Raw genomic sequence first — 70545 nt, forward strand, 5'->3', positions numbered from 1 at the left:
AAGACCTAGAGAGACCAACAGGTACGTGAAAAGATGCTGAACATCATTAATCATCAGGAAAATGCAAATCAAAGCTGCAGTGGGATATCACATCACACCTGTTGGAAAGGCTATTACCAAAAAGAGAAAACAATATCAAGTGTTGGTGAGGATGTGGAGAAAAAGAAAGCTTTGTGCCCCGTTGGTGGGAATGTAACCTGGTGCAGTCACTGGGGGAAACAATATGGAGTTTCCTCAAAAAAATTAAAAGTAGAACTACCATATGACCTAGCAATTCCAGGTCCGGGTGTTTATCCCAAGAAAACTAAAACACTAACTTGAAGAAAAGATATGTGCCCCTCCATGTTCATTGCATGTTAGTTACAACAGCCATGCTATGCACGTGTCTGTCAGTGGCTGAATGGATGAAGAAAATGTGATACACACACACACATATATACACACTCACTGTGAAATATTACTTAGCCTTAGAAAGGAGTGAGATCTTGCCATTTGCAACAACATTAAAGGACCTCAAGGGCATGATGCTAAGTGAAATAAATATCATGTGATCTCTCTTATATGTGGAATCTGAGAAAAATAAAATAAAAAACAAACAAAACAAGCTCATTGATACAGAGAACAGATTGGTGGTTGCCAGGGGCAGGGGGTAAGGGATGGGAGAAGTGAGTGAATTTTTTTCAAATTTGAAAAAAAAAAAAAGAAGAAGAAAAAAGTAAAGGGAATTTGTATGAGCCTCTGATCAAATTTAAAGAGAACTACTTTCCCAAATTTAATTAGCTATGCATATTGCTATAAAAACCAAAAATTTTTAAGACATTTTACATCAAAGCATGTTTTCATATAGAATATTAATATCTCCATCTTTATAGTAGCACAATCATAAAATATAATTTTTAATATTCTTTTAAGAAATAAGGGGCCAGCAAGGGTCAAAGTACCTAAGTCCCATGAAAGTCCTAGTGTGGTCCCTAAGCTGCTCTTGAATTCCTGACTCACAGAAACTTTGATATAATAAATACTTGTTACTTTAAGCTACTAAATTTCGGGGTAACTTGTTACACAGCAAGAGAGCACTAATAATACTGGCCTCATAAAGATCTGAGGGCAGAGCACTGCAGACAGGGGAGAGCAAGGCAAAGGCCCTGGGGTAGAAGTAATCCTGGCATGTTCAAAATGAACAGGAAAAAAAAAAGTGTTACTTAACCTCCTGAAGCCTCAGTTTTCTCATCTGTAAAATGGGGATGATGATTGTCACAGCTCCTCACTGGGTTGTTATTGGGATTGATTAATAGTATCTGACACAACTGTTTGCTATTCAGCCTCCTCTTGGCTTCTCTTTCTCCTCCTCCTGCCTAGACCTGATATCTGAAAGCCTGAGCCTCTTGCCAGCCACTTTGGTATTCTGCCCCCAATCTCCATCAACACGCCCAGCAGCTGGAGGTCCAGAGATGCTTCCAGACAAGATTCTGAGCTCAGAGAAATAGGTATTCCACAGATGGGAATGAGAGGAGTTCCAGTTTTGCAGCTCTCCCCTGAAATCCCTGCCTTCTTTGCTCATCACCCACTTGCTAACTCCCTTAGAGCCAGTGAGAGTCTCCTACAATTCTAGAAGATTCCAGATTGTCAGACAAAGCCCTTACTTTCCACCAAAACCCTCCATTTGCCCACACATCCACCTGTGCTCTGTTGGGGCGGGGAGAAGCCCTTCTCCACCACTGTGACGGCATCAGCCCCAAAGCAGGGCCACAGCGCAAGGTCTCAGCCACAGTGGTGGGGGAGGGCTGGAATTAGTTTACACGCACGCGCAAGCACACACATTCCTGTACTTTGAAGCCCCTCTCTGCCCTTGGGTGGAGTCCTTTGTGTACCATCACAAACAAGTTTGTGAGTGAGAATGTTGGAGTCAATAGTCCGTGAACTGGCTGGGTGTTGCACACACCTCCGTCACTGCTGGCCACAATCTCTGTCCCTACCAAGTAGGCACACCATATTCTAGACTGGTAATAACAATAATAATGATAATCAGTAGTGGAAGGGTGCTTCCTCTCCTCCAGGCGCTGTCCGAAGACCTTTACAGCAACCACATGAGGAGTGTACCATTATTATCTCCAATGATGCATTGAGAGCACAGAAAGATGAAGTAACTTGCCCAAGGCCACACAGGAGGAAGAGGCGATTCAAACCCAAGCAATCAGCAGAGAACAGACGGTGCCATACAGGCCTGCATGCCCTACCCATTCAGGCCTCAGCTGCCTGGATCCAAGGATGGCCGGTCCACAAGATGAGGATCTGGACCAATCAGTTGCTCCTTTAGCAGAAATGGGATCGGTGGGCACAGAGGCCAAAAGAAACTGAGCTTCCCCACAAAGTAAAGACAAGGGGACAGCCTTCAGGGCCGGGAGTCAGAGAGGACAGAGCAGCAATTCAGACAAAAGCAAAGATGAAATGACCAAGAAGCTACCAGAAGAGGGGCCTAGAGGCAACCTCAGGCTGCTGGCTCCTAAGCTCCAGGTTGCTGGAGACCTGGTGGCTGAGCGACTCCCGCCCCCAACCCAGAGACTGGAGTCTCTCCTGCATCTACAGTAAGTCTCCTTTGTGGGGCAAGCTTCGAAGAAGTCTCCCACCCTGGCTATCAGAAAAGCTCTGACCAGAACATACTGTGTGGCCTTGGACAAGCCACCTAACCTCTCTGAGCCTCCGACTACTCCATGAAATGCAATTTTGTAAGAATTCAAATAGATACTAAGAGGTTGCTAGCACTAATAGGCCTAAAGGCAATGGCAGAGATTATCAGAGCATTCTGGTGCTTCCCACTCCACTCCCCTGGTGAACTAAATCCTGAGTGAGCACAGTTTAGGCTCTGACTGGGGCCCTAAGTGAGTGGCACTGCCCTGATCGGGGTACCTCGTGTGCCACAAGACCCCGTGTGCCCCACCCGGGTGAGAATGCTGCCGTGGGGCTCCTGTACCCCTCTCCCCTCTGGGGCCCTGGCCTCTGCCCAGCCCTCATCAGCCTCCTCCCTTGCCCACACCAAACAGCTGGGATCTGCTCTGTTGTTGTGCTTTAACAAACTATTTGGGGATCACACAAAAATTACAAATAATAGTTCAGAGAGGCCCCACATGCCCTTCACCCAGCTTCCTGTAATGTTAACATCTTGCATAACCATGGTATCAAAACCAGGAGATTAACACCGGCACCATACTGAGCGTCGGTGACAGCATAGAGATGTCTCAGCCCAGCCGTGCCCTCGAGGAGTCACGGCCTCGGGGAGAACAGATATGGAAGTGAGACAGTCACCCTGTGATGAGGTCCAGAGAGAGGAGGCTCATCTTGCTGGTGGGGTGCAGAGCGGAAGCCCTTCATTCCAGCACAAGAGGGTCCCAGTCTGAGCCGAGCCCTGAAGAACAAGTCTCCAGAAATCAATGCTCTTCCCCAAGTACTGGTCCAGGGCTTACTGAGGGTCCCTTTCCCAGTGAATTTTCAGGGAAGACAAAGGCCGAACCATAGAAGGAGACAAGACCAGGAGGCAGACAGACGGGGGCTGAACCCCCGCTTCAACACTGTGCGACTCTGAGCAGGTGACTCAACTTTTCTGGGCTTCAGATTCCTTACTCCTCCCATGCATCTCTCTCCATCTCTGTTTCAGACTCTGCATCTCGGGTCCTCTATCAGATGCAGTGTCTTCCTGCCTCTCGTTCATCTCGCCCAGTCTCTCTCAGCCTTGGCCCTCCCCCCATCCCAAGGCCCTTGGAGTCCCATTAATTTTGAGAGGCTGTCTGGATGGATTGCCGCCTGGCCCCATCCTGGGGCTCAGAGAGCTGTGTAATTATCCACTTGGAGCTGAGGGGAAGCGATAACCAGTTCTCCCTCCCTCCTTCCCTGCTTGCCTTATGCTCATCCATTTTGCTCAAACATCCCCAGGGAAGCCGATTATGGAGGGGCCCACTGGGGGAGGTGGGATGGGGATCCTCATTACCTCAGACAAGGTCAGTGAAAGGGAATACCAAGGCCCTGACCCCCCAGCCTGGGCCCTTCTGTCTGTCCCGCACATCACAACTTAATCTCTAGACCATTATCTCCAGCCAGGAGCTCACTCCTGTGCCCCTGCCTTGTTCAGCCAACTTTCCCTGGGGCACCTGCTGCGTACATCCCACAGGTCCTCAAATTCAACACCTCTAACCTAAACACATCATCTTTCCTCCCAGCCCTGCCTCCCCCATCCCTACCCTCCTCCTCCCACACCCCACTCATTGTCGCCTCAGCTAATGTGCCACAACCATCCATTTCTCTGTTTACCTCGGACCAGCAGGACCAGCTTCTGTGTCTTAAAACTTACCTGGGAGTGGACCCCTTCCCCTGGACAGCCCATGGACCCTGCACACTGGCAGTGTCCCAAGTCTGATTTATATCATCTTACCTGCAATCTCCCTGCCTCTGTGACACCCCCCTTCACAATCACAGATACCAAATTTCTCCACCTCCTCCTGTTCCCCCTACATACAACCCAACAGTCCCCATCCTGGGGCAGGAGAATGGACTTTGGAGTGGATAAGAACTGAGAGATAATCCCAGCTCCATCATTCCCTGACTGTGGCCTGGAGCAGGTCACTTCACCTCTGGCCCTCGGTTTTATAGTCTATGAAATGGGACTAAGGGGACCCACCTGGCAGGGCTGTTGGGAAGATAGGGTGAGAATATCCAGAATTACAATCTCAAATGACTATAGCACCAAGCAAGTAACCTGCAGGAGTGAAGAGGCCTGGTGGGTGTGGCCAGACAGTGGATGCTCCATCAAAAGGGGACAGCTGTTCGTCACTCCAGCCATTGATGCCATAGGGGATATGGGCCTCGAATGGCCAGGACTTCCTAGTTCCCAACCATGTTTCCATGTGCAATCTCCAGCTTTGTATATGTTGGCAATGAATTGAAATGTTTCTTTAGCACCACGAAGGCCAAACTGCCCCAGGGCGCCAGTTTGTAATCCTTGATGTATGCAAGGGGTTGAGCCCAGTGCTGGCCCAGAACAGTCAATAAACATTAATTCCCTAATCTGCCCTTCTTATTCACTCACTCTCTCAACAACCAAAAGTCTCCCCAAGCTATTCCTCCCATGCCGCCCTCACCCTTATCATCTTCATACAGCTCCTAGTGGCCAGCAGCCCCAGGCCGCACCCCACCCAAGGTGCCTTGCCCTGCTGGGCTCCTCCCTGGACACTTCCCAGTCAACAAATCCTCTCCCTTTCATTTTCTCACTGCCCTTTCCAATAACATATCAAGGTGTGTAAGTAGTTATGATTGACCTCTAAAGTAGTAATTATCACCCCCACCAAACAAATGAGGGAGTTGAGGTCCAAAGGGCGTGAGTCAGTCAACAAATACTTATTACACACCTACTATGCGCCAGGCTCTCTTAAATGGCAAGTCGAAGGTCACACAGAGCATTCTTGGTTGCAAGTGACAGAAACCTAAGTTAAACCTGCTCAGGCAGAAGCCAAGATGACAGAACAGCATGGAAGTTTTCTGTGTGTCTCGTGTCCATGAAATACAGCCAGACCAACAATAAACCATCCTACACACCTAGAAAACTGCTTGGGGAATTAACACAACAACCTGCACAATCTGAGCCACAGAATTCAGCAGGTACACGGCACAGAGAGGTGAACTCAGGGAGCGAGACGCCACGGCGGGTAGGGAGGTGCTTTTGCAGGCAGAGAGAGGACAGAGACGTGGGGGGGGGGGGGGAGAATACGGGAAAAACACTCCTCCCCCCCAAAAGCAGGTGGAGAGAAATGGAAAATTGGAAACAGTCACAGGGACTAAACTAAAAAGGGAGAAAAAAGAGGATTTAAATTCCATTAAGACTGTAAACAAGGGGAGCGCAAAGTCTGCAACTCCACAGCTCGATACCTGGTGCTGCTCTGGTGGGAAGGTTGAATCCCCAGGAACAGAGTGGGGTCTGGGAGGTTCTCAGGCCACATGGGGAAAGGCGGTTCCACTGCTGGAAGGACATTTGGTAGAGATTGTTGAAGCCACCTGGTCCCAGCAGACCCCAGAAAACGGCCACATTCACTGGTGCTGGAACAAGGTCGTTAAGGGTGAAGCCTGGTGCCAGATGTGTGTTGTGATTTTCCATAATCCCTGAAACGCTGCTGCTACACTATCTCACGAACTTTTTCTGGGGCGGGCTGGCACCTGGCTGCAGTCTCGGGGCACCAGCAGGGTCCAGCAGACGTTCCTGGATGCAGCCGGCATTTGGCCATTGCTTGGTGAGACCCTCCTGCAGAGGGGCAGAATGGGTCAAAGCCGCAGTCCTTCGGAAGTAAGGGGCCAGGGAAAACAGCCGCATCTGAGACAAAACGCGGGAGAGTTACTGCCTGGAGCTTGGTCACGGACAGTGAAAAAGCGGGGAGTGGACGAAAGCTGAAGACAGAGGACGGGTGTATGATTGCTGATCGGGGAGAACAGAGTTCCGATACTAGACACTCGGTAGCTGGGTGCCGCCATTTTCACCGCTCCCGCGCATGCGCATAGGCACCTATGAGCGCCAGAGCAATCCACCCCAGTAGGCTAGCAGCGCCATCTAGTGGAGAGCAGAGCCATTACACTGAGACCCACCCAACTGGGCCAACCTCGCTCTTCAAGAACACAAGTCTCACCGCCTGCTTAGTTTATGGATTATAAAGCTCTTCATAGTCTGACTTCTAGGGGAAAACGAAGTAATTTCAGTCCTATTTCAATCTATTAGCAGGTCCATCTATTCAACTTCCTTTCTTTTTTTTTCTCTTTTTCACTTCTTTTCTTGAATGCAGAAAGAGAAAAACTTCATTTTTACTTTCAATTTCTATTAAAAATATTTTTCTTTAATTTTATTACTATATTTTTCACTTTTATATAATTTTTTTAAAATTCTATTTTATGTCCATCATTTTATTTTAGTCTATTACAGTCTATTCACTTTTTCAAATTTTCAAACGATTTCCTTTTTTTTCTCTTTTTTCTCTTCTTTGTTTCTTTTCTTTTTCTTGAATACAGAAAGAGAAATTTTTCATTTTTATTTTTAATTTTTATTAAAAATATTTTTCTTTAATTTTTTCCACTATATTCTTTACTTTTGTGTAATTTTTTTCAAATTTTATTTTACTCCCATCATCTCATTTTAGTCTACTTCAGTGTATTCATTTTTTAAAATTCTCAAATGATTTCCTTCCCCCTCCTTTTTTTTCTCTACTCTGTCAAACCACTTTCAATACCCAGACCAAAACACACCTAGAAGTAGCATCATTTATTCGATTTGTGTGTGTGTGTTTAATTTTTTAATTTTAATATTTTTTTAATTTTAATTTTTTTAATTTTAATTTTTCTACCTCATTAATTCCTTTTCTCCCTTCAAAATTAAAAAATGAAGGAAGTCCCCCAAAAGAAAGAGCACAAAGAAATGACCACCAGGGATTTAACCAACACAGATACAAGCAAGATGTCTGAACCAGAATTTGAATCACGATAATAAGAATACTGGCTGGAGTTGAAAATAGATTAGAATCCCTTTCTGCAGAGATAAAAGAAGTAAAAACTAGTCAGGATGAGATAAAAAATGCTATAACTGAGCTGCAACCATGGATGGATGCTGCAGCAGCAAGGATGGATGAGGCAGAACAGAGAATCAGTGATATAGAGGACAAACTTACGGAGAATAATGAAGCAGAAAAAAAAGACGGAGGCTAAGGCAAAAGAGCACGATTTAAGAATTAAAGAAATCAGTGACTCATTAAAAAGGAGTAACATCAGAATCATAGGGGTCCCAGAAGAGGAAGAGAGAGAAATAGGGGTAGAAGGGTTATGTGAGCAAATCATAGCGGAAAACTTTCCTAACCTGGGGAAAGACACAGACATCAAAATCCAGGAAGCACAGAGGACCCCCATTAGATTCAACAAAAACCGACCATCAACAAGGCATATCATAGTCAAATTCACAAAATACTCAGACAAGGAGAGAATCATGAAGCAGCAAGGGGAAAAAAGTCCCTAACCTACAAAGGAAGACAGATCAGGTTTGCAGCAGACCTATCCACAGAAACTTGGCAGGCCAAAAAGGAGTGGCGGGATATATTCAGTGTGCTGAATCAGAAAAATATGCGGCCAGGAATTCTTTATCCAGCAAGGCTGTCATTCAAAATAGAAGGAGAGATAAAAATTTCCCAGACAAACAAAAATTAAAGGAGTTTGTGACCACTAAACCAGCCCTGCAAGAAATTTTAAGGGGGACTTTCTGAGGGAAGAAAAGATGGAAAAAAAAAAAAATATATATATATATATATATATATATATATATACACCAAAAGCAACAAAAGATTAGAAAGCACCAGAGAACACCACCAGAAACTCCAACTCTACAAGCATCATAATGGCAATAAATTCATATCTTTCAGTGCTCACTCTAAACATCAGTGGGCTCAATGCTCCAATCAAAAGACATAGGGTAACAGAATGGATAAGAAAATAAGATCCATCTATATGCTGTTTACAAGAGACCCACTTTAGACCTAAAGACACCTTCAGACTGAAAATAAGGGAATGGAGAACCATCTATCATGATAATGGTCAACAAAAGAAAGCCGGGGTAGTCATACTTATATCAGACAATCTAGGCTTTAAAATAAAGACTGTAACAAGAGATGAAGAAGGGCATTATAGCATAATCAAAGGGTCTATCCACCAAGAAGACCTAACAATTATAAATATTTATGCGCCAAATGCGGCAGCACCCAAATATATAAATCAATTAATCACAAACATAAACTCATCGATAGTAATACCATAATAGTAGGAGACTTCAACACCCCACTCACAGCAATGGACAGATCATCTAATTTAAAAAATCAATAAGGAAACAATGGCTTTGAATGACACACTGGACCAGATGGACTTAACAGATATATTCAGAACATTTCATCCTAAAGCAGCAGAATATACATTCTTCTCCAGTGCACATGGAACGTTCTCCAGAATAGACCATATACTGGGACACAAATCAGCCCTAAGTAAGTACAAAAAATAGAGATCATACCGTGCATATTTTCAGACCACAACGCAATGAAACTCGAAATCAACCACAAGAAAAAATTCTGAAAGGTAACAAATACTTGGAGACTGAAGAACATCCTACTAAAGAATGAATGGGCTAACCAAGCAGTTAAAGAGGAAATTGAAAACTATATGGAAGTCAATGAAAATGATAACACCACAACCCAAAACCTCTGGGACACAACAAAGGTGGTCATGAGAGGAAGGTATGTAGCAATCCAGGCCTTCCTAAAGAAAGAAGAAAGATCTCAGATACACAACCTAACTTTATACCTTAAGGAGCTGGAAAAAGAACATCAAATAAAACCCAAAACCAGCAGAAGACAGGAAATAATAAAGATTAGAGCAGAAATTAATGCTACCAAAACCAAAAAAACAGTAGAACAGATCAATGAAACCAGAAGCTGGTTCTTTGAAAGAATTAACAAAATGGATAAACCCCTCGCCAGTTTGATCAAAAAGAAAAAGGAAAGGACCCAAATAAATAAAATCAAAAATGAAAGAGGAGAGATCACAACCAACACAACAGAGATAAAAACAATAATAAGAGAATATTATGAGCAATTATATGCCAATAAAATGGGCAATCTGGAAGAAATGGACAAATTCCTAGAAACATATACACTACCAAAACTGAAACAGGAAGAAATAGAAAATTTGAACAGACCCATAACCAGTAAGGAAATCAAATTAGTAATCAAAAATCTGCCAAAAAACAAGAGTCCAGGGCCAGATGGCTTTCCAGGGGAATTCTACCAAACATTTAAGGAACCTTCTCTTGAAGGTGTTCCAAAAATTAGAAATGGAAGGAAAACTTCCAAACTCTTTCTTATGAAGCCAGCATTACCTTGATTCCAAAACCAGACAGAGACCCCACTAAAAGGAGAACTATATACCCATTTCCCTGATGAACATGGATGCAAAAATCCTCAACAAGATATTAGCCAACTGGATCCACCAATACATTAAAGAAATTATTCACCACAACCAAGTGGGATTTATACCTGGGGTGCAGGGCTGGTTCAATATCCACAAAACAATTAATGTGATTCATCACATCAATAAAAGAAAGGACAAGAACCATATGATCCTCTCAATAGATGCAGAGAAAGCATTTGACAAAATACAACATCCTTTTTTGATAAAAACCCTCAAGAAAGTAGGGATAGAAGGATCATATCTCGAGATCATAAAAGCCATTTATGAACGACCCAATGCTAATATCATCCTCAATGGGGAAAAACTGAGAGTTTTCCCCCTAAGGTCAGGAACAAGACAGGGATGTCCACTCTCACCACTGTTATTCAACATAGCATTGGAAGTCTTAGCCTCTGCAATCATACAACACAAAGAAGTAAAAGGCATCCAAATCGGCCAGGAGGAGGTCAAACTTTCACTCTTCGCAGGTGACATGATACTCTGTATGGAAAACCCAAAAGATTCCACCAAAAAACTTCTAGAACTGATTCATGAATTCAGCAAAGTTGCAGGATATAAAATCAATGCACAGAAATCGGTTGCATTCCTATACACCAACAATGAAGTGACAGAAAGAGAAATCAAGGAATCGATCCAATTTACAGTTGCACAAAAAACCATAAAATACCTAGGAATAAATCTAACCAAAGAGGTGAAAAATCTATACACTGAAAACTATAGAAAGCTTATGAAAGAAATTGAAGAAGACACAAAAAAATGGAAAAAGATTCCATGCTCCTGGATAGGAAGAACAAATATTGTTAAAATGTCAATACTCCCCAAAGCAATCTACATGTTCAGTGCAATCCCTATCAAAGTAACACCAGCATTCTTCACAGAGCTGGAACAAATAATCCTAAAATTTGTATGGAACCAGAAAAGACCCCAAATAGCCAAAGCAATCTTGAAAAAGGAAACCAAAGCAGGAGGCATCACAATCCCAGACTTCAAGCTATACTACAAAGCTGTAATCATCAAGACAGTATGGTACTGGCACAAGAACAGACACCCAGATCGACGGAACAGAATAAAGAACCCAGAAATTGACCCACAAATGTATAGTCAACTAATCTTAGACAAAGCAGGGAAAAGTATCCAATGGAAAAAAGACAGCCTCTTCAGCAAGTGGTGCTGGGAAAACTGGACAGCGACATGCAGAAGAATGAACCTGGGCCACTTTCTTACACTTTACACAAAAATAAACTCAAAGTGGATGAAAGACCTAAATGTAAGACAGGAAGCCATCAAAATGCCCGAGGAGAAAGCAGGCAAAAACCTCTTTGATCTTGCTCACAGCAACTTCTTACTCAACACGTCTCCGGAGGCAAGGGAAACAAAAACAAAAATGAACTACTGGGACCTCATCAAAATAAAAAGTTTCTGCACAGCGAAGGAAACAGTCAGCAAAACTAAAAGGCAACCGACAGAATATATAGGGCTAGTATCCAAAATCTATAAAGAACTTATCAACCTCTACACCCAAAAAACAAATAATCCAGTGAAGAGATGGGCAAAAGACATGAATAGACACTTCTCCAAAGAAGACATCCAGATGGCCAACCAACACATGAAAAAATGCTCACCATTACTCATCATCAGGGAAATACAAATCAAAACCACAATGAGATACCACCTCACACGTGTCAGAATGGCTAACATTAACAACTCAGGCAACAACAGATGTTGGCGAGGATGCGGAGAAAGAGGATCTCTTTTGCATTGTTGGTAGGAATGCAAGCTGGTGCAGCCACTCTGGAAAACAGTACAGAGGTTCCTCCAAAAACTAAAAATAGGACTACCCTATGACCCAGCAATTGCACTACTAGGTATTTATCCAAGGAATACAGGTATGCTGTTTCGAAGGGGCACATGCACCCCAATGTTTATAGCAGCACTATTAACAATAGCCAAAATATGGAAAGAGCCCAAATGTCCATCAATGGATGAATGGATAAAGAAAATGTGGCATATATATATATATATATATATATATATATATATACACACAATGGAGTATTACTCGGCAATCAAAAAGAATGAAATCTTGCCATTTACAACTACGTGGGTGGAACTGGAGGGTATTACGTTAAGGGAAATTAGTCAGTCAGAGAAAGACAAAAATCCTATGTCTTCACTCATATGAGGACATTAAGAGGCAAAACAGACAAACATAAGGGAAGGGAAACAAAAATAATATAAAAACAGGAAGGGGGACAAAACAGAAGAGACTCATAAATAGGGAGAACAAACAGAGGGTTACTGGAGGTGTTGTGGGAAGGGGGATGGGCTAAATGGGTTAGGGGCACGAAGGATTCTATTCCTGAAATCATTGTTGCACTATATGCTAACTAATTTGGATTTAAATTTTTAAAAAACAAAATTAAATTAAAAACAAAATCTTACCCCCCCCAAAAAAAAACAAAAAACAAAAAACAAAAAAACCTGCTCTGGAAAAGGGACCATGTAGTAGCTCTGTGCCTGCAGGAAGGGAAACAATGTGGCTGGGCTGCACCGGCTAAGGGAGCTGGGATGCAAAGGCCTTTCCCAGAACTCACTTGCTTCTCTCTTGTTGCTGCTTCCACCAGCAGATCCAGAACATCTCTGTGTTTATCATCAGATGGACACTGCCCCTGTCCTGTGTTCAAATGCCCCTGGGAAGGACGCTTAGCAGCTCAGCTTGGGTCTGTGGTCGCACTGGGCCAATCAACAGAGCAAGGTACCTATGACTGATTAGCTCAACTCGGGCCGGTCCCAGCCCTGGGCCAACCAACGCTCAACAAGACAGCAAGCCCTGTGGGGAGATTGTGGCTGGCTGGAGAATGGGGATACCCCAGGAAGTGCTGTCTGTGCAGACAAGAGATGTCTTACTTAGCACTCTCCCAAAAGCCAGGCCTGAGGATGAGGATTTACGTGCAAGTTGTTTGTTGGGGAGGTGATCCCAGGAAATATCAGCATGGGGATGGGAAGTGAGGCCGAGAAGGAAAGGAAGCTGGTGAAGGGCAGGTGATTGAGTGAGTTGCTTCCTTGGGCAAGTGAGATTAATCCCGCTGGGGGCCTCTGGGAAAGAGTAGGACTTGAGCCTCACAGTTACCTCAACCAAAGGGGGTGGAAGTTGGAGGATTTATTCCCTAATTTCTATCAGTCATTGGTTGAGGGCTACTCCGGTGAGGTGTCAATTTGGGGGCACTTCCAGCCACCCCATCATAGGCAGGGGCCCCAGAAGCCCAGACAGCGCCAGGCAGGGCAGCAGGTGCTGGCCATGGGACGTTGGCCTGCCTACTGTAAATCAGCGAGCTTTGCACAGTCCTCTTAATCGCCAACACAGAGCAGGCCAAGGAGACACACAGAGGGCACTGACAGCACGTGCTACGCGTACTCACTACTTAAGGAAACAAACTTTAAAACCATCACTGACCAGAGGTACAGGGCATTCCTGCCAGAGCCCAAAGGGAGGTCCCTGGCCCTTGGATGCTTGGGGGCGAGGTTGTGGGGGGGCACCTGGGTGGCTCAGTCTGTGGAGCCTCTGACTCTTGGTTTGAGCTCAGGTCTTGATCTCATGGTTTGTGAGTTTGAGCCCCATATCGGGCTCTGCACACCCGTGCGGAGCCTGCTTAGGATTTTCTCTCTCTGTCCTTCCCAGGCTCACACACTCTCTCTGTCAAAAAAAAAATTTTTTTTTAACCTTAAAAAAAAAAAAAAAGCCTCACAAGAAACTGAGACAAGCTGCTGTGGTCACAGGGCACTAGGCGATGGGGACCATCTCCCCAGTGTTACTGTCAGGCTGACTGGAGCGATGGGGAGGCAGACGGGGGGAGTCAGTGCTGCCATGACCCAGCCCACCCAGAGCCTCAGAGACACTCAGAGACAGTAGAGAGAGACCAAGGGGCGGGGCCAGCTCCAGCCCCCACCCCCCGACCCCCAGCCTCAGGCTGAGCTTGGGAGCAGAGGCAGACTGGTGGAGTGGCTCCAGGGGCTCAGGAGGAGAAGGTCATCAGGGAAGAGCATGACGATGAATGCCATGCCCACCGGGGGCTCCAGGAAGGTAAGACAAGAATGTCCACCCTCCCAACTGGCTAGCGACAGCCTTCAGAGCCGGGGAGGAGAGAAGGGTGGGGAGCATGCCAACCGTCATTCCTATGCTTTCCATAGGCCCTGCTGTCTCTCCCATAACAGCTCTGTCACCTGCCACAACACACACAGAACAGGGACCAAGGCTGGGAAAGGAGAGTGGGTTTGGACATGGCTAGGGAGCAGAAGTGGGATTTGAACCCAGGGTCATGTGGGTTCCATCTGTCGCACAGCCCTCCCCCGCTTCCCAGCTCTGCCTCTTCTCCGCCCTGCCTGCCTCCCACCCTTGCACCCCTACCTCCTTCCTAGACTCCTGCCATACCACAGCACCCATCATTCTGCCAAGGAACAGTCGGGAAGTCTTGCCACAAGCTTTCCATTTCCAGAAGAAAGTGAAGCTTCTCCAGCACAGGAGCAGGCTCTCCCACTAAGCCAGCCCAGGCCCTGAGATAGAGGCAGATCGTCTGCAGAGGAAGCTCTCCCAGGGGCTGGGCCCTGACCTTCCCCCAGAACTACAGGAATGGGTCTCCTCCATTCCCTCAAGGTCACAAGCAAATACAGGACAGGAACCTGACCTGTGCATCCCTGTATCCTTCCCGTGGTGGTGAAGGATTGGACCGCTGAGGTCCACATGGCTGTTTACTTCCCCCATTCCCCCTCAACGAGTTGAGACAGGCTCCTCTAAAGACTGCCACCAAATAGTGAGGGAAAGAGATCAGAGAGCAGTATCAGCTCGGCCTTTCTCCCAGATAGGGATCCTCACAGTGAACAACAGCATCTTGCATTTATGAGGTATTTATGATGTGCCAGGCACACACGTTTTGTGTATTTTTATTCATCTAACCCTCACAGTAACCCTACAAGATGGATACACTATAGTGGTCCCTGTATTCCAGATGGAGAAAGTAAGGCCCAGAGGAGCTAAGAAAATTGCCCAGGGTTGGAAGCCAGTAAGAGCTGGGTAAGCAGGAGAGTTGGGTGGGAATTTGGGCCGCCTGACTCCAGAACCCATACTCTTAAAACAGCATCTTGACAACACACTTCTGCTCAAAGATTCAGCAAGGCTCGTGGCTCCTTTACTCTTGATAAACAGAAACATTCATTCATTCACTCATTATCAATCGCTCATTAGGCAGCGACTACGGGCCAGGGGCTGTGCCAGATGGTAGAGACAAGAATGAGCATGATTCCCATGGCCCAACCTCTGTGTCTGTCCTTTTGAAGATGGCACTCAAAAGGAGGAGAGGACATGAAATGCACAGGCACTTCCCAACTACAAGTGCAGTTGTGACACAGTCACAAAGGAGAAGCAGGTGCCAAAAGAATGGGTGACAGAGAACCTGATCTAGTTTCAGGGGTCAAGAGAGGCTTTTCTGAGAGGGACATTTAAATCAAGATCTGGAACTTGAGGTGATGCTAGCTCAGGGAAAATGAGGAAAGATCATTAAGGCAGTGCAAAGGCCCTGAGGTGGGAAAGAGATTCCTGTGTTCTAGAAAGTGAGAGAAGGCCAATGTGGCTGGAGCACAAAGATAGAAGGGAAGAAGCTCAGAACAAAGGGTAGCAGAAGCCTCATCGTGCAGGGCATTACCATATTAGCAATATGAGACTTTATGTCAAGACAGTGGGAGCCACTGAAAGGTCTTGAACAGATTTTTTTTTTTTTAACATGACTTGCATTTATGTGTTTGGTGCACGTAGAGCATTTGGCCTAGTTTCTGGCACAGAGGAGGTGTTCAATAATGAAGCTGACATTATTACCCCATTTTCCAGCTTTTCCACCTCTCCTGGGGACAGGGAATGGACACCACCTTGGCCCCACAGGCTGACTTCCCTTGTCAAAAGGACCAAAACTTTACTCTCATTTGGGAACAGGGGTTTCAATAGTCATCAACGGGGTGTCAGGCCACAGTGCCTATACTGCCCTTTGCTGCATTTAGAAGGGAGCCTGGGAGGTGGCTGGTGTCCAGAAGGGAGTCCAGCTCCCACCCACCCCATACCCATTAACAGGGAGAACAGGCAAGAAACAGGAAACAGGTGAGCTGACCCCACAGGGTACCTCCCCACAGGGAGGCCAAGACTGTCTCCTGAAGTTAGGGCTCAGGGAAGGGTCCCTCCAAACCGGAAGGACATGTCAAAGATGATGAGGAGAGTCAGGAATGCCCTGGCTGAGGACCGGGGGACATGCGAGTAGGGCCAGAGAACCAGGAAAGAGAAGAGTAAGAGAAAGGATGACAGATAGAACGCATTAACCATTTGCAGGGCAAATGGCCCTCCAGCCTCCTCCCCTCTCCCCGGAAAGAAGGAAACCCTTCTTCAGCTCTGATGCATCGGCCATGCCTTTTTCCCCTGCAAGCTTCCTGAAAAGGTTCAGTCTCTGCTTTCCCCACCCACTGCCTTCTAGCCTGTGTCACCACAGCCCTGCTGAACTATTCGGCCAAAAGTCACCAGGGACCTCGACTGGCCTCTCCGCAGGTGGGTTTCCTGTATTGCACTTTCATGACATACATCCTCCCCTGCTTGCACTGGTTTAGCCTTCCACAGACAACGCTGTTTCTCACCTGCTTCCTAAAATGTCAGTGCTCCCCAGAGCTCTGCCTGGACCCTCTTCTCTTGTCACCCAGCACGCACTCCAAGGCCACCCTCTGGGGCTCCCATCACCTCCTTGGAGCCAGCTGCTGGCTGTGGACAGTCCACATGGCTGTCCTCCACGTGGAGCACTGACCTCACTAACTCCTGATCATCTGGGAAGAACCTGTGCATCCCCTTCCCTCCCCCACCCCCACCAGACAGCCTGCTTTTCCTCCTATGTTCCTTACCTCCAACAGCGAACCCACCACCTGCCAATCACTAACACAAGCAACCTGCGAACCATCGGGGTCTTCCTCCTACCTGCCCCCTGCATCCAGTCAGAACCCATACAGGCAGTGCTGGCTGTACTCATCAACCGCTTCCCAAATCCATCCCTCTGGCTCCTCTCTTGCCTAAATCAATTGCAATAACTTACCAGTCCCGCGTGCTTCTTCTCTCAAACAGAGGGAGCTTTCTAAACACATAGTCGATCCTTATTATTCACAGATTCCATATTTATGAGTTCGTCTATTCACTAAAATGTATTTGTTTAACACCCCCCCCCCAACGAAATCAATACACTCGGTGCTTTCATAGTCATTCGTGGACGTAACCAGGGCAGCCAAAAATTTGAGTCCCCGACTTGCATGTCCCCAGCTGACAATGTTCGTGGTTTTGTTGTTTAAACTGGCCCCCGAGGGTAACACTGAAGTGCTGGCCAGTTCCTAAGCCCAGGCGGGCTATGTTGAGCCTTAGGGAGAAAACACATGCAGTTCGATGAGCTTCATTCCGCGAGTTACAGTGCTTTTGGCCATGCGATTAACGTTAATGATTCAACAATATATATTAAATAAGGTGTCTTTAAGAAGAAACATACATAAAACAAGGTTAGGTATTGATCAGCTGATGAAAATGCGGCCAGAACCTGGCAGAACCTGACACTGCATTTCCCCCACTGGCAAAGTTTCAGTATTTGCTAATTCAGTGTTTGCGGTGACTTTACGGAACATAAGTACCACAAATAATGAGAATCAACTATACCGATATGACCGTGTAGCTTCCTTCCCTCCCTCATGCCTCCCTCTGCGCACAAGATAAATCCAAACTTTTCGGCACAGTGTTCCAGGGTCTTTCAGGGTCCAGACTGCCCTTGCCAACCTTCCAGGTGTCTTCTGGTGCTCCCACAGCCCCCCACCCAGTCCACTCTCTAAAGGTCTTCTATCATCTTTCACGGAGCTCCTTTGCATACTCTGGGCCCTCTGCCTCGGAGGCCTCTCCTCCTCGGCTCCTCTTGGTGAACTCCTACACATCCTTCAAGATCCAACTTAAATGTTACCTTGTCCGGATCTCCCTCTGGCAGAATGTGACGCTCCCTTCTCTGTTGTATGTCCCTCATAGCACTTCTCACAATGTTTTACCTGATCCATCCGTGTGTCTCCCTCTCCTGGACTTGGAAATCATTTGGCGGGAAGAACGTAGAGGGGGATGGAGATGTGTGTGAATTTTTGCAGGGTGCATGAATTTCAGACATCATTCATTCAATAAACATAAATGAGGCCTAACTTGGTACGAGGCACCATTCTAGGCAGCAGGGGTAGAGCAGCAAACAAAACAAAGCACTGCCCCATGTAAGTGTGGCCTCTGTGTGTGTGTGTGTGTGTGTGTGTGTACATGTGGGGCTGCATTGTGCTTGCTGTGGACCTGGGAATTTTGTGGCTCCCCCAGGTTTTGCATTTTTAACCCAAAGACAGCACTCGTCCACATGAGGTTTCCTCTGGTATGCCTGTCTCCCCCTCCCTTCTCTCCCTCCCCTCCATCTTGGAGAGAAAAGGCATAGGAATAAGGAAAAGGGAGGAAGTCACTTTTTGTGAGTGTCCACCCTGTGCCAGGCGTGTGGGGGCAGATCAGTTCACACGCATCAGGGGTAGTCCTAAAGAGGGCTTCCTTTGTGCCAGGCACTGTTCTAGCACCGTGCCTCGGTTAGCTGGGTTAATCAGTGCACCAACCCTACCAGGTAGGCGATCTTACTGTCTCACTATGCAGATAAGAAACTGAGGCATCACATTGAGAGGACGAGGCAGAAGTGGGATTCTGGCCACGTACCCTATGTTCGGTCACTGCACTGCATTGTGCTCACTGTCTCCAAGGACACTCCGCATGGGCAAAAAAAAAAAAAAAAAAGTCTCATTGTACCTTGGAGAATAGGGAAATTTCCCAGGTCTAACAGTACCAGAGGTTGGGGCACCTGGGTGGCTCAGTCGATTAAGCATCCAACTTCGGCTCAGGTCAAGATCTCATGATCCGTGAGTTTGGCCCCACATCAAGCTCTGTGCTGACAGCTCAGAGCCTGGAGCCTGCTTCAGAGTCTGTGTCTCCGTCTCTCTCTGCCCCTCCCCTGCTTGCACTCTGTCTCTCTCTCTCTCAAAGATGAATAAACATTTTTTTAATAAAAAATAAATAAAAGTACCAGAAGTGAAAATCAAATCCAGAGGGCGTGAGATTCCAGATGCAGGGGTGTGAGGCCCAGAGATGCATGTGTGCTCACTAGCTCACTCAAAATAAATAAATAAACTTTAAAAAATAATAATAAAACAAGGGTTGGTGGAAAGGCTATTGAATGCAGTGTTGGGGGTCGGGGGGTTCTGTGTATGTGTGTGTGTTGGGGAGGGGGTGGCCTTCTGCACAATCCCTCATGCACCCAGGGTAGGGGTGTAATGACTGACCTGGATTCCAGCAGGCACAGGATGGTGGGGAAGGGGAGACTGGGCCCCGAAACCTGTCCCATGGCCTGTTGGCAGTCATGAGAGGCTGTGCAGCTGGTACTGGTCTTATCAGCTGGTAATCAAGGCCAAGTTGGTGAGTTCCTGGAGGTCAGGGGCTGGTCTGCTTTATGTCCTGCTCACAGGTCCCTAAAACTGTCTGTTGATGTGGATTGATTTGTTTATTTAACAAACAGGTCCTACCTGGAACCAGCTCAGTTAAGATCAACTATTCCAATACAGTTACGATGATGTGGAAGTTCAAGGCCATGGAAGCCCAGAGATGAGGCCCTAAGCCACCTGGAAGGGCATAGTCAGAGAAGTCTTCTTGGAGGAGTACCAGGCGATGAGAAGAGCGAGGGAAGGGCATCCAAGGGTGAGCAAGGGATGGGGCAAAGCATTTGGGCTGGAGACAGTGTTTGGGAGTCACTGTGCTTCCGAAGGTAACTGAAGCCATAAGGATGGAAGGCCAGAGAGCAGCCTGTAGAGTCCCAAGAAGCAGCATGGGGCATTTCTGGAGAAGGATGAGAAGTCAGGACAGACCTCAGGTCCTCTCACACAAGGCCGAGGATGAGTGGACAAGCCGAGGTTCAGAGTGGACCTGTGGCTCTACCCTAAGAGGATGCCAGGATTCTGGGCTCAGCACCCAAGCAAGAGTGAACCATGAACCCTTAAGTTTCTGGGCCTCCTCAGAGGCAGTCTGGGGAGGCTGGGGCCCAGCCAATGGCAGTGCCACGTACAGCTCCGCCTCCTCCCAGGCCAGCGGCACACCCGGCTGCCTGCGGACTCTGCAGGCTCCGTCCCAGGAAGGCGCTGCCCCAAACACCCTCCCTGGTTCTGACATGAGTTCCAGCTGCCTCCGACTGCCAGCTGCCAGGACCCTTGAGGAGTAGCCACTCAGGTAAGGCCACCTGTGTCCAGATGGACCCTTGGTGTACCTGGCAGAGGGAGACATCTCTGATGGAGAGGCGAGGGAGGCAGCCTGGACATATTCGCCACCCTGGGTTCTGGTGGGAGAGGAACAGAGGGCTCCTCCCTCCACTGCTCTGGGTTCTTTCAGCTCTTCCCAGCTGAGCAGAGGCAGGAGCCAGGGACCAAGTGGGAGAGGGGCTCACAGGGGTGCCAGAAGCTGAGCAAGCGAAGAGACTCTGCCTGGGCTTGCAAAGCCCCACCCCACCACACCCTAGGTGGGCTGGGCCAGAAGCCTCTGGGGACTAAGGGCTGGAGCCTCCTTGGCTGTTCCCTGTCAGGCTGCCAGGAGTTCCTCCCACCTTAGGCAGGACCGAGCAAAGATAAGTTGATGATTCACGACCAAGTGGTAGGTGGTATAGACAGAAGAGTGGAGAGACAGGGTAGGAGACAGGGTGGGAGCAGAGACGCCTCCAGCCTCCCTAACCTGACGTCCACCTCGTGGAGGAGAGGATGGGCACAGATCCCTTTCCTGCAACTTAGGGAAAGGGGTCCAGGCCCCAGAGTGCAATTCAAATCCCAGCTCTGCTGCTTCCCAGCTGTGCAAATATGAGCAAATTAATTAACCTCTCTGTGCTCCACTTTACTCATCCGCAAATTGGCAATAAAAAATAGCATACCCTTTCATACTATATTGGTTCGTGCAAAGTGCTCAGAACAGTGCCTGGTGTTGCATAAACACCCTATAACTGTTGGCTGTTATCACTACCCTGCCCATCTCTAATAGATACCACAGGCAGGACAGGGCAATGCCCAGTGCCTAGACCAGCGCTGGAAAGGGCACCAGGAACCCCTTACAGCAAGAGGCTGTGCAGTCTCCCTGAGGTCCTTGGGGATCCCAGCAGGTGAGACCACAGTACATGGGTCTCAGGGAACCACGCCCCAACCCAGGAACCAGGCAGAAGAACTCCAAGAGATCAAGTGGACACCACACACTCAGAATGGCAGTCATACTCCCTAAATGGAGTTAAATCTGATACCTGTGTGTTTATCACGCTGAACTCACCAGTGAAACTGACCAGAGCAGAATTTCCCATTTTGCTGTGTTGACAAGACTGCTCCATAAGATGATTTAAAAAAAAAAAGAAAAAAGGTTCTGTGGTCAAAGGAGTTTGGGCAATGCTACATATTTCGTTCCCCTTTTGGAGACTCACAGTGTAAACGTATTAGCATGGTCAAGTAAAGGGACCTATTTAACTTTGCTGAACCTGTGTTTGCCTACCTTTCTTGGACACAGAATCCTTTTCTCTCACTACTCCTGTTGCCAAACTATGGACAGGATTCCATGGAACCCCAGTTTGGGAATCCAAACTACAGCATACCAGGCTACTCTAGGAAGGCCATTGGATAAAGAGAACGGTTGTCCCCTACTTTATCTTTCAGCTGGATTGTCATTGGCCTTGCTTCTAGTGAGCTGCATTCCAGCAAGACATTGCCTGGGTATTTACAGATGGCAGTCTGGGGACAAGTTTCCAGCAGCCTCTCCAGCCCAGTCCCACAAGCCAAGGAAAGGGCAAAGACCGGGTTCCCCTTTGGAGGGGCTAAGAGGAGAGAGCGGGGCTCAAAAGGAGAGAAGTCTTCCTGAGGCTCGGCCCCCTGAAGAGGAGGGCCAGGGTCAGGACAGAGGGAAAGAGCAGAGTGTCCACCTACTTAAACCTTCACTCTGCAGGACTGTAAGACCAGAATCTCGGGGCCCTGGGAGGAAAGACTGACTCCCTGGACCCACCTTCATGCACTTTTATGGATAAGAGTTGGGTTCTGGATTGAATTAGCTGGGCTCAAATCCCAGTTCTGCACCTAACAGTTGTGCAATCTGCATAACCCCCAAACCTCAGTTTCCTTCATCTGCAAAATGGGGACAATAATAGAACCTAGCTCCTCTGTGGCTATGAGAATTAAATACAGATGATATACAGTATTTCTATAAGGTGCTCAGAGTGAGTGCTCTATACATGTGGGGAATTCTTATCATTTCTCAGCAGTAGCAGCCAACAGCTGGGTCCACCATGAACTGGGGGATCTTCGAGGGGCTCCTGAGCGGGGTCAACAAGTACTCCACTGCCTTTGGGCGAATCTGGCTGTCTCTGGTCTTCATCTTCCGCGTGCTGGTGTACCTGGTGACGGCTGAGCGAGTGTGGAGTGACGATCACAAGGATTTTGACTGCAACACCAAGCAGCCGGGCTGCTCCAACGTCTGCTTTGACGAGTTCTTCCCCGTGTCCCACGTGCGCCTCTGGGCCCTGCAGCTCATCCTGGTCACCTGCCCCTCGCTGCTCGTGGTCATGCACGTCGCCTACCGGGAGGCTCGGGAGAAGAAGCACCGAGAGGCAGTGGGGGAGGATGGCGGGCGCCTCTACCTGAACCCCGGCAAGAAGCGGGGTGGGCTCTGGTGGACCTACGTCTGCAGCCTGGTGTTCAAAGCCGGCGTGGATACCGCCTTCCTCTATGTGTTCCACTCGTTCTACCCCAAATACACCCTCCCTCATGTGGTCAAGTGCCACGCAGCTCCGTGTCCCAACACGGTGGATTGCTTCATCTCCAAGCCCTCAGAGAAGAACATCTTCACTCTTTTCATGGTGGTCACGGCCGCCATTTGCATCCTGCTCAACCTCGTGGAGCTGGCCTACCTGGTAAGCAAGAGGTGCCGTGAGGGCCTGGCAGCGAGGAGAGCCAGGGCCACGGGCGGAGGCCATCGCCCAGACTGTCCCACCTCTTCCTACAAGGAAGACGACCTCCTCTCGGGCGACCTCATCTTTCTGGGCTCGGACTCTCACCCTCCTCTCTTACCAGACCGCCCTCGAGACCATGTGAAGAAGACCATGCTGTGAGAGCGGCCTGGTCAAGCCTGGTTGGAAAGGGCCCGGCATCTCCCATGGGTGCAGCCTTGGGGGCGGGGGAGCTGAGCTGCAAGCAGGGGCAGGTAGGAGGGGGCGTCCTGCACCTGCCCCCTACTGTGGGGCCTCGGGAAGGTTACACCTCCACACTGAACCTTAATTTTTTTCTGCGTAAATTGGAGGCAAAGCCCACCTCGCTGGGTTTTTGCCGTGAGGAGGGGTTTATTTAGAGAATGGATGTGCCAGTGCCATCTGTGGGGGGGCACCCACGGTCAAGACTTAATAAAAGTCAACTCCTCCACTTGCTTCGAGCCGTGCTTCGTTTCTTCATCCTTTGTGACCCCTGTCAGATCACTGGGTCAACGTCTCTTGCCCTTGCAAAGGGCTGGACTTGAACCAGCCAGGGGGAGGAGCCGTCCCCTCCCCCAGAAAAAGTCCCCAGCACTCCTGGGGGTCATGCCAATTGCTCAAGCTCAAGACAAGCCTTTATCCCCAGTTGGAAATTTAAGCCCAAGGGCTGTCTGCAAACATAATGGGGCTTAGCACGTGGGGACGTGTGTGTTGCAATGGAAAGTTCGTGAACTTTTGAGTCAGAACACTTGCATTCGAACCCATGTTCCACCGGGACTCTGGAAAAGTGACTTCAGCTCCTCTCTAAAGTGGGTTAATAACGTGGAGCCTGGAGGGGCTGGGGGGTGCTGGATGAGCTCATGGCTGTGGATGGGGTAAGCCAGCTGTAAAAGGCCACATAAATGTTAATCATTGGTATTAGGAAGTGCTCAATAAATGCTTGTGGGAAATCAAGCAGAAGAGCCCCTCCCTGGCTGCACATTAATCCTCACTATCCCAGCCACCGGGACAGTCAGAAAGGACACAGGCCCAAGGCCCCTCTGCAGCCCCCACCCAGGAAGACCCTGACTTCCCTGCAGGCCTTCCCCAGGGACCCAGGTCTACGGAGACAGACAGGGAGGCTATGCCTGGCCCCATGCCAGCTGGGACGTTCCATGCTGCTGGCCTGCATTCCTTGTCTCCACCCGAGCAGCGGTATCCTTGTCTGAAAAACCAGAATCCGTCCCTCCCACCCCCACACAGCTCACCAGCAGCCCAAGCTCTAGTCCCCAGAAACGTCTCCACCTGGGTGCAACATGCTCCTGGGCTGAATCAAGGTTGCCCCTCTCCACATATACCACCTGCTGAGGACCCCAGAACCGTGCTTCTGAAAAGGGCAAGAGAGAGGCCTGGGGACAGAGGGACTAGGGGCAATAAGGCAACTGGAAGGGGCTAGGAGCAACAGACAGGGGCTAGCGTTGGGGCTGACCTGGGCCCTGACATGAGAATACAAGGCTCCTGCACTGCCTCCCCCCCTCCAACAGTTCCACCTACATACCTGCCAGCCCAGGGAGCCAGACCCAGCCATGCCCATCCAGGCTGGAGAGAAGGCGTGGGCCAGGGGAGAAGAGCCACACAGGTGTTTGCTCTGAATATGTGCCCGGGGAAGTCCGCCCGCCGGCCCACCCGCTCACTCTCCCTTGGCTCATTGGCTCAGAAAGCTCCACCCCGAAGAGGAGTGAGGAACAAAAGCTGCCTCTGGGAGGCCCTCAGGCACACAGACAAGCCCAGGGACCAGAGAGTGGCTGCTAGACCCAAGAAAGGTGAGGACCCAATCGGGGGCCGGAGAGGGGGCTGGGAAGCAGGGACCAGGTGGGCTGAGGAACCTCGTGAACTCAGGCTGCAGGCTGGGCTCCTGGGAGGAAGAAAGAGGACAGAGGATCCCTGGAGAAACCCCAGGGAAGCCCCAAGGAGGGGAGGGGACATCCTGCCAGACCAAAGGGAGGACAGAGGACCAGAGAAGAGACAAAGAAAAGGAGGGACCAGGAAGAGAGAGTTTCTGCTCAGTTCAGCAAACATCTATTGCGTGCTCTCGGGGCCAGGCCTGGTGCTGAGTCCTGGGGGAACAGATGATCCAGGCGTAGAGGCTGCCCTCCAGACGCTGACAGTCTGGTGCAGGAGACAGGTAAACAGGCTATTTGAACACCAGTGATCCATTCTGCCATGAGAGATAGAGGAGGGTATTCAGAAAATGTCCCAGGGTGAGAAGCTCTGAAGACGGTGAGGTCTGAGTCAGGGATGGGGCGGGGGGGCTGGGGCAGGAGAGAGAACCTGATGGCTCTCCAGATAAGGGGGTGTGGAGGACAGAGCACATCGGACAGAGGCCCGACCAGGAATAATGGGAGACCTGGCTGACAATCAGAGAAGACAGGTGTCCCTGAGAACAAGTACATGATCAGGGGTGGACCGAGCCAGAATCCTGCCTTTGTCCCTTTCCCAGGCCCTCCCTAAAGCCGAAATGGTTGGAATTCCAGAGGAACCCACTGTGGTCAGGACAGTCAGCGCTCGCACGGGTGCAGGGAAGGGGAGGCGCATGGGGCCAAACCGCCACAGCTCCAAAGAGCCTATTTAGTGTGGGAGGAAATGTCCAGGCTGGGGATGCCCTGGGCCTCTCAGTGAGGATGGTTATCACTCAGGGGTTCTTCAAAGAGGCCAATGTGAACACACCCAGCACAGGGCCTGGCTCATGTTGGTGCTCATTAGAAGCTGGAGGATAATGATACACACCCCTCCTCCCCTGCCCCTGTCGAGCCCCAGCAGCTGGCAGGAGGGCAAATCATCCAACCTGCACCTTCTTCCTGTTTCTGTAGAAGTCATGCTATCCACAGAAACTTGGGGTCACAGAAGTTGGCAGGCACATCCATGGAAGATGGTTACCTTTCACGTTTATCCATTACCCTGTAGAATAAAACATCCCCTGATTTTGGAGCTGGAAGATGGGAGTTCAAGACCAGCTCCACCATTTCCAGCAGGGGGAGGCCTTGGGTAGGTGGCTGTCTAGGCCTTAGTTTACCCACTGCCCCCCCCCCACTCCATGAAATGGGGATAACAGCCATCCCTACCCCCCCCACCACCACCACCACCAAGTCATTGCAGGTGAGGACGTGATGACAAGGTGGTTCTGAAAGGGTTTTGCCAATCGCACCTTCAATAAAGGGCACCCATTTCCAGGCTCTCCCAGGCCTCGTGGCCCCCACCCCGGAGTGGGCACTCGCGGTGTAGACCGTCCACGTGAGGAAGCAAGGACACAGTCGGCATGAACTGGGCGTCCCTGCAGGGCCTCCTGAGCGGGGTCAACAAGTACTCCACGGCGCTAGGCCGCATCTGGCTGTCGGTGGTGTTCATCTTCCGCGTGCTGGTGTACGTGGTGGCCGCAGAGGAGGTGTGGGACGACGAGCAGAAGGACTTCGTCTGCAACACCAAGCAGCCAGGCTGCCCCAACGTCTGCTACGACGAGTTCTTCCCCGTGTCCCACGTGCGCCTCTGGGCCCTGCAGCTCATCCTGGTCACCTGCCCCTCGCTGCTCGTGGTCATGCACGTCGCCTACCGCCAGGAGCGGGAGCGGAAGCACCGCCTGAAGCATGGCCCCAACGCCCCGTCCCTGTACGACAACCCCAGCAAGAAGCGGGGCGGGCTCTGGTGGACGTACTTGCTGAGTCTCGTTTTCAAGGCTGCCGTCGACTCTGCCTTCCTCTACATCTTCCACCGCCTCTACCAGGACTACGACATGCCCCGGGTGGTGGCCTGCTCCGAGTCCCCTTGCCCCCACACTGTGGACTGCTACATCTCCCGACCCACGGAGAAGAAGGTCTTCACCTACTTCATGGTGGCCACAGCTGTGATCTGCATCCTGCTCAACCTCAGTGAGGTCGTCTACCTGGTGGGCAAGAGGTGCCTGGAGACCTTCAGCCCGAAGCGCCAGCGGTCTCCACGCCGGGATCACCTGCCCGATACGTGCCCCCCATATGTCCTCTCCCAGAGAGAGCACCCCCAAGATGGGAACTCTGTCCTAATGAAGGCCGGGTCGGCCACGTTGGATGCAGGTGGGTTTCCATAACCTGTGAGGTTGGCGGCTGGGACCACCGGGCCCATGGTCTGTTCCCTAAGGCCACCGCAGGGCAGTGGCCTCTTTTCTGCAGCAGGGCAGGTGAGGAAGACGGTTGTGGGGCTCAGGAAGCACCCCCATGGGCCAGTGCTGGAGAGCAGCTTGGTCTCTAGGTCCTGAGCCCCGGAGGAGGGAGGTTGACGGCTGGTGGGGATTTTGTATATGGCAATGGGGTATGTCAAAACCTTAATAAATGTGATTTTCCCAGTATTTTGTAGACCAGGTGGGGAGTGGCGGGTAGAAGTGTCAGGGGGGTTCACCATGGACCTCAGAGAGGAGCCACAACCACTCAGTGGGTGCCTGCACCCCAGAACCTCAGATCCAAGGTCATCGATGCATCACACACACACACACCACCACACCACACACACTCACACGCACCACACAACATATACCACACATACACACACAGAGTGTGCCCCCAGGACGTGGTAGGAATGCCAAGAGGTGGCTCCAGGGGTGTCTGGACTCTGCAACCAGCCTTGGTCTGCAACCAGCTGGCCAAGGCAGGAGGAGTGGGATCCCAGGAGACCCTGGGCCCAGCACAGGTCAGTTCTCAGTGGGAGCCCCTGCAGTGAATGTGCATGGTTCAGGAGGCCTCGGCCCCTCCCCCATTCCAGCCTCCCTCACCCTGCCCATCACACTCCTCAGAGAGAGAGTCTCCCTGAGGGTATCAGGGGAAGGCTGGGAGGGAGGGGAAGGTGCTGAGAGTGAGCCCAGGATGGGGAGTCTGTAGAGATATCCCCACAGGCCACGGACCTATTGAGAACATCAGAGCTACAGGGTCCCTCCCAGAGCCTCCAGTCTGAGGAAATCCCCCTGTCTTCACCAGACACACATTTCCTCATCCTCCCACCCCCATCCCCACCACTCAGACCTTGACCCCTCCCCAAATCACACCTCCAGTATGGACCTGCCTCAGAGCCAGAGCCCCCACCAACAGCCCAGGGGAACAACCCTCCGGGAGGCCCCCAGGCCTCCTCCAGTCAGCAGCTCCCATGCTGACCACACCTACCGTCCTCACACATCACCGACTCCCTGACCATGAATGGCACCCCAGCCACCCAGTTGTCCCAGCCAGGAGCTGGCCTGACACCCTCATGCCCTCCCCGTCTCCCAGCCTCTCACACCCCACAAGCCAGTGCCAGTGCAGTTCATCCTGCTAACTCCAACCCTAAATGTCTCCTGAATCTGTCCTTCCTTTCCCACCACCCTTCCACCATGGGGACAGAGTAGTCCTTCTATATATGAACCTGACTCTGGCATTCTTCCTGCTTTAAAAATTCTTCCACTACTGCCACAACCCTCCATTGCCCTCAACCTGACCCCTGCTGGCCTCCCCAGTGTCACCCCTGCTTCCTCCCCCCTTGTTCCCACCAATAATACCAAAGGGCTTATGGGTCCCCAACCAGACACATCATGCTGTGTCATGCCTCATGCCTTCGCATATGTGTTCCTTCTGCCTGGAATACCCTTCCAATCTCCCCTGGGATGCTTCCTTGAACCCCACGGTTCAAAACCTTAAACCTAGCCTGTGCCTTTGCCTTTGCCCATCAGTCTGTGAGCCCTTCACGGGCAGGACGCTGACTCACTCAGGTCCCCAGCTACCTTTAATAAATGTTTGGTAAATGAGTAAATGGGCTATGAGCTGCCTGGCGGAAGAGACCTGTCTTGTTTATCTGAATCCTTCACCACACCTAGCCCAGGAAGCACAGATAAGTGTCCTCTCATTTGCTTATAGATTCCATTATTGTTGCTGTTTTAACTAAATCTAGCCTAAAGATTTCATTTATAGTTAAGGAAACTGGCCTGGAGAGGGCCCACCTAGCTGGGCTGTGTCTCTAGTGGTCCATAGAGAGCCTCTGTGCCCCACGCCCAATTACGGGACAAGATCAGGAGTCACTTCTTAGGTCAGGGTCCCTGGAAACAGAAACAACAGCAAGAATTTGTTTGCATGTGGTGGAAGGAGCAAGAGAAGCAGGCTAGGGAGGGGAGCAAACTGAGCTGGGTATGGGCTCAGGGAAACGGCCTTGGCCTGATCCCTGTGGGGTGAGAGGCCTTTGGATCATAAATCCCATCTCTGAGTTGTCCCAGCAAGAAAGGGCATCAAGCTTTGGAACTCCCATACCAGTCAGTCATTGGCTTCAGGCAACCCCATGGGCAGCAGGACTGACAGGAAGGGGTAGGCGGTTCCTATTCAATCAAGGTCAATTCTCCAGGGACAGCTAGAAGCCACGAGTGCCCTATATTCACAGCAGCTGGGGAATGGTTGTCCCCCAGTAAAGGGGACATGGGCAGGGCACCAATACCATCCACTGAACTCCTGTCCCCAGGAAATAAGGGTGGCTCTACCTCCAATCCAGACCAGAGCTGTGGCCACCCGATCCCAGAAAGCAGGCTGATGCTCTCAACCAGTTCAGAACCAGGTGACCCCATGCTTCTCAGACCAATGAAGCCCCCACCAGCCATAGCCATATCCCTCTGAGATTCCAGATTCCCCATTCCAGTTTCTGCCAGCATATGGTGAGTGAATCCTGGGACCTGACTACTCCTGTGGCAGCCCTGTTCATAGGTGCTGTTCTCGGAGATCCCAAGTCCTGAGCCAGTGACCCAGAGAGTGGTGGAACACCATCTGAGCCACTAGCCATGGAACTTTTTTTTCTCAGTCCTGCCCACACTCTCAAGGCCCCCCCACAGCCCTCACTACCACTCTCAGAACTTCCCATCCCCCTTCTTTTTTTATAATTTTTTTTCAACGTTTATTTATTTTTGGGACAGAGAGAGACAGAGCATGAACAGGGGAGGAGCAGAGAGAGAGGGAGACACAGAATCGGAAACAGGCTCCAGGCTCCAAGCCATCAACCCAGAGCCCGACGCGGGGCTGGAACTCACGGACCGTGAGATCGTGACCTGGCTGAAGTCGGATGCCCAACCGACTGCGCCACCCAGGCGCCCCCCATCTCCCCCTTCTTGAACTCCCTTCGCTCAGCTCAGGCCCCTGCCATCTGTCTCTTCTGCCTTCTGCCCCACCCCCATTGCTGCCACCTCATTGCTTCTAGCTCATTGAAGACTTGAGGACACAAGTCAGGGTCTTTGGGTATTCTCTCATGGCCCAGGGCTGCCGGAAACATCTGGGCGTCACTCTGTCCTTTTCATTCCATGCCGTCGGTGCCTCTCATGACCTCCTCCTCTGTTCCATTTAGCTACCCACTCACAGGACCACACCCCAGACTTTGTCTTCACCCAGTACTACTCCACCTCTAGAATCTCCCACTTGATTCAAGCCAACAAATATTTATTGTTCACTTTTACGTGACAAGCCCCACGCTAGGTGCCAAGGATCAGACACAGTCCCTAATCTCATGGAGGTTATATCCCATGAAGAGAACAGCTCTTAGCATCCTGGAGTGCACAGGGTGCTGAGGGGAGGGGGGAGGGAGGAGGGGGGAAGGGGATCCAACATCCAGGGATTCAGGAAAGGCTTCCCTGAGACTTCTGAAGCCCACACCTAGAGAAAGAAGAGGATTTTGCCAAGCAGAGCAAGGAGGGGATGCCAGGTGAAGGGACAACATGAGAAAGGCATGGAGGGAAGAGCAAGGACAGGGTGACCAGGACAGGAAGTAACCCAGAAGGGCTGGAGCCCAGTGAGGGGGCTGGCAGTAAGAGTCAGGCCCAAGTTGGCAAGGGCTACATCATGCAGAGGTTTCATGGTAAAGCCCTGTTAAGGATTTTGGACTTCATCCTCAGGACAATGAAAAGTCACTGGAGAGACTCAGCACAGAGGTAAGATGATCTCATGTGCAGTGTCTCTGGTTAATGTGCAGAAGGGCCAAGGCAGGGCTACTTATTTGGAAACTGATGCAATAGTCCAAGTGACAAACAACAATGGCCTCAACAAGGGTGTGTGCATTGGGGATGTAAAGAAGTTGCTGGATTTAAGAAAGATTTACGAGATAGAATCAGATCAATTGGGTGATTTGAGTGGGTGTGCGGATCAGGGAGAGAGGAACCGTAGTGACGCCCAGGTTTCTTCTCAGGGTGGTGGTGCCATTTCCCCAGGGGAGAGGCAGGTTTGAGGGACATAGTGATAACTTCAGTTGCAGACACGTTGAGTTGGGGAGACAAATAAGATATCTTGGTTATCTCCTCTTGTTCCTGGACCACCTTAGCCCCTGGATCACCTTCTCTCTCTCTAAGGCTATGCGTATTACCATTTCTGGTGACCACATCTAACACCTACCTCGCCATGCTTTGACTTCCTTGTTCCCCTCCATCTTTAGTCACCCACATATGTCTTGTCTTAACAAGAGCTGCATCATCTCCTAGCTCACCCACTCTGCTTCCCGCTCCAGCGCTCCCTCTGCCACATCTACTGTTTCACCATCCATCATCAGCCCCTTTATGTCCTCCCTCCCCTCTTTTCCCAGCTTAGACTCTGTGGGCCCCCCATAGATGTGTCCTGCTCTCCCTTGCCATTGCCTGCTGCTATAGTCACTCACCAGGCAAGACAAACCCCAGTTAAAACCAGCTCTCCATGTGGCACCCATTCCAGAGCACCTGGAGAATAACACAACTGCACTGACTGGTTTCAGTGGAAACTTCTGAGTACAAAGCTCCAGTGGGCACTCAGCACCTCAGGCAAGTCTACATTTTCCTAAAACTTTAACCCTAGTCTCTGAGATGACTATATCATACCTTCTCCTCTTGCCCCCTTTTGCCTAAACCTCCTCAGCTGACAGGCAAGCATTATGCGCCCCTTCACTCTGCCTTCTCCCCTGTGACACGGATGAGCGCCCCTGCTCCTGATACCCCCTCCTCTTGGACACTGGACCCCTCACCTCTCACCCCTCTGGACTGTGCTCCACAGCTATTGCCTCACAATTCTGTAAAAATGCTATAACGTTGTCCTCTCTCTTTCTGTCATTCCCTCTTGACATCACATCCTTCTCCAGCTACTGCCCCCTTTGCAAAAAACAAAACTCTCTAAAGGTGGTCTATACTTGCTGTCTCCACCTCCTCATCACATTTACTCATTCTAGTCAGGACTGTTCTTCCCAAGTTCACCAATGGCCAACAAGCTGCCAAATCCAGTGGTTGGTTCTTCAATCTCATCTTACTCCCCCAGCAACATACAGCCACTGAGAGCTCCCTCCTCAAACACCATCTTCCTTTGGCTGCCAGGAAGCACCCTGTCCTGGCTTTCCTCCCACCACATTGAGGGGCCCTCCTTGATCTCCACCGATGCTTCTTCTTCCTCTTGCTGGTCTCTAAATGCAGGGTGCCTTAGGGCCCAGTTCTCTACCCTCTTTTCCCCTCTGTGATCTTGTCCAGTACCATCTATAAAAACCATCTATAAACCAATGGCTCCCACATTTATATGTTCCCACCTAACCACTCCCATGAGTGTTGGACTCATATATCCAACACTTCCTTTCAGTCATCCAAAACAGAACTCCTGATCCTACTAACAGAGAACAGATTTATGTTCTCTCCCAGTCTTCCCACCTTGGAAGAGGAGATCCCCACTCACCCAGCTGCTGAGTTCAAAAACCTACATGCCTCTTTCTTCACAATTATATCCACACCATTAACAAATCACATTGGATATAATTCTAAGTTCAAAGTCCATTCCCTTCAGACCATCTCCAAGTGCTTCCATCCCAGGCCAAGCCACCTCACTGAACATCTGGATACCTGCAGCAGCTGGCCCCCTCCTCTCTTACTCCTCTGCTATTCCTTCTGCACATGACAGCCTGAGAGATATTTCAACCAAGATCAGTCAAGTCACCCCCTTGCTTAAAACCCTCCGAGTGGCTTCCATAATGGCCATAAAAATGAAAATTAACCATTCTTGGGGCATCTGGGTGGCTCAGTGAGTTGAGCGTCCGACTTCGGCTCAGGTCATGATCTCATGGTTCATGAGATCAAGCCCCACATCAGGCTCTGTGCTGACAGGGCAGAGCCTGCTTGAAATTCTCTCTCTCTCTCTCTCTCTCTCTCTCTCTCTCCCTCTCTCTCTCTCTCTCTCTCTCTCTCTCAAAAATAAATAAATAAACATTAAAAAAAAAAGATTTTGTTCCAAAATTATCCCCCAGGTAGGAAGGATTTGTTTTATATCCAAGTCCTTACCAAGTCTCTCACATTGTGGGGCATGCTCTCAATTACTGCATTTTGAAAAACAGAATGCTCTTTGGGGGAAACTCATTAGCCTGAAATTACCCCAATCAATGAAGTCTTGGATATCCACAGAGGTCACTGGGTAGAATCAGAAAAAATGGAGGCAAAGACATTTCACACAGATTCCATCATTACTCCCAGTGGTATGACCTTCCAATTGCAAATATTTTCTTCCTAGGCAAGCCCTTAAAAAAACAAAACAAAACCACATTAAGAACAATAAAAAAAAAAGTGGTTGTGTTAAGGAGATGACATATACACACCTACCAGATGAATTTTTTTTAAGCCATACAACCTAATATTACGCAACTGGGTTTTGTGGAGAGAATAAAGTTCTCAGTATCATTCACAGACTTAAAAAGCACTATTTCACAAATAACTTGGACAAAAATAACGTTTGTGTGTTTTGTAAAAGGTTAATGATAACAAACAAAACTCTAATGACTATTAACCCAGGTGTTACAGAAAAATGTTCAAAGTTTAAAGAAAATTGCTTCATAAACTATTCAGGGTAGAAAAAAATAATAGGTTTACTACATTGTTCTATATAATGTGATTTTTTATTTTTTTTTAACGTTTATTGATTTTTGAGACAGAGCATGAATGGGGGAGGGGCAGAGAGAGGGAGACACAGAATCTGAAACAGGCTACAGGCTCCGAGCTGTCAGCACAGGGCCCAATGTGGGGCTCGAACTCACGGACCGCGAGATTATGACCTGAGCCAAAGTCGGACGCTTAACCGACTGAGCCACCCAGGCGCCCCTATAATGTGATTTTAAAAACAGGTTGCAAACTCTAGAGAATATTGTGCTAAGTGAAATAAGTCAGAGAAAGACAAATACCATATATATGATTTCACTCATATGTGGAACTTAAGAAACAAAACAAATGAACATAGTGGTAGGGGGGCAGGAAAAGAGAGACAAATCAAGAAACAGACTCTTAACTATAGAGAACAAACTGATGGTTACCAGAGGGGAGCGGGGTCCAGAAATAGGAGAAATAAGTGATGGGGATTAAGAAATGCACTTGTGGGGCGCCTGGGTGGCTCAGTGGAAAATGGTGGCTGGGAGAAGAAAAGAAAATGAAAGGGTGTTCGTCGCGAAAGGATGGGAGCAGTCAATTTTTTCCTTTTGTTACGGTTTAAGAGACTTGGGAATATTTAAATAATAATGAAATGAATCCAGTACACAAGAAAGGAGGTCAAGGTCCCCCTAAAGCCAGAGGGAATGGGATGCAGAGCCCAGATGGAGGCACATCGGCTACTGTAACAGGAGGGAAGGAAGAAGTGGGGAGACAGGTGCAGGTCACCCCCGTCTCTTACCACAGCCTCCCCACCGCCCTCTCACTTAGCTCCTCCCTCAACATCTGCCCATGTTTATGCAACAGATCGACAGGGGACCTGAGAGGCACCTCCAGACCTGACCCCATGACCTCCCAACCTGCTAGCCCCTCCTACATTCACTTCCTTCTGAATCTAGCCTAGGATTGGGATCCAGAGTCTCTCGCACCACCCTCACATGAGAGCTCTTAGACCGGTGTCTGTCCTCCCCTCTAGACTGCAGTCTCTCTGAGAGCCAGAACAGTACCCATCTGGTTTGTCAGTGTATCCTCAGGCCCTGCATCATGCCTGGCATACAGTAAAAGGGTAAGAAGTATTTGCTGATACAGTAAAAGGGTAATAATGAGATAATGACTGGAATGAACTGCTGTCCTACCAATTTCCCCATCGTCCCTCTGTCCCTCCTATCTAGCAGGACTCCAGGCCCAGATCAGTCCAACAGTGCTTTCCCATGGCTGCACCCTGTGCTGGGCTCTGCTCCAGTGAACCCAACAGCCAACCAGAGTGAGGTCACTGCAAATCCGTGTTCTCCCGCCCCACCTGACAGCCCTCGTTCTTCCCTGCTTTGGTCTGTCTGCTGTCATTTATGGTGGCGTTTGGCCTTCTCAGTCTTCTCCACTCCCCTCGAACCCTCTAGCCAGTTCTATCTTATCTTTATCCCACGTCTCAGAGAAAGCAAAAGCTATCCAAGAATGCTCTCCTGTTGACTGCCACCAGACCAGTCGCCCTCCCTCCTTTCCCCCAGCACAGTAAAAGGGGTGAGCTCACTCCCCTTAACGCTTTAAAACCCCCACCCCCACACCCTATGCCGAGGACTCCTCTCTCCCACCCCCTCCTGCCTTCCTGTTTCTTCAACCTCTAGCTCTCTCCTGGCTCTCCTGGCACTTAAGCAGGCTCACACCTCTCCCATCCAAAAATCAAAACAAAACCCTTCCTTGACCCCATGTCTCCCACAAGCATCTCCTTATCTCTTTCTTGGCTTTTCCAACTGTGCATCCTAAAACAGGTCTACACTCACCATTCTGACTTCCTCATCTCCCACTCCCTCCCACCAGCTATGATCAGTCTCTGCTCCATCACCCCACTCAAACCACCCTGCCCTTGCCAAGGGCACCTAAGATTCCTTTGTCACCAAGTCCAGCGGGCACTACCATTCCTTGAGCCAGGAGCCATTTAACAGGGTAAACAGCCCTCCCTCGTTGTACCTCTTCCCATATCACAGACACCTTGTACGTTCTGTCCACCTGGCCCTTCTCCAAGGGGGAGTTAAAGGCGACTGCCAGGCGTGCCACCGGGCCTCTCGACTTCAGGGTGGATGTGTGTTCCAGGTGGGACCATTCGGGGTTCTTCCCCAGATTATTTGAGTCTTTCCTAAGGGAAACTTGGGAAAGTGTGAGCTCAGAGCCCATCACCATGAGCAAAACCATGTGCAAAAGCCCTTCAACACATGGAGAGAAGCCAACGGTCAGAGAGGAGCAGAGGTGAGGCCAGCTGGAGAGGCTCTAGACACAGCCAGACCTGGCTCTACTGAGTGCTTCTGGGGCTCTAATACATCCCTCCCCTCCTCGTGTTTCTACAAAGCAATCAAGTGCCCAAACTAATTCAAGTCAGATTTCTGTCATTTGCAAGCAAGAGCACTGACTAATACACTCAGGCTTCTTCAGTTTTCCTGATGCTCCAGTCATACCCCCTCAGTCTCCTTCAACATCCCCCATTGGGGTGGTCCTCGGGGCTCTTCCCAAGCTGTTTGCTCCCCTCAGGCTCCACTCCCTCCCTGAGTGAGCTCCCCCTTTATCATGTCCTTCATCACCATCTGGACACTGCTGACTCCAAATCTGTATCTGCTTACAGATTATTTCCTCATCTCCTATTTTTCCCTCATAGTCCTCATTTTTCTTAATATTTCTATTGTGATAAGATATACATGAAACTTCCATTTTAACCATTTTTAAGCACACAATTCAGTAGAGTTAATTTCATTAATAACGTACAACCATCACCACTATTTCCAGAACTTTCTAATTACCCCTAACAGGGGCACCTGGACGGTTTAGGTAGTTAAGCGTCTGACTCTTGATTTCAGCTCAGATCATGATCTTACCATTTGTGAGACTGAGCCCTGTGTCAGACTCTGTGCCAACAGCATGGAGCCTGCTTGGGATTCTCTCTCTCTCTCTCTCTCTCTCCCCCTCTCTCTCTCTCCCCCCCCTTCCCCTGCTTACATGTATATGTGTGCTCTAAATAAATAAATAAACTTTAATTCTCCCTAACAAAAACTCTGTACTCACTAAATAATAGCCCCTACTCACTCCTCCACCCAGCCCTTGGTAGCCTCTAACGACTACTGTCTATGGATTTACCTATTCTAGACATCCCAGAGATCATACAATATTTGTCTTTTTGTGTCTGGCTTATTTCAGTTGGCATATTGTCCTCAAGATTCATCCATACTGAAGCATGTATCAGACATGACTCCTTCGTATGGCTGAATAATACTCTACTGTATGGACATACCACCTTTTTGTTTGTCCGTTCTTCCTTTTGATGGACATTTGGGTTGTTCCCAGCATTTGTCTTGGCTATTGTGAATGGTGCTGCTATGACCACCCATATCTGAACCTGAGTCCCTCTTTTCAGCTCTTCTTGGCCTTTACCTAGGTGTGGACTTGCTGGGTCATATGGTCATCCTGCATTCTTTTGGAGGCACTGCCGATCTGTCTTCCACAGCAGCTGCACCATTTTCACACTGGCACCAGCAGTGCATGAGGGCTCCCCTTGTTCTTCTCTTTCCTGTCCCTGTCCCATGCATCCAGATGCCTCTTGCACATCCACACATGTGTGTTCCACGGACACCCCAGCAGGGCATTTGGATGCAGAGGAAAATTTGGTTGTGTGAACAACCAGTGCTGAGCCACACCCCACCCCTGAGGATCTGGGATGGGCTGTGTTGGGCATGAAGTGAGGCTCAGTGTTGGAGTGACACTGTCTGATGCTCACCTGAATCATAAAAATGGGGGGTTTACAAGTCATGTCTGAACACTCTCATGGTCTTGTCAAGATGACTGCACTGGAATATCATCAAACACACATGTCATTTAGCCAGCTCCAGATACAATGAGCCTATCATTTTTTTTTTTTTTTTTTTTTTTTTTTTTTTTTTTTTCCTGCTTCTCCCAACCTGCTTTCTTTCTTGTGCTTCCCAGCTCGGCCAATGGCAAACCATCTACTCAGGTGCCTATATCAGGACCTCCCCAGTTTGTAGAAACAGCAAGTTCAGGAACCACAGCCCTGCAGCCCAGTCCCAGTCTAGGCTCTACTTCCTGAGGCCCAGGGCCCATCACCTCCTCAACCCAGAATCAAGGCTCCAGAAGCTCCCACACTGCAGGTGGCAGGCTGATTTCAGGCAACTGGCACACATTTCACCCCAGGCTGGCTTCATCAGCCCACACCTTTGCAGCTCAAAGGACAGCCCAAGCAAAGACTTCTTCCTCATCCAGAAGGAGAGCAGAGGCTGGGTGAAGACAGACAAATTCAGACAGACAGACAGCCCACCTGTCCCTTAATTACCAGGTGTTTGAGCCTAGTAGCAGGAAGGAGGGGAAAGAGATGAGGCTTAATCAGTGAGGGCTTCCTGGAGGAGGCAGGTGGCCAGGGAAGGACTTCTAGAGGGTAGGTAGCTGGGACACTAAGCTAAAAGGAAACTGGTGAGGGGCGCCTGGGTGGCTCAGTCGGTTGGACATCTGACTCTTGATTTCAGCTCAGGTCATGATCCTGGAGTTGTGATTTCAGGCCCTGCATTGGGCTCTGCACTGGGTGTGAAGCCTACTTTAAAAAAAAATTGAAGAAGGGAACTGATCAAACACCTGCTCTGTGCTGGCCTGGGATGGGGGTTTATTGTGTGCATGTATTTACTCGTTTGGCAAGTACTTTGTCTACAAAGTGCCAAGCACCATTTTAGGCACTGAGGATACACCAGTGGACACAACAGACCAAAAAAAAAAAAAAAATAGCTGTCCTCACAGCCTCTAGTGATGGGAGAGACAATTAACAAGAAGAATATGCAAAATATAAAATATGTGATGTGATCATAGTTGCTAAGGAGAAAATTTAAGCAGGAGAGAGAGTGTGGGGAGGGAAAGGTCAGTTCTAGATGGGGAGGCCAGGGAAGGCAAGGCAGCACCCGGCACAGAGAAAAGCAAGCACACAGGCCCTGAGGCTGGGAAAGACCCTATGCAGACCCATGCACAGCAAAGAAGTCAACAGGCCGGGCAGCAAGAGAGCTGAGGGCCATGGAAAACAAGGCCAGAGTCCTCAGGTGAGGCCTGAGAAGGACCACCTCACACAGGCCATCCTGATACCCCTGGCTGTCACTCTGAGTGAGCAGGAAGCCTGAGCAGCGCTTTAGGGAAAAGAGGGGGCACAATCCCCTTGGTGGCTGCGTCAGCAATGGATGAATGGGGGCAAGGACAAAGCAGGGTGACCCGTTATGAGGCTACTGCAGTAATCCAGGAAAGAAACAAGCCGTGGGTTTGATGTTACCAGGATAACCTTAACAGAATCTGTGAGAAGCGACCAGATTCTACTAACAAGTAGATGAGTAACATTGCCATTTACTGGAAGAGTAAGTAAGAAGGATGGAGAGGGATGTAAGGAGCAGGTTGCTGGGTAAAACACAGGACAGCCAGCTAAATTTTAATTTCAAAAAAAGAATAGATAAGTGTCTTTTAGTATAAGGAAGTCCCATGTACAATCTAAAATTCAATTTTAACTGAGCACGTGATTCGGGGTATGGTTTTACTTAAGGGGAGGGGCGTTTACTTGTTTTCTTTGTCCCTAAATCTGACAATCCTACTAAAGGAAGGAGTTAGATTGGGGACAAGGTGAGTCTGCTATACTTACTAGACACTGATAGGAGAGGTGGACGGGCGGCTACGCACATGAGCCCAGAGTTCAGGGGGCTGGTCTGGCTGGAGATAAATAACTATCTAGGAGTTGTCACCCTAATTCTGATTATTTTAAGCCCTGAGACTAAATGGCACTGCCAGGAGAAGGAGCGGGGCCAGAGGAGAGAAGGAGCCTAGGACTGAGCCCCAGGGCACCTCAATACTTCAACGTCAAGGAGATCTGGAGGACCCAGCAAAGGAGACGGAGAAAGAAAAACCAGAAAGGAAAAAAAGTCAGGAGAGTGTGACATCCTAGGGACCAAATTCCTGCCGGGAATGCAGAGCCTTAGCTGTGGGAAGCCAGGCAAGAGGGTTCAGGTGGAATGTGATGAACCAGGGACTGGTTAGAGTGACTTCAAGAAGGGATGGAGGGAACAAATGGAGATGATGCATCAAGACGACTCTTTTGAGGAGTTTTACTACAGAGGAATGGAAAGAAACGAGGCAGATGCTGGAAGAAGGGAGTGAGGGAGGTGTGTTTGTTTTTTAAGACCAAGGACTACCAGCACATTTATTGTAAAGGGAAAGATCCAGTAAAGAGCAGAAGGGAGAAGATGGAGGAGAAAGAAAGGAGGGAGGTCCGGGGCGGGTGAGAAGGGGTGGGATTCAGGACACATGTGGAATCTTGAAGCTTGCCAGCAACTCAGAAAAGCCAGGCGTTACCTCTATTTGACGATAAAAGCTGTGTGGGCAGAAGTTCCAAGTAAGTCCCAGTGTCTTGGAAGGAAAGCAGTATTCTAGCCTGGATCCTGGGACATCTCTTCCTTCCTACCCACAGCCCCAGGCATGCTGCAGCACGGCTGGAAAGCCCCCATTCTTCCACCTGACCTGCTTCCCAGCTGGTTCTGCCTGCCCCACTCTGCTCAAGGGAAGAAAGAGCCCCTGCCGCACATACACAAATGCAAGGAAACCCTCAGCCAGAGAGGGAAGCCCCTACCTGAGGCCTGGGCAGAGTTTCAGACACTGGGGGAGGCCTGGAACAGAACCAGCCCCTGCCAAGGCCTGGGCCAGAAGAAGTACAGTGCCAGGCTTAGGGCCCGCCACCCCCAGAGAACAGGTGTAGACCCTGAAGGGAGTGTGGGTGGCTGGGGCAGCTTCCAAGCCCTGCTACAACACAGTCTTGCCCTGAGGCAGGGGGCTGGCCTACATGACCTCCCACACATTCCCCTGCTCAGGGAGCAGGACTTGGAAGTGGGACGACAGGGCCTCACAGCCGCTTTCTGGAATGGGGACTTGTCCAGATCCCTCCAGAAAAAGCAGAGGCCGGTTGTTGGAGACACTGCCTGATGTCAGGAGGGAGGGGGCAGCATCTGGCAAGGTCCGAATGATAAGGAGCTCGGCAATAAAATCACCTGGTCACCAGAGCAGAATAACCCGACCACACACAGAGACCCTGCCACACGCCACCATCTCACAACCACACATGCACACAACCTCACAAAAGCCTCCCAGCCACCTCTGCAATCATACCCGTTCACAACCACACCACCAACCATACACCCATATTCCCCACACACCCTCCTTAACACACAGCTACCCAATCGCACTTACCAGACAGACAGTCCCCACACATAACTTTCTGTGCACCCAGCATTTACTTTGCAAACAATAACTGAGTGTCTGCACTCTGGAGAAGCAGCAGGAGTGCTACTGCCAAGCCCGCTGCCCTCTTAGAATGTCAGGGAACGTTCTGAAGCGACACTGCCGAGGAAGTGGATGAGGTGACTTCAGATGGGGTGCCCAGGGAATACCTCTTCAGAAGGTGATGAGTGAAAAGCAGTCTGGGCAGAGGGCCAGGCGTCCATGCAAAGGCCAGGAGGCTGGACTGACTGTGGTGTGTTTGTGGAGCAGAATGAAAGCTGGGGTGACTGGAGAAGAGTGACCAAGGAGATGTGGGATAGGAGACAAAGCAGGACCGGGTCGTTTGGTGCTTTGTAGTCCAATGTCAGGAGAGTGGGTGTTAGTATAAAAGTAATGGTAAGTCACTGCGAGGTTTTCATAGGTGAGTGACATCTGATTTACATGATGAAAGCATTACCTTAGCTAGGAGAAACCATGGGAGGAAAACTTTTTCAGTTCCCAGAGTAGGGAAGGCATTTCTAATTATGACCAAACCCAGAAACCAAAAAGATAAGATGGACACATGTGACTGCATAAAAAATATTTTAATTCTGTATGGCAAAAATTCCATATTCAAAGTCAAAAATACAAGTGTGTAACCAGGGACGGTATCTTTTTTATTTGTATCATAGACAGAGGGCTTATTGCTTTAATATATAAAGAGCCCCTAAGAAATCAATAATTTAAAAGGCAACCATCCACTAGAAAAAGGGCAAAGGCAGGAGCACCTGGGTGGCTCAGTTGGCTAACCATCTGACTCTTGATTTTGGCTCAGGTCATGATCTCCCAGTTCATGAGATCAAGCCCCGCATTGGGCTGTGCGCTGACAGTGTCAGCCAGCTTGGGATTCTCTCCCCGCCCCCCTCCGCCCTCTCTCTCTCAAAATAAATAAACATTTAAAAAAAAAAGAAAGAAAGAAAGAAAAATGGGCAAAGGCAAAGGACAGTTCACAGAAAAACAAACAAAATGGATGTTAAGTATATCAAATGATGCTCATCCTCAATCATAATAAGAGAAATGCAAAATAGAAGTATAATGAGATACCACTGGCAAAGATCATACAGTTTGATAATGCTCTACATTAGCAAGGACACAGGGACGCAAGCACTCACGTCTGGTGGCAGCGTAAACTGATACATCTATGGAGAGGATTTGGCATTATCTATAAAAATTAAAAAATGAGCATACAACTTTACCCCAAAAATTCCACTTCTAGGAATGTATCCTATGGACCTAATTTTAAAATGTGTTAAATGATGTTTGTCCAAGCATATTTATTGCAATGGTGTTTATAATAGAAAGTAGGAAATATATGATTGGAAGCAGCCTTACGTTTCATCAGTATGTGACTGATTAAATACATGATAGTACACATACTGTTTAGCTGTTCTATGCACAGAACCATGTGTATAGCATACCCACATTGGGTAAATGTCAAAAGGAGAGTATCTATATAGTCAAAGATGCATAGCTGATCTCAGGAAGGAGAAACAAGTAACTGGAAACCTGGTGGTCATGTGGGCAGCCCTGGTCACATAATCTGGGGTTCAGGGAGAAGTCAGGAGTAGCACCACAAGTGTGGGACTCCTCAGTGCTGGATAGTATTGAAAGCCCCCAGACTGGATGAGTTCACCCGGGAGAGAAGAGGCTAGAGCCTGGGACATGCCCACCCTGGACACCAGCATGTGGCCTCCAAGGTGCAAGAAAACTGGGAGTGTGGTTCAAGGAAACCCAGGGAAGAAAGTGTTCTGAGAAGGAGGCAGTGGTCACCCGCTGTGTCAGGTGCTTCTGTAGGTCCAGGAGGGTGGGGATGGAGACACGACTGTTGGATTTAGCATCATGGAAATCCGCGGTGACCTTGACAGGGCCGCCTTTGTGACACAGTACCGGGATGGAAACGTTGTTCAAATGGGTTGAAGAGCGACTAGGAGGGAAGGAAGTGGGGAGCAGGTTTGCTCTGAGATGCTGGAGAGCAACAGGCTGCAGGGAGCAGATGGCAGACTCGTGGACCCTCACAGGACGCTCTCATGTTCACACATCCCCCAACACTGGCACATACACAGAAGCACTGAGACCACCCGGCATGGGGTCTCAACAGTGATGTTCAGGGGCCATGACCCAGTGAGTAAAAGACGGCCTCTGCCCTGTGGCTTTGCCCCATCCAGAAACCACAAGGCTGAGATCTCCAGAGCTGGCTCTGCTGCTTAGCATCTGTATGACCCTGGGTAAGTCACCTAACCTCTCTGTACCTCAGTGGGAAGGGTCACACCTTCCTCCCCACTGTGAGGATGAAATAAAGTCTGCCAGCCATGTCTGGCGCAAAGATGTCTCTGAACACGCAATGCAGGGTTAGTCTCTATCGAAATGAGTAGTCGGTAGGGTGACCGTGTAATGGATCTTCCCAGGTTTGGGGGCACTCTTGAGAGTAAGGGGAGGATGCGAATTACACTGGACCACAGGTGGCAAACCCGTACAGTCCTGGGGAAATCCCATGTACAGTCACCCTTGTGTTAACCACACCATCTCTATGTCTCCATCTCTATGGAGACAGCGAGGGCTCAGCCCCAAGGTGACTAAGACCCCAGGGCTCCCAGGGAGGCCAGAAACGCTGGGGTTTCTCCAACAAGGCTGGGAAAGCTCCTTGTCACAGCACACTAATAAATAAGACAAAGCCTCTTTGTCCCCAGAGCCCAGCCCAGCTGCAGGCCCGCCTCCTTCCGCAGTCTCTAGGGCAAGGGCGCTCTCGCCCCAACATCCGACCCCCTCGCACAGAATCTGCCCCTTGTCCTAACTCCAGGCGACCACCTCTGCCCTCACCCCTGGACAAACGATCCCCCCATCTCCTTTCCAGGCACAGGGCTCGCTGTGTCCTTTCCAATGTGGACGCAGAGTCTGCTCCCCACCTTGGAGGCCACAGAGCCTGAGCCAGGCACCGCCGTGGAGGCTCATCGTGCCCAGAGTGCCCCCAAGCAGGGTCCCGGCCGGCGCCGGGCAGGAACAGAGACCTGCAGGGCGCTGGCACAGTCGCCGTGGCAACGCGTGTGGGCGAGTCATGATTGCAGGCTGTCCCGGGCCACAGCACTTAACAGTTTAGAGTGCCTCCCGCCCCTGATCTCATTGGAGCCTTTGCAACAGCCCTGCCCATGGCCACCGATGCCCCCATTTCCCACATGAAGAAACCGAGGCTCGGAGCAGCGACGAGCCCCTCGGAAGGCCGCCCCGGCAGCGGGTGGCAGCGGGACTAGACGCGGACCCCTTGCGGCCGAGCCGGCTCCCAGGCTCCTCCCCGGCCCTCCCTCCTCCGCCCCCCCCCCCCCCCCCTAGCTGAGCCCGCCGCCGCCGCGCGCCTGGCCTCCACTGCAGAGCCCGGCTCCCGCCCCTCCGCCGCCGCGCGGGGCTCCCGGACGCGGGCTCCCGGTGAGTGTGCGGGTGGGGTGGCGGGACACGAGCGCTCCCGGGCGACCCCCAGCGGCGGGGCCGGCTGGGGGGGGGGGGGCGAAGGAAGGGAGGTGGTGGAAGGGTCTCCCCCAACACCCTCAGTGCCTTCTCGCCCCTCGATTCTGGGCGAGGTGGGGGCTCTAGGGGGCTTGGAAGGTTCTGAGACACCCCCCTCCCACGTCCGCAAGCTCCCGAGCTGCCCCGGATGAAAGGAAAGTGGGTGAGGGGAGTGGGGGGAGACTGCAGTGGCATTATAGAGTGTGGCGACAGTTGGGCAAAGTTTGGTCCTGGGCTGGGAAAAAGAGGATGGCTGGGGAGTGGGGGGGGGGGGGGGGTAGTGTTGGTGGCCGGCTGGGGTAATCAGAACTGGCTCCACCTGTCCCAGTTCTGAGCTTGGAGGGAAATTCTTTGCAGATGAGTGGAGTCCCTGGGGTGTGTTGGGCGGGACTGGACAGACAGGACCGGAAGGTGGAAGGTGGGAGGTGGGGACCCAGAAGGGGGCTGCACCCAGGTGGGTGTCGGGTGACAGGGCCCCTCTCCTCTGGAAGGCTGGCAGACTGGGCTCCAACCACCACTTCAGTCTTTTTGAGCTCCCACCAGGTGAGTGGCAGGCTGGGGAGGGAATGATCTTAAGATTCTTACAACAGCTCAAGAAAGTAGGAATTCTTTCCCTTTAGAGATAAGGAACGGAGGTCAAAACTATTAAGGGATTCTTGGAAGTCACCTGGCTAGTAAGGGGCAGAGCTGAGGCTGGAATCCAGATGTGACTCCATGCTCAGTGCACATTTCTCTGCTCGTCCCCATAAGGCGAGGTCTCAGAGGAGCACGTGGGGGAGAAGAGGGTCTGCAGGGATGGGGTCTTCTGCAGTCACACCATGCTGTTGGAGATTCCCGGAGAAGAGGCATCAGAAGAGCTGAGGTGTTGAGAAGCAAATGTGCCTTCTCCCTCTGGCCAGAGCTGGGAAGTCCTTCCCCCAAGCTACCTTGTCCAGATTGTTCTGCAGGCTACCTACCTGCCCCCACCTCACAGCCCTTCCCTCCAAGCTGCCTCTCTGAGAAGTCAGCATGCATTTCTTTATCACCCAGCACTTACTGAGTACCTACTGTGTGCCAAACACTAGGCACTAAATATAACTCAGTAAGCAAAACAGCACTGATATTCTAGCGGGGGAGACAGACAATAAATAAGAACCAAAAAATAACAAATACTTTAATTTCAAATGGTGATTAAATTCGAGGAGGAAAATAAAGGAGACAGGAGCAGAGTGACTGGGAGGGCAGGGCTCCCAGACCCAGGGTAATCTGGGGAGTCCTCAGCGATGAGAAGGACCCAGCCATGCAAGGTTCTGGAGAAAGAGCATTCCTGGCAGCAGGAATAATTGCAGAGTCCCCAACTCTCCCCATGTGGCTGGAGCAGAGAGAGGCAGAGTGAGAAGGTAGGAGAGGAGGGCAAGAATGTAAAATCTGGGGTTTCATCCTAAGCGTAATGTGAAGCTAGTAGAAAGTTTTAAACAAGGGAGTGACAGGGTCCAAGTTAGTGGATTCTAGGGGCCCGGGAACAGATGCCGAAAGGCCAGCGAGGAGGCCCTGGCAACAATACCAGCAAGAGTGATGGTGGTTTGGAGCAAGGTGGTAGCAGTAGAGGGGTGAGAGGGGCCCTGCAAGATTTGGACCCACAGGCATCATGCATGCTCAAAGGGGCATCGTGTGCTCCAGGAGCGCCCACATGTGCACACAGGCCCACACATGCACATGGAGACACATGTTCCCACACCCATGGCAGCAGGCAGACACTAGATGTACTCAGGCAGACCCACCCATCCACACCCTCTGAGTCATCCCAGGACTGGGAGGAAGATGGGTGGTTCTGGGGCCTGAACAAAGTATGTCTCCCCACCACGGAGCCCTGGCATCCAGCATGGCTGGGGTGGCTGGGGCTCCCCCAGGCTCTGGCACAGGGAGAGGGATTGTCTCTAGATTTTCCCTGGATCTGGTGTGCCAGGAGCCAAACCACCTACCATCCCCCACTCACCCCCAACCTGAGTTGTTCTCCCAACGTCACCACCTACTGACTGGGAGACCTTGAGGAGGTTATTTCTCCTCTCTGAACCTCAGTTTCCCCTCTGAAGAATGGGCTTGTCAGGGAGCAAGAAGATCCTCTGCCCTTCTACCTGGACTATGGTCCTGCTAGCTGGACTAAGAATGAAATTAGAGACAGATAAACAAGAGAAAATCTAATTTAATTTCATGTGAATGGGGAATCCACACGGATGTGGAAATTCCAAAGACAGATAAAAGGAGGTATATATGCCCTCCTGAACTAAAGAGAAGGGAATAGGGGTCTGGGACTTCAAAGGGAAGAAATACAATTCACCAAGGATGAAAATGAGTAAATATTTGGTAAACAAATGTTTGCTGGGCCACTCAGAAACAATGGGATGTAGAGGACTTTGATCGAACAGGCCTTGCTAGGCTCCTCTCTGTCTACCCTCCTTAGTTCGTATAACAATGTAGTTATCTCCGGTGATGGCTCTCTTCCTGGAGCAGGTCCTCTATCTGAATACTTCTAGGCAGTTGAAGGAGAGATAAAGAGCTTTTCCTGAATCTGATGAGCTTTGATTGCTTTTAACTCAAAATCATCTGCATGCCAAAGTGGCCTATCTTGGGGCGGCCTGCCCTTGGCCCCTACAGGCTCATGACCCCACCCTCACAAGATGGTAGCAAGGAATCAGTGAAGTAAGTTGCAAGAACCTGGTCTGGGACAGGCATCCAGCAGAGGAGGGGTAGGAGGTGGTGGAGAGCACAGCCTGCCCCCCCCCCACACCCCCGCACTGACAGCCTGGCCTGGAATCCAACTGCAGTTCTAAATGAGTGATTCGGCCTCTCTAGATTTCACAATGAGTGGCCAGCATTTATTGAGCACTTACTATGGGTTAAGTGCTTTGCAATGGTAATCTTCATCTGTAAATGAGAAGCATAATAGTATCTACCTCATGGGGTCATTATAAGGACTAAAGGAGATAGTGTTGCACAGCTTTTAGCTCCTCGGCTGACCCATAGTAAATGCTCAATAAATGGTCATTGTTATTATCAGCAAATGCACATTCCCTTCCTTCATGCATACAAGCTCTGTGACTTTTGGCAGGTTACTTAGCCTCTCTCTAGGCCTGTATCCTGCCCGTAGCCTGGGAGGAATAATAGTCCTGATCTCAAAGGGTCATTGGCTGATCAAACGCATCTATCCACATAAAGACCCCAGAACAGTGCCTGATACACGGTAAATGCTCACATCAAATGTTACCTATGCGGAGCACCTGGGTGGCTCAGTCGGTTGAGCATCCGACTTCAGCTCAGGTGGTGATCTCGCGATTCCTGGGTTCACACCCCCCCATCAGGCTCACTGCTGTCAGCCTGTCAAGACAGAGCCCGCTTCGGATCCTCTGTCCCCCTCTCTCTATCCCTCCCCTGCTTGCAGTCTCTCAAAAATAAAAATGAAAAAATACATAAATATATACATATATATGTGTATATATATATATATATATATACACATATATGTGTGTATATATATATATACACATATATATGTGTGTGTATATACATATACACATATATATAACAAAATAACATATATATGTAACAAAATAAAAAATTAAAATAATAAAAAAATTTTAAATGTCACCCATACATTAAACATGGACTTTTCCCTTGCATGCCGTCAGGTGGGCACGGCCCCCGGCACGCCCGCCAAGCACCATGGACTGGAAGACGCTGCAGGCCCTCCTGAGCGGCGTGAACAAGTACTCCACGGCATTTGGGCGCATCTGGCTGTCGGTGGTGTTCGTCTTCCGCGTGCTGGTGTACGTCGTGGCCGCGGAGCGCGTGTGGGGGGACGAGCAGAAGGACTTCGACTGCAACACCAAGCAGCCCGGCTGCACCAACGTCTGCTACGACAACTTCTTCCCCATTTCCAACATCCGCCTCTGGGCCCTGCAGCTCATCTTCGTCACGTGCCCCTCGCTGCTGGTCATCCTGCACGTGGCCTACCGGGAGGAGCGCGAGCGCCGGCACCGCCAGAAGCACGGGGACCAGTGCGCCAAGCTGTACGCCAACGCGGGCAAGAAGCACGGCGGCCTGTGGTGGACCTACTTGCTCAGCCTCATCTTCAAGCTCCTCATCGAATTCCTCTTCCTCTACGTGCTGCACACGCTCTGGCATGGCTTTGGCATGCCACGCCTGGTGCAGTGTGCCAACGTGGCGCCCTGCCCCAACGTCGTGGACTGCTACATCGCGCGGCCCACCGAGAAGAAGGTCTTCACCTACTTCATGGTGGGTGCCTCTGCCGTCTGCATCGTGCTCACCATCTGCGAGATCTGCTACCTCATCTTCCACAGGGTCCTGCGAGGCATAGCCAGGAACAAGCCCCCGAAGGGCCACAGCCTCCCATCCTCCACCAGCCGGGCCTCCACCTGCCGCTGCCACCACAAGCTGGTGGAGGCTGGGGAGCTGGGCTCCGACTCTGGCGACGACAAGAGACACGCGTCTGCACCCAGCATGACCCCCATCTGAACCACAGGCTGGGGAGCGACGCTGGAGCTGCCAGTGGGGACAGATGGGCAGTACTGCACAGGGGGAGGGGTCCTACAGGTGCTGGGTGCCCCCACTTTGAATTCGCTAATCTATCCCGTTTCATTTTTGGCAGATTTTTTGAGCACTGGGCACTGTGCTGTCTACCCAGGTATGAGTCACACCCCAGAACTAGCGCCAGCCCTTGGGGGAGACAGACATCGAAACAAACAAATCAACGACTGAGTGCGAGGGGACCCCCAGGAGGCTCCCAGCAGAGCTTCCGCCTAACCCAGGAGGGAGTGATCAGGAGAGACTACCCTGAGTACAAAATGTTTGAGAGAGGTGAGAAGGGCTTCCTAGATGAGAAAGCAGCAGGTGTTTGCAGGTGAGATGTTTGCCCTGGTTTGGAAGCACTGGATCAAAGGGAATTTCATTCCCTTGGGAGAAGCACCCAGGTTCTGGGCTGGAAAGGAAGTAGTCTCTAAGCAGTGGGAGGTCCAAAGGCCTGAGGGTGAGCTTGTGAAGGGGAGGAGGAGATGGCTCTGTGACGCCACCTGCTGCTCGAGATACTCGGGTGTCCTCCTGGTCCCCACTGTCCTCAGGGGAAGCCCCCTTTCGCCCAGTTCTGCTCCTCCCAGGCTCAGACAGCTTTTCTGCCATCTTCTTGCCACAAATGTGCTCAACCTAGTGCCAGCCTCTCAGACTCTGCTGCCAGAGACTCAAGGTAGATGTTCCTTGAAATCAATAAAGGCTGTGTTTTATACAGGTTGGTTCCGTCCTCTGTTCTGTACTCCCACCCACAAGACCCTGAGGGCAGGGAAGGTAGCCCTCAGGAGGGCTGTACGTCTGGGGGTGAAGGCAGACTGGGGCTGGGGTTGATCTGGGTGGGGATGTGGGTGGAACCTACTGGTATATATGTCGTGATTGTAAGTGTGGTCACAAGAGGACGCTGTGCTCCCTCTGCGACAGTGCTTCCCGCGTTTCTAGTGAGAACACTGCTCTGAGCACACACACAATCATTGTTCTCCCCATAGATAAACCACACTCCCTCCTTCTTTATAACTCAATCACCACCATCAACAATCCACGTCCCCACCCTGTGTACACAAATCTCTGTTATTCATACTCTCACTCCTTATAATATGCCACAACAGGATGGTTGTCTCCTCTAAAGGTGGGAGTCCCAGCCTCACTCAAGCATTATTCAGCAGCTCCTTCCATCTGCCCTGAACATCGTTGGCTCACCGGGGCCCTGGCAGGAGGTGGAGACTGCATAGGAGAACAGGAGCTGAACTCAAACAGCTCTGAGTCAGGGGAGACAGTAACACACTTGTCTCTTGCAGTAACCAACAGTTGGGGTGGTTCACAGCCCCCACCCCCACCCCACCCCCAGTACTGTGTGGTGACCTGCAATTTAGGGGACACCAACATTCAAGCCAGACTGGAATGGAAAGCAAAAGGGGGTGCAAGTCTCCACTAATGAGAGACACATTTAGTGACCATCAAAGCCAAGGCCAGGGGCCAGAAACCTAGGAGCAGTGAACCAAGAGCCAATGCAGGCAAGGAGAGGGCAGATCACTATGTCCACAGAACAGGCTGTGGTTCACCTTTGCTCTTTCGTGTGGCTATTAGTGGGGTGGGTAAGCCAACCAAGCTTAAAGGGCCCAGGGTTGGGCTGACACCCACCCCCCACAGTCTGAATCATAGCTTAACCACTTCATGACCGCAGTCACCACGCTGCACCTTGGGCAAGCTTTCAGAACGGCAGTCTTGTCATCATTACAATGTGAATTGCACCAGTCAGGGTCCCAGCAAAAAACAGATGGCACATTCAAACCCAGTAACTTTAGAGTTTCCTTGAGGGATATTTTTTCATGTTTATTTATTTTGAGAGAGAGAGAGAGAGCCGGTGCATATGCACATGAACACGCGCACAAGTTGTGGAGGGGCAGAGAGAGAGAAACCCAAGCAGGCTCCACGTTCAGCATGGAGTTCAATGCAGGCTTGATCTTACGACCATGATATCATGACCTGAGTTGAAAGCAAGAGTCAGACGCTTAACCAACTGAGCCAATTTGTTTTAAAAATTATGGGCATGATCAAGGAAACCACAAACGCTACTGCAGTGCCCTGGGGCTTGTACCAGGGTAGCCACGGACTGGGTTGCCGCACTGGAGCTGCAAGGATGCATTCCACCCCAGCGACCAAATAAATACCCCAACTTCACTTTCTCATCTCCTGCTCTCCTGCCAGTGGCTCCCACTGACACAACCCAACCAGGATCCAGAGAGCAAGGGAGCCAAATGAGGCAGCCAGTTATGGCTCAGCCTCCTGGGGCACAGAGCAGGGTGGAGAGTTGACCCGAGGGACAAAGGGACCATATTCATCCCAGCACTCAGAGCAGTACTACTCCTGGGGTTGCTGTAGAGATGAGACACTGAAGGTAACCCAGCAGTATGGTGCTAATGTGTTCAGTAAATATCCAGGCAGGAGGTTGCCTGCTGCCCAGGCCACAACAACGCCAGTCCCAGCCTGGCCTGGATGATTGCAAAGGTCTCAGGGAAGGTCTCTCCTACTTGCTGCCACACATTCCAGCATCTTCCAGGGCAGTTTCAGCTGCCTGGCCAAGGATGGCTTGGAGGCCAGAGCAACCAGAGGACATCACTGGCTAGCTCAGCACAGACTGAGCCTCCAGCCCCAGGCCCCTTCTCCAGGCTGGGGGTGAGGACCATGGTTGACAGGATGTCCCAGCCCTGTCCTGAGATGTGCCACCTTCGGCCTGAGAGCCTGAGAGCTGTTCTGAGCAGTGCAGCTCACTCTCCTGATCCAGGACACCTGGAGCTACTGTTCACCATCCAGAGTCCCCAGCACACAACGCTGTCACCACAAGGTGGCTCTCATGTCCCCTGGCCTTCTCTTCTCAGGGTACACGCTTCTATCTCCTCCTTCCCCAGCACATGAGCATTCACTGCAAGCCTCCTTCCCTCACACACATGATAGATTTAGATTTCACGCACACACAGCCTTCACAGCCACACCTACTTCACGAAATTACAGCCACCACGCAGCCCAAGCTAAACAGGAGATTATCTTGTGTCATCACCCTGGTCTCAGCTTCCTATTATGGATTGAATGTTTGTGTCCCCCCAAAATTCACACCTTGAAACCCTAACTTCTACTGTAATGGTATTAGGAAGTGGAGCCCTTGGGAGGTGAAGCCCTCGAGAATGGGATTTGTGCCCTTCGAAGAAGACACAGAAGAGGGAGGACCTTTCTCCCTTCACCACGTGAGGACACAATGAGAAGACAGCCCTGTGTAAACCGGGAAGAGGGTCTTCACCGAGAACCTTTTTGGACTTCCAGCCTCCAGAACCGTGAGAAATAAATTTCCATTGTTTAGGGCCCCCGGTGTGTGGCATTCTGTTACAGCAGCTTGAGCTGAGACAACCACATCATCTCGCACCTGGATTACTACAACAACGTCCCTGCTTCCTGCCCTAGCTCTGGGAAGCAGAAGAACGGAAAGGGGAGGAAGCGGGACTGAGCGACAAGACCTGTTGTGCTGTGTCCATCAGGCAAAGATTGTCGGTTAGAGGCGGTCACGTGGAGTTGGCTGGGCCCTTGACCGCTGCTTGGCTCAGTCACTGCCTGGGGCCACCCCCCCGAGCTTGGCCACCTGGACAGCTGGAGTGGACCTGAGAGGGCTAACAGCTGGAGGCTGTCAGCTGCCCAGACTCCCACAGCTGGGCGACAAGTCCTATCCCAAAGGGGGATGTCCATATTCACCGCTCACCCCCACAGTCCATTCTCGGCACCACAGCCCCAGTGATCCTTTACAACCCAGGTCAGGCCGGGTCACCCCCCTGCCTGCACCTCCTGAGACATCTCACACAGCCCTTGAGGGGCCTCTAAGATCTGCCCACCCCACACCTCATCTGCTCTCTCTCAGAATGCACCCCTTCTCTCTCACCTCACTCCAGCCACACTGACCTCCTTGCTGCCCTCAAGCAGGAAATGTTCCTGCCAGGCATGTTCCTGCCTCGGGGCCTTTGCACTCTCTGTTCCCTCTGTCCAGAAGGCTCTTTCGCTCCATCCTTTCCTTCAGGGTGCACATCAAATGCCCGCTGCTTAGTGAGACAATCTCCTCTCTTCTACTCAACATCAAAACTGCACCCTCAGCATGCTCAACCCTCCCTCCCTGCTTTCCACATAGCTGTGTCGCCATCTAGCAGGTTCTGTGTTCTGTCTCCCCACAGCTAGAGTGTAAAATCCACAAAGACAGGGAGTCTTGTCATTCCCTGGTTGGTCTCCAGGGACCACTGTCTAAGACAGTGCCACAGCAGCAGGGGATGCTCAGTAAAAACGTGCTGAATTAATACGTTCATATATGGGGCTGGTGCCCTGCTAGGTGCTGGGGATGTAAAGAAGACCCCGCTGCGTGCCCTCTAAGGGCCCTCAGTCTCATGCAGTAAGTGACGCACCCGGGGTGGGAGGAAGGGAAATGGGGTGGGGGAGGTTTAATCGGTAGAGAGTTTCAGTTTTGCAAGATGAAAAAGTTCTGGAGCTCTGTTGCTCAACAATGTCAATGTACTTAACACCACTACTAAATGGTACGTTTTTTAGCGGTTCAGATGGTAAATTTTATGTGGTTTTTTTTTTACCACAATTAAAAATAAAATTTTTAAAAATAGCCACCCAAAAACCCAAAATAAAACAATGCACCCAGGGGCAGTACGTGAGCCACTGAGGGCACCAAGGCTCACCTAACCCAGGGGAGACAGCAAGGGGGCTTCTGGGAGAAGTTGACATAGAGCATAGAAAGACTTGTAGGTTAGGCATGTGAGGGCACTCCAGGCAGAGGGAACAGCATGGGCACAAGTAGAGCGCTCAGAGAACTACAGTAATGGAGTATGGCTCAATCACATAGTGAAAGGGGGAGAGGGATAAGGCTGGAGGCCAGGAGACCCACTGAGAGCACACTGAGACAGTGGCCTAAACAGGGTCAGGGCAGTGGGAAGACAGGGAGGTGTGGGGTTTCAAGGATGCCTTGTCCTCTCCACCTGCTCCTCTCTCCCTCCTGGAGAGGGGATCAGAAAGGCTTGGGAGAGCCTGGGCCCAGCAGCAGGAGAGGAACTCAGAACGAGGCTGTCTTGGGGGCGTGGTAAGAACCCGCCTCCAGGGACCTCCGTTCTCATGCCCTCCGAGGTCAGAACTAAGTGGGCGCAGTTGTCAGCTTTGGAAATCCGGGAGGAGGCTCTGCTCAGCCTGGCCCTGAGGGACAGGCCTGGAAGGAGAAGCAAGCTCAGTCTGATCCTGAAGTTTTGAGGTCTGAGCCAGGCCCAGCACACTTGCTGCCCCAGAAGTCTGCTTGCCAGGGCTGAGGGCAGGACCCTCAGGGACCCAGCCCTGGGGCACTGGGAGTCCAAGGACTGAAGCCTGCTGCAGAAAACCTGCTGCAGAAAAACCAGGACCGTTCCACCACCTGCCCCAGGCCTCAGCCCCCACCTGCCACCTTTCCTTTCCTTAGCTGTCCTGCCCCCCACCACTCCACTCTGGGTCTCCTTGCCCTCAGTCCTCTCTGCTCCCATTAAGACCAACCCACAGACTCTTTTTGTCACAACTGTTTCTTCACGACATTTTTAGCCACTGCTCACTTGAAAACTCCTTGTGTACCACTATGCTATGTGCTGATTGGATCTCCTATCAACTCCACACAGTAGGAACAATCACCATCCCCATTCTACAGAGGAAGAAACTGAGGCACAGGGGTTTAAGCAACTTGCCTAAAGGCACAGGAGTCCTCAGCAAAGTCTCAACTTCTAGATTCTTTGGCCTCCTCCCAGTAAAGTCTCAGCACCCTAGGGGCAGCAGCCAAGGTCTCGAGACCTTGCAACCCAGGCTCTTGCTCACACTGTTCCTTCTGCCTAGAATGTTCCCCCTTGCACCCCCTTCAACCGGCTAATTTAGTCTTCTCAGGAAACGTCCCTAACCAAGTCCCCTCTGAGTCACCCTGTAGTCCTCCCGAGAACCTTCCAGATTTGCTACTTTACTCTTACCCAAGGGCTGATATGCTCAATTCCGGCCTCCTGTAGCAGCCAGTGAAAGTGGGAGACCAGAGACCACACCTGGCTGGCTATGGTCAACCCCCCAGCTCCACTTACAATGTTTGCAGCACAGCAGACCCTCATTAACTTTCATCGACAGGGCGATGCCTGAATGAAGGATGGCAGGTTCTGCCCCCCCCCTTTTTCATTCCTTTGGGAGCCCCCTCCCCATTTAGAGGCATGAGCAAGGGATCCAAGCTAAAGGTGGAGAGCCCCTCCTCTTCAGTCTCCAGTGATCTATGGGAGTTGCTTAGGGACCTCTGATCGCCTGCCCAGGAGTGGAGATGTTTGAGAATTCCTCAAGAATTCAGGCTGGGTTGAGAGCCCAGCTCCACCACGGACTCTAGGGAGGGCAGATATAACCCCTCTCTCCCGATGTGGTCCCCCACGTCCTGATGAGCCTCGACTGCCAAATCCCGGCACAGTGCGGGGCACACGGTGGCGCCCTGAAAAATGAGTGGTCTTCTCCCTTTTTTCTGACCAAGGGCAAGAGGACCCCATGGTCAAGGAAAGGTCCTTCCCTGGAGGCCCCCACACCCTCATCCGCATCTGCCCATCCCTCACAGCCCTCAGGTCAGTTGCAGGATCAGAAAGTTCTCGCTGTGATCCTTTCAAATCCAGCCACCTGGGAAAGGTTTGGCCCTGCAGAACTCCTGTTCCGGAGCCAAAGAAACTGAGGCTGGGAGGGTTCCGGGCCGGAACACCGCGCAGAAGGCGAAGAAAGGGAGCCAGAGGCCTCTCAAGCCCCCTCCGCCTCCTAACTCCCAGGGCCAGTCCCGGGGCCCTTTCCTTAAGCGTCGCTACAGGGAGTCGGCACCTCCTGGTCCCCGCCCCCGGCTCTGAGAAGCGCCCCGCCGCCCTCCCGTGGCGTTTCCTGCCCCCACCCCGCCCCTCCGCGCTATTTAAGGCGCCCCCGCCGTCCGGCGCCGTCCAGCAGGGCTCCCGCGGGCGCCGCTCCGCCGTCGCTCTAACCCCGCCGCCACCTGGGCCACCCGGCAGGCAGGCGGTGAGTTGGGCTTGGGGGTGGGGAGGGCCAGGACGCCACCTGCTAACGAGCGAGCGGGGCGGGGGGAGGGAGACGCCTCCGCCACCGGCCACTCGGCTGCCACGGGCTGAGGGTTGCTGGGGGTCGGGGGAGGCGCGACGGCTGCGGGCCAGGCTCTCTGCTAAGCCACGTTACTGGCTTCTTTCACTGTATCCTTATAACCCTAGGAGGTGGGAGTATTATTTCCATTTTACAGGAGAGGAGACTGAGGTGCTAAGGTTGACGCTTACCCAGGGTTAGTTAGCAAAAGGGAGCCAGGACCAAAGTCTGATTCCAGAGCCTGGCTCTGAAGAGCTTTGCTCTTTGAAGAAGCGCCTCCCCTGCCCCCTTCCCTGCATTTCTTCCCCCAGCTCTCTGCCCACCCACCTCCCCCATACCCCGTGTTCTGGGAACTTGGTGGCCTATGCCTCCACCCTGCTATGACAGTTCTTTTAAGAGTCTAGACTTTATCAACAACAGCTTGGGGGCCCAGGGGGTATGGAGGAAGGGGGTAGGATCAGTGTCCATACTTAAGTGGCAGGTGGTCACTATTGTTGACAGGTGGAACTAATGCAGGATGTTGCCTTTAGCATCTAACACCCTTCCCACCTGCCCCTTACCACAGCTCAAAGGTTAGAGTGAGGTCAGCTGGGTGACTTACCATGGGCAGGGGGGCAGGGACCTGAGGTTTTGGGCCCCCTGAGAAGCTGAAGATAGCACCACCACTGCCCACAGTCAGGGACAGCCAGCCCATCATGGGCAAAAGGAAGGAGGGGCATAGCACAGCCATGTGACCTGGGGTAAGTTCCTCAGATTCTGTTCCCAGAATCTGTTGAGGCTCAGGAGCCTCAATATGATCCAAATCTTGAGCTGTGTTATCCTGGGACTCGGCCTGGGAACAAAAGGGATACAGAGGTATGACAAAACAAGGACCTAGTAGCCATCATCCAAAGATCAGCTTTTAGTCCTGACCACCCTGCTGGCTGTGAGCCCCCAAGCCAGTCCCTTCCCCTCCTTGAGCCTCAGTGTCCCTGTAGGTAGAATGGGTGTGGCCAACCTCCCTGCAAGCTTGTTGCCAGGACAACTGAGAAGGATGTCATGCTGACTGTGTCCTCTATCTCCCTGCAGACGGAGGAGGCCGGGTAGCCATGGGTGACTGGGGCTTCCTCGAGAAGCTGCTGGACCAAGTCCAGGAGCACTCGACTGTAGTGGGCAAGATCTGGCTGACGGTGCTTTTCATCTTCCGCATCCTCATCCTGGGCTTGGCTGGCGAGTCCGTGTGGGGCGACGAGCAGTCAGATTTCGAGTGTAACACGGCCCAGCCGGGCTGCACCAATGTCTGCTATGACCAGGCCTTCCCCATCTCCCACATCCGCTACTGGGTGCTGCAGTTCCTTTTTGTCAGCACACCCACCCTGGTCTACCTGGGCCACGTCATCTATCTGTCCCGGCGTGAAGAGCGGCTGCGGCAGAAGGAGGGGGAGCTGCGGGCGCTGCCAGCCAAGGACCCACGCGTGGAGCGAGCACTGGCAGCCATAGAGCGTCAGATGGCCAAGATCTCGGTGGCAGAGGACGGCCGCCTGCGGATCCGCGGGGCGCTCATGGGCACCTACGTGGCCAGCGTGCTCTGCAAAAGTGTGCTGGAGGCAGGATTCCTGTATGGCCAGTGGCGTCTCTATGGCTGGACCATGGAGCCAGTGTTCGTGTGCCAGCGCGCCCCCTGCCCCTACCTCGTAGACTGCTTCGTCTCGCGCCCCACAGAGAAGACTATCTTCATCATCTTCATGCTGGTGGTCGGACTCATCTCCTTGGTGCTCAACCTGCTGGAGCTGGGACACCTGCTGTGCCGCTGCCTCAGCCGGGGGGTGAGGGCCCGGCAGGACCAGGATGTGCCCCCGGCCCAGCGCACCTCCTCGGAGCCCTACTCTGACCAGGTCTTCTTCTACCTCCCCGTGGGCGAGGGCCCCTCGTCCCCACCTTGCCCTACCTACAATGGGCTCTCATCCAGTGAGCAGAACTGGGCCAACCTGACTACGGAGGAGAGGCTGGCTTCTTCCAGGGCCCCCCTCTTCCTGGACCCGCCTCCCGAGAGTGGCCAGAAATCCCCCAGTCGCCCCAGCAGCTCTGCTTCCAAGAAGCAGTATGTGTAGGGGGCTGGGGCTTATGTCACCCAACAGAGGGGCCCAGGGAAGTCTGGCTGCCTTGGATGCCCTCTCCCTAAAGACTGCAGGAAAGAGGGGAGCAAGGGAAGCAGATGCTTGCTGGCCAGGAGCCCTCATTGCAGATTGTGTTTGAGCATCTGGGGCCTTCCTGGTGACCAGAGGGGCACCATGGATCCCCCTCCAGAACATGACTCTGCCACAGGCACAGACAAAGCCAGCTTGGGGTGCTCCAGACCAAGGGCCTTGTGGGGCCTCTGGACTTTTTCACCTGGTTCAGAGCAACCCGGAGCCAATTTACCCCTCCCTCATGAAAGATTCACCTCTGCCCACGTTGTCCTCACAGGAAAGGGCTGGTTGAGGCTGCTGGGTCAGAGAGCTCACACACAGCCTGTGCTGGATCTGGCCCTGTCGAGGGGACTGGTGTCTCGTTCTCACTCCTTCCTAGTTCCACTGTTTATGCTTCTAAAATAAACAAGACTTGGTCACAAGCTACGTGTGTCCTGATGCTGTCGTGATGTGCCTCCTGGGAGGTTGGGGGGCAGTCGCCTGGCCCGGCTTCCTTTTCTTTGCAGTCTCGTATGATCCGTCTTTGGCCTCTGCAACCCCAACTCCACCCAGCGTCTTAAACCCTCAAACCCCTACATCCTGCCTCTCAGCAGCCCTGAGTCCTGAACGCTCACCTTTTGAAATGCCTCTACCACGCAGCCCCTCACAATGGCCAAAGCCCCTGCCTGTCCTCATCCTGCCCCATGGCCATCCAGTGCCCTGGCCATGCTGAGTGCAGTGTGCTTCCTTACTGGACACTCTGCTCCCAAGCCCTCTACCCTATCCCAGCTCATTCTGGACCCCTTGGTATTTGGGGAGGCAGATTTAGATCACTTGCCTCCTCCTACCTTGGCCCTTTCTAGTCTGCCCCCCCTAAAGGCCTGCAACATATCTCCTCCCCATGCACTGAGTACAGAGAAATCTTGCCTCTGAGTCACAAAGTTAGCAGTAAAAGTAGTAAAAAATGGAACTGGATGGGGCGCCTGGGTGGCTCAGTCGGTCAAGCGTCCGACTTTGGCTCAGATTGTGATCTCGCAGTTTGCGAGTTCGAACCCCGCATCAGGCTCTGTGCTGACAGCTCAGAGCCTGGAGCCTGCCTCTCTCTCTGCCCCTCCCCAGCTTATGCTCTGTCTCTCTCTGTCTCAAAAACAAATAAAATGTTAAAAAAAAAATGGAACTGGATCGTGACGGATGAATAGTTCACTGGGAAGGGCAAGAGGACGCTGAATACTCGGGCAGAGAAAATTGTTTTTGCAAAAGCACAGAGAAGGGGAATGGGCAGGGGGTCCTGTGGGTGCTTAGGGCCTGGTGAGCCATCCAGGATGGGGGAAGTACGGGTGAGGATGAACCCAGTATTGGCAGAGTTGACCCTTCATGGAAGGTGACCCAGGTGGTGGCGAGCACTCAGATAGTGGCCCTCAGAGGCAAGCTGGCTGTCTTCCCCTAGTCAGGGAGATCTGGGGCTGGACAGGGACGTGGGGTCCATCCCATGTGGCCACACACCTCTCCTTGAGAGCTTTACAACATGTTGGCAGCTCATCCCTACTCCCATCGAGATAGGTCTCCAAACACCAGCTCTGTACCCCTCACCCTAGAACTAACTTATTCACGACTTACCCATCAAGTTTGGATGCTCAGCCTGAAAAGTTACAGCCCTATAATTCCTCCGGCTTCTGTTGTTCCTTCTGAATCCCAGAGATTTGACAGACCAGCCTCCTCATGGCTCCCCAGACTCATCCAGGTATGTTCCCACCTTGCTCCTTTGATGATGTATAGTGCCCTTCCTCCCACTTCCAAACACCACACTACATCGAAAAAGGCAGTACCTGAGTGCAAAGAGAAAGATGAGCTTTGATATCAGAGGGTCCTCAATTTAAATGCTACTTCTGACATGTACAAAGCCTTGTGGTCTTAAGTCAATTGTTTCCCTTCTCTAAGTCTCTGTTCTCTCTGTAATATGCAGATAACACTGCCTGCCTCACAAGTTACAAGAAACAAAAATAAGAGAATGTACATGAGTCTGCCTGGCTCATAGTAGTCATGTAGTGAAATTCAGCTCAGCCTCTAGCAAGGTTATCACAGGTCCTTCTTCCTCCAGGAAGCCCTCCCTGATTTCTCCAGCCAGTCCCCAGTGATGATCTCTACCTCAGGAAACTGAACCGCTGCTTAGTATGAGCCTGTTTTATCTACCCAGTGAGTTTCTAAGGATCACCACAGAGTCACTTTTATTCCCCATGGGCCTAGCCCATCATTCACTTCCATCATTCACAATCCCACATGTCTATGACACGAGGGATTGAGATAGACTTGTCAGAAAGCAGGCTGTTCGTGAATAAGAAGGGCATGATCTGGGACACTGAGGTCCTCTTCCAAAGGGTTCTTCCCCAGCCAGGGTGAGAGGCCAGATCTGTGGCTTAGAGGTCAGTCTCTGAGAGCCAGCCCAGTCTGAGGGCTCTAGAAGCCTGTGCTTCCAGTGGGTATTCCCTACCTGTCCTAGCTTGGAAAGGTAAGAGAAGAAAGGGCTAGGTGAGTAAGGAAGGTATCCTTCCCCTCCCTCAAGGGTCGCCTGCTCTGAGCTTGGAGTTGGGTCTGGGGTCAGGCCAGGGACCTGGCTCTTGGGCAAGGCTGGGGTTGGGTCCTAGACTGGTGGCCACACAACCACGAGGGCAAATGGGCTGTGGTCTGAGGATAAGAATAGTGCCATGGGAATGGAGCCACACAGGGTGGGTGGGCCCAGTGCAGTAGGGTGAAGACTTATGAATGCAGAGGGGCTACGAGTTCCATGCCACTTGGCTTTCGTGACAAAGTACCACAGACAGTGTGGAGGGGACTTCAACCACAGAAATTTATTCTCTCACACTTCTGGCCGCTAGAAGTCCTAGATCAATGTGTCTGCAGGGTCAGTTCCTTCTGGGGCCTGTGAGGGAGAGTCTGTTCCAGGCCTCTCTCCCAGCTTCTGGTGGGTTGCCAGCCATCTTTGACATTCCTCGGCTTGCAGAAGCATTGCCCCACTCTCTGCCTTCATCTTCACATGGGATTCTCCCTCTGCGTGTGTCTGTCTCTGTGTCCACGTTTTTTCGTAAGGACATCAGCCATATTGGATTAAGTTCCTCCTAATGACGTCATTGTAACTTGATTACCTCTGTAAAGACCATTTCCAAATAAGGCCACATTCTGAGGTACTGGGGGTTAGGACTCTAGCATGCCTCTTTGGGGGACACAGCACACCACCCCACCCGCCCCGCCTCACCTCTAAGCACTAGTGGGGCAAGGCCAAGGAGTACGTGTTGGTCTCAGGCACCTCCTCGGAGATGCAGGCCTGGATGGAACACAGCAGATTCCAGCTCGCTTCTTCCTCCCACCTGCCTATTCCTCACCACCACCCAAATCTACGTTGGCAACAGGCGATTCTGGGTCACAGAAAGAGCCACTGGGGGCTTTACTCCTGACTCTCCTCACACTCACTTGACTCCAGTCCCCGTCCCTCTCTGGGCCTCAGTTTCCCCCTGTGAAACGAAAGGGTTGAATGAGAAACAGGGAGTAACCTGTCACTAATCACCAGTCTAAAGCTCATGAGTGATGTGCTATTTTTCATCAATCAGAACAGATTCAACTTTGTTTCTATAATAAGATCAGTTTCAGTCACTTGAATTCACATTGCCTTCCTAAGTAGGAAAGAAAGGGACAGGATTATTTGGAGTGCATTGGGAATTTTGCATAACCCAAGGTCATCTTATCTGTGACCCAGGGAAGCGTGTGAACGTCATGAGCTGCGCATAAACAGAGCTGTCAGGGTTGGGTGATGTCAAACTTCTTTCCAATCTAATGTGCTGGCTCAGTGGCCGCTGGGTTGCTGACCTCATGATTCTGCGGACAACCCCCGGTTCCTTGAGTGTAGATCCTTTTGTTTCCTTTTTACACTAACCTCAGCATGCCCACGGACGTTTACAGGAAGGGATCTCCATCACGGAATTGTCAGAATTTCTTTCTCCACCTTACAACTTCCCCCACCGGCCCTGGCTCTGACCACAAGTGCCTCACAAGGCTCAATCTTTCTGTCCTTCCCATGCAAGAACTATAGCCACATGCAGATAGCCACCAGGCTGGTCCTGAGTCTGCTCTTACCCTATTTTTCCAGCTGACTGATTTCCAGAAGTCTCTGGCCAACCAATAAATTGTCTACTTTCCTCTTAACAGGTGCATCACTCCCCTCAGTGCTAGACATGATAGTTCAAGTGGTCAGAATCCAGATTATCAATCTCTCTTGACTCAAAACTTCTACCTCTATGAATGCAACGTAGGATTATATTAACTTTGCTATTTTCTCCTCTTTTCCATATATAGAAATTTTTTTCAGATTATAAAGGTCATGCATGATCATTGTAGATAATGAGATCCCGCCATCCAGGCATACTAACTATTAATATTTAGAAATAATTCCCTTCAGGCTCTTCCATGCATATTTTTTTAAACTTTTTCAATGTTTATTTATTTTTGAGAGAGAGAGAGACAGAGACAGAGACAGAGTATGAGCAGGGAAGGGGCAGAGAGAGAGGGGGGCACAGAACTCTAAGCAGGCTCAGGCTCCAAGCTGTCAGCACAGAGCCCGATGCAGGCATCAAACTCACAAGCCGTGAGATCATGACCTGGGCTGAAGTAGGACACTTAACTCACTAAGCCACCCTGGCACCCCCTTTCCATGCATATTTTTAAATAAAACCTGAATGAAGTTGTACCTACAGTTTTATATTCTTTTTTCATTTTACATAAGTCATAAAGCTTTTCCCCATGTCATCAAATTGGAAACACCACTTAATGGCTTTATCACACGACTTTATCATTCTCTACTTAACCATGACCGTGATATTGGATTTTTAGATTGTTTGCAATCAATTATCCTCTGTTATAAATTGTACCATGATGTAGATGCCAGTACATAAGTGTTTTCCAAATTGCCTATTTCCTTAAAAGAAAGACATTCCAAGCAGTGAAATTACTGGGTCAAAGGTATGACATTTTTTCATTTTAAAAAGCTAGGGGCTTTTTTCTGATTGTGGAAGTAATCCATTGTGGGTTATTCAGAAATGCAGAAACGCACAAATTCTGAGAACGGGAAGCACCAGCCACCTCTAATCGTGGGAGAAAAGGTGGAGCTGGAAACAAGAGAGCTGACTGAAGGCACTGGGCACTGAGGACCCTCCTTCCCCCACCCTTACAGGGATGGGAGCTTATTCTCAGGAGAAGACAAAGCAGAGGAGGAGGGGGAGACACCATAGAGAGTACAGGGTGGGAGTAGTATAAAGACCAGAGGGCAGTTGAATGGAAGTTTACATACTTAATGGTGAGACCCTCAGCCTTCTCCCCCTCCCTCCCAGCTGGCTCCCAGAATGCTGCTTCTAGATGAGGCTATAAAAAGAGAAGACTGCTGGCCACAGAAGGCTGCCTTGAGGAAGGTGAGGAGGGATGCTCCACAGAAGAGATGGGGAGAGCATCCCAGACAAAGGGAATAGCATTCTCTAAGGTTCTGAACAAGAAAGCTTGATATACTATTCATTGTTCAGGACTTTTTTCTATATGACCTGCAAGTTGCTTTCCAGAAAAAAATATTTAAATATTCAATAGCATTGCATGAAAGTACCCATTTCGGGGTGCCTGAGTGGCTCAGTTCGTTGAGCGTCCAAATTCGGCTCAGGTCATGATCTCGTGGTTCATGAGTTCAAGCCCCGTGTCAGGCTCTGTGCTGACAGCTCAGAGCCTGGAGCCTGCTTCCGATTCTGTCACCCTCTCTCTCTGCCTCTCTCTCTCTCTCTCTCTCTCTCTCTCTCTCTCAAAAATAAATAACCATTTAAAAATTGTTTTAAAAAGTACCCATTTCAAGGCACCCACGCTAACGTTATTAAACAGTATTTTAGGGGTGCCTGGGTGGCTCGGTTAAGCGTCATACTTTGGCTCTGGTCATGATCTTGCAGTTCATGAGTTCGAGCCCTGCATCCAGCTCTCTGCCATCAGCACAGAGCCTGCTTCGGATCTTCTGTCTTCCTCTCTCTCTGCCCCTCCCCCATGGCTCTCTGTCTCAAAAATAAACATTTGTTTTAAATATTTAAAAAATAAAATAAAATCTGGCAGAATATATTCTTTTATTTTTTTCACTCTTTTTCAGAATCCTGAAAGCCATGTAGATATTCTCTAGGCAGGTGTTTGGAAGAGTCTTCTCAGTGGAATCTGACAGACCCAAAAGGAAAGACCTAAAGATGTGGCCACTAAGGGCTCCCTAAGGAAATAGAGCCACTCTATGTCCATGCAATGAAGATCAGTCACAAAGCCCCACCCATTCACTCTGAACATCCCAGTATCTTAGCGACCCTTTCTTAGACATGAGCACACAGCCAAGGATGCCAGGCATTTGAGGAAAGCATCTTACATGAAAGAGTCTGAAACAAATCACTGAGTGCCCAGCCCAATGAACAATATAGGTCCACACTACTGAAAATGTTCAGAACACAGAAGACAAAGAGATGAGCCTACAAGACTGCAGAGAGAGAACATAGTTCCATACGTGGTCTCAAGAATCAGAAGGGCACCACAATTTGCAACAATACTGGAAGCTACAGGACAATGGATCAATGCCTTCAAAATTCTGAGAAAATTGATTTTCAACCTGGAATTCTATACTCAGGCCAAGGACCAATTAAAGTAAGCTCTACACTCTGCAATTGTTTTAATAGCATGATCCCTTGAAGGTTTGAATAAACTTTTTTTAACTTAATGTTTATTTTTGAGAGAGAGAGAATGCACAGGAGCAGAGGAGGGGAAGAGAAAAAGCTAGGCAGAGGATCTGAAGCAGGCTCTGTGCTGACAGCAAAGATCCCACCATGGGGCTCAAACTCACAAACCACGAGATCATGACCTCAACCAAAGCCAGACACTTAACCAACTGAGCCACCCAGGTGCCCCAGGTTTGAACAAACTTGTCTGTAAAGCCCATCAGACTTGATACCTTTTTTTTTTTTTTGCCTTCATTTAGTATTTTTTTAATTCCAGTATAGTTAACATACAGTGTTATATTAGTTTCAGGTGTACAATATAGTGATTCAACAATTCTCTACATCACCCAGTGTTCTTCACAAGTGCACTTCTTAACCCCATCACCTATTTCATCCATCCCCACCACCATCTCCCCTCTGGTAACCACTGGATTTGTTCTCTGTAGTTGAGTCTGTTTCTTTAATTTCTCTCCCCCTCTCTTTTTTCCCCCTTTTGCTCATTGTTTTCTTAAATTCCACATATTAGTGAAATCATATGGTATTTGTCTTTCTCTATCTGACTTTTTTCACCTAATATATACTCTGCAGCTCCATCCACGTTGTTGCAAATGGCAAGATTTCATTCTTTTTATGGCTTAATAATATTCCATTATATTCACTTCTTCTTTATCCATTCATCTATTGATGGACACCTGGGCTGCTTCCATAATTTGACTATTGTAAATAATGTGGCAATAAACATAGAGTGCATATATCCCTTTGAATTAGTGTTTTTGTACTTTTTGGGTAAACACCCAGTAGTACAATTACTGGATCATAGGGTAGTTCTATTTTTCACTTTTGAGGAGCCCCCATACTGTTTTCCACAGTGGCTGCACCAGTTTGAATTCCTACCAATAGAGAGGGTTCCTTTTTCTCCACATCCTCCCCAACACTTGTTTCTTTTGTCTTTGGTTTTCACCATTCTGACAGGTGTGAAGTGATACCTCATTGTAGTTTTAATTTGCATTTCCCTGATGATGAGTGATATTAAACATATTTTTATGTGTCTGTTGGCCATCAGTATGTCTTCCTTGGAAAAATGTCTGTTCATGTCTTTTGTCCATTTTTCAATTGGATTATTTGGATTTTTTTTTTTTTTTTTTTTTTTTTTGGTGTTGAATTGTATAAGTTCTTTATAGATTTTGGATACTAACCCTTATCAAACATGTCATTTGCAAATATCTTCCCCCATTCAGTAGGTTGCCTTTTAGTGTTGTTGACTGTTTCCTTCACTGTGCAGAAGCTTTTCATTTTGTTGTAGTCTCAATAGTTTATTTTTGCTTTTATTTCCCTTGCTTCAGGAGATAAATCTAGAAAAATGTTGCAATAGCCAATATCAGAGAAATTACTTCCTGTGCTCTCCTCTAGGATTTTTATGGTTTCAGGTATCACATTTAGGTCTTTAACCTATTTTGAGTTTATTTTTGTGTATGGTGTACAAAATGGTCCAGTTTCATTCTTTTGCATGTTGCTGTCCAGTTTTCCCAACACCATTTGTTGAAGAGACTATCTTTTTCCCATTGGCTATTTTTTCCTGCTTTGTTGAGGATTAATTGGCCATATAATTTTGGGTTTGTTTCTGGATTTTCTATTCTGTTCCATTGATTTATGTCTACTTTTGTGCCCATACTATACTGTTTTGATTACTACAATTTTGTAATATAATTTGAGGTCTGGAAGTGTGATAAATTCTAGCTTTGTTTTTTCAAGATTGCTTTGGATATTTGGGGTCTTTTGTTGTTCCATACAAATTTTAGGATTGTTGGTTCTAGTTCTGTGAAAAATGCTGTTGGTATTTTGATAGGGATTGCATTAAATCTGTAGATTGTTTTTGGTAGTATAGACATTTTAACAATATTTGTTCTTCCAATCCATGAGCATGGAATGTATTTCTATTTCTTTGTGTCATCTTCAATTTCTCTCATCAGTGTTTTATAGTTCTCGGAGTACAGGTCTTTCACTTCTTTGGTTAGCTTTATTCCTAGGTGTCTTGTTATTCTTGTTGCAACTGTAAATGGGATTGTTTTCTTAATTTCTCTTTCTGATGCTTCATTATTAGTGTATATAAATGCAACAGATTTCTGAACATTGGTCTTGTATCTGCAACTTTACTGAATTCATTTATCAGTTCTAGTAGATTTTTGGTGTAGTCTTTTGGGTTTTCTATATACAGTCATGTCATCTGCAAATAGTGAAAGTTTTATTTCCTCTTTACCAGTTTGGATGCCTTCTCTTTCTTTCTTTCTCTCTCTCTCTTTCTTTCTTTCTTTCCTTTTTTTTTTTTTTTTTTTTTTTTTTTTTGTCAGAGTGCTATGGCTAAGACTTCCAGTACTATGTTGAATAAAAGTATATAGCCTTTATTATGTTGAGGTACGTTCCCTCTAAACCTACTTTGTTGAGGATTTTTATCATGAATGGCTATTGTACTTCACCAACTGCTTTTTCTGCATCTATTGAAATGATCATATGGTTTTTATCCTTCTCACATTGATGTGATGTCTCACGTGATTGATTTGCAAATATTGACCCACTCTTGCAACCCAGGAATAGATCCCACTTGATCATGGTGAATGATTTTTTTTTTTTTTAACGTATTGTTGGATTCAGTTTGCTAGTGTTTACTTGAGGTTTTTTGCATCCATGTTCATCAGAGATATTGGCCTGTAGTTTGCTTTTTCTGTGTCTTTATCTGGTTTTGGTATCAGGGTGATACTGGCCTGATAGAAGGAATTTGGACGTTTTCCTTCCTCTTCTATTTTTTGGAATACTTGGAGAAGAATAGATATTAACTCTTATTTCAATGCCTTTTTTATGTCACTCTGTAAAAATTTTTTTACTGTCTCCAGCAACAGTTTGTCTACTCAGATTTTCTTCTTCATGACTCTTAGTACTTATTACTATAGTCCCTCCCCCCCCCCACCCACACACACACACACAAATGCTATTTGAATTAGGTGTTTGGACAGCCTTAGGTAATCACACCATCTATTCTCACTTTGCTTACACTTCAACTAAAAGCCCTAAATAAAATTGTTCCTTGGCTTCTCTGTGTGCCATGTAAGATGTTTTGTATCAGAGTGATACTAGTTTGGTGAGCTGCCACTAACTATTACTAATATGAGCTTATGTAATTGGGAATTTGGGTACTAAAAGTGACACATGTGACATCTGCAACAGCAAAATGCCATCGTGTCCACTTCAGCCCATTATGCCAACTGATGAGAACCATCCTCTTAAATCTGGATGTTCACCCAGAGTATTAGTGACTCTTAGCTTTGATAAATCGGATTTATCCTTCATCCGATAAGTCTGAGAGTTTAATACAATTAAGTGGCTTTCCCTGGTGGAATCTACATTTATTCCTGGGTCTGTATGTGTGGAGTCTTTGTTAAGTACAAAATACTATTTCTAAAAGACTGTACCCCTTTTTCTACCCCACTCCAGGAAGGGGGGTAGCACAGCAAAGTATCACAGAGAACCTGAGGGTGTGGGGGACCTGATTACCTAGGCCATACCCTGAACTCAGAGAACCTCAATCATCCCAGCTCAGCTGTGATCCAGAGGATCTCTAAAAGCAGAAACAGAAACTCAAGGGTGGGGGGGATGATGAATTCTTAAAAGGGGGAATGAAGGACAGACACGGGAAGCCAAGCTCAGCAAAGGATCCAAAAGCTTCTCAAGATCAGATGCCCAGGCATTAGGTTAGGACCACAGGTGCCCAAGCCAAGCTTTAGCCATGAGAAGACATTAGGTTAGGACCACAGGTGCCCAAGCCAAGCTTTAGCCATGAGAAGAACTATTGTCAGCCTTATAGCAGTCAGTCCCTGTAAAGAACAGAACACAGTATGGCAGAGAGCTCAGATGCCTTCCCAGGACTGGCTTAAGAGAGGCCTCCAGAGGGACTAAGGAGATGACAACAGGGTATATGTGAGTAGAGACAGGGAGGGGACAGGCCAAGACTGAGAACACCAACCCAGCAGTAACATCAGTGGAAGTTTTGGCACTATTTCCAAATGAGATCATACATACCATTACATTTTAGCATATGTGTCAAAAAGCATTCAAATTTTACATCTTTGGGGGATGCCTGGGTGGCTCAGTCAGTTAAGCAACTGACTCTTGATTTCAGCTCCGGTCATGATCCCACAGTACGTGAGTTCAAGCTTTGTGCTGACAGTGTGGAGCCTGTTTAGGATTCTCTCTCTCTCCATCTCTCTCTCTCTCTCTCTCTCTCTGCCCCTCCCCCACTTGTGTTCTCTCTCTCAAAAATAAATAAACTTTTAAACAATTTTACATCTTTGAAACATACCATAATTTTTATATACAATTACTTACTATTTAATATACCAAGAGCCTCAAGAAGTAAAAGTGGCCTAGGCTTTTCAACACCTGAAAGGCTTTGAAAAGAGAAACTTGGACTAAGAATTTTGATAGTTGAAGTTTCTAGGTCTCCTCCACTAGAACATGAGATCCCTGAGGGCCTGGACTATGCATCCCAAAAAACCAAAATCAGGAAATTCCCACAAAAAGTAATGATTTTCTGAACCAGAAAAAATGTATTCATTAAGGTTTATAGAATTTAATTGAACTGAACTCAGAGATTCTGACAGGGCTCAGAAAGAACACTTTCAAAAGAGCTAAGCCCATGAGCTTATCTGCACAATATGAAGTAGAGACTAAGAGATTTACAACCAATTTAGGAGAAGAAAACTCCAAAATATTGCGTGGAGGCAGGTAAGCATCACAAAAAGAAGGGAAAGGAAACTATATCCCTGAAGCATGGGACAGAGGTAGGGGGAAATGGGGCAAACAGAGACTCAAGCAGGTAAGAGAAGTTCAGCTGCCTCTGAACAGGCATCCACACCCTGCCCAATGAGGAGGGGGTGCCTAAGAGGCAGAGTCTACCTCCCATTATGGAAGCTGAAATGAGAAGAAAGCACCTTTCAGGCTTGGGACGATGCTTTGAGTTCAGTCAATCAGATGTTTCTGCCCAGGTTCCTCCCAGAATCCAATATCCAATAACGATAATTGGAACAGGAGACAAGCCTTTGGGCCCA

General features: G+C 49.8%; 4 protein-coding genes across 7 annotated transcripts; all 4 read left to right on the plus strand.

The window, feature by feature from the left end:
• Positions 1-20228: 20228 nt before the first annotated feature.
• GJB5 (gap junction protein beta 5) lies at positions 20229-23575 on the plus strand. Of its 2 annotated transcripts, none has more exons than XM_045476620.1 (2): positions 20229-20362; positions 22410-23575. In XM_045476620.1, exon 2 carries the CDS (start codon positions 22437-22439, stop codon positions 23256-23258), a length of 822 nt encoding a protein of 273 aa, XP_045332576.1. In that variant the 5' UTR covers positions 20229-20362; positions 22410-22436; the 3' UTR covers positions 23259-23575. The 2 variants fall into 2 exon arrangements, with proteins under 2 accessions (XP_045332576.1, XP_045332578.1); XM_045476622.1 differs by having other exon boundaries at positions 22413-23575.
• A 1219-nt stretch (positions 23576-24794) lies between these two features.
• Positions 24795-27468, plus strand: GJB4 (gap junction protein beta 4). The gene is made up of 2 exons (XM_045476627.1): positions 24795-24916; positions 26325-27468. Exon 2 carries the CDS (start codon positions 26410-26412, stop codon positions 27208-27210), a length of 801 nt encoding a protein of 266 aa, XP_045332583.1. The 5' UTR covers positions 24795-24916; positions 26325-26409; the 3' UTR covers positions 27211-27468.
• On the plus strand, positions 27179-50100 carry GJB3 (gap junction protein beta 3). Of its 3 annotated transcripts, none has more exons than XM_045476626.1 (2): positions 27179-27196; positions 48501-50100. In XM_045476626.1, exon 2 carries the CDS (start codon positions 48535-48537, stop codon positions 49345-49347), a length of 813 nt encoding a protein of 270 aa, XP_045332582.1. In that variant the 5' UTR covers positions 27179-27196; positions 48501-48534; the 3' UTR covers positions 49348-50100. The 3 variants fall into 3 exon arrangements, with proteins under 3 accessions (XP_045332582.1, XP_045332580.1, XP_045332581.1); XM_045476624.1 differs by lacking the exon at positions 27179-27196 and adding an exon at positions 44080-44757; XM_045476625.1 differs by lacking the exon at positions 27179-27196 and adding an exon at positions 45253-45378.
• Positions 50101-56338: 6238 nt separating this feature from the next.
• GJA4 (gap junction protein alpha 4) lies at positions 56339-59125 on the plus strand. Its single transcript, XM_045476623.1, has 2 exons — positions 56339-56457; positions 57604-59125. The coding sequence occupies exon 2, from the start codon at positions 57624-57626 to the stop codon at positions 58623-58625; it is 1002 nt and encodes a 333-aa protein (XP_045332579.1). The 5' UTR covers positions 56339-56457; positions 57604-57623; the 3' UTR covers positions 58626-59125.
• Positions 59126-70545: the final 11420 nt, after the last annotated feature.

This window comes from Leopardus geoffroyi, chromosome C1, assembly GCF_018350155.1.
Source record: "Leopardus geoffroyi isolate Oge1 chromosome C1, O.geoffroyi_Oge1_pat1.0, whole genome shotgun sequence".
Taxonomy (NCBI): Eukaryota; Metazoa; Chordata; class Mammalia; order Carnivora; family Felidae; genus Leopardus; species Leopardus geoffroyi.

Coding starts and splice junctions, on each gene's coding strand:
- GJB4 (XM_045476627.1), top strand. CDS start 26,410: ATGAACTGGGCGTCCCTGCAGGGCCTCCTGAGCGGGGTCAACAAGTAC.
- GJB3 (XM_045476626.1), top strand. CDS start 48,535: ATGGACTGGAAGACGCTGCAGGCCCTCCTGAGCGGCGTGAACAAGTAC.
- GJA4 (XM_045476623.1), top strand. CDS start 57,624: ATGGGTGACTGGGGCTTCCTCGAGAAGCTGCTGGACCAAGTCCAGGAG.
- GJB5 (XM_045476620.1), top strand. CDS start 22,437: ATGAACTGGGGGATCTTCGAGGGGCTCCTGAGCGGGGTCAACAAGTAC.